This window comes from Artemia franciscana, chromosome 7 (assembly GCF_032884065.1).
Source record: "Artemia franciscana chromosome 7, ASM3288406v1, whole genome shotgun sequence".
Classification (NCBI taxonomy): Eukaryota; Metazoa; Arthropoda; class Branchiopoda; order Anostraca; family Artemiidae; genus Artemia; species Artemia franciscana.
In genome coordinates this window covers 6,283,498-6,355,586 of record NC_088869.1, presented here as the reverse complement: position 1 = coordinate 6,355,586, position 72,089 = coordinate 6,283,498, and the positions used below count along the sequence as shown (strand labels likewise).

The window sequence follows — 72,089 nt, the reverse complement described above, 5'->3', positions numbered from 1 at the left end:
CCAGGGGTGATCGTATCGACCCAGTTGTCCTAGAATGTTGCAAGAGGGCTCATTCATGCGGAAATGAAAAGTTCTAGTGCCCTTTTTAAGTGACCAAAAAAATTGGAGGGCACCTAGGCCCCCTCCCACGCTAATTATTTTCCCAAAGTAACCGGATCAAAATTCGGGGATAGTCATTTTATTCAGCGTAGTCGAAAAACATTATAACTATGTCTTTGGGGATGGCTTACTCCCCCACAGTCCCCGTGGGAGGGGCAACAAGTTACAAACTTTGACCTGTGCTTACATATATTCATGGTTATTGGGAAGTATACAGGCATTTTCAGGAGGATTTGTTTGGTTTGGGGGAGGGGTTGAGAAGAGGGAGATATGCTGGGGGAACTTTCCTTCGAGAATTTGTAATGGGAGAAGAAAATTTCCATGAAGGGAGAGCAGGATTTACTAGCATTATTTTAAAAAAACAATTAAAAAATAAAACAATTAATAAGTTTTTTTAACTGAAAGTAAGGAGCGACATTAAAACTTAAAACGCACAGAAATTACTTCGTATATGAAAGAGGCTGCTTTCTCATCAACGCCCCGCTCTTTACGCTAAAGTTTTATTGTTTTAAAAAGAAGAATTGAGAGAAGGAGTCAAACCTTAGCGTAAAGAGCGGGGCGTTGATGAGGAAGCAGCCTCTTTCATATACGAAGTAATTTCTGTGCGTTTTAAGTTTTAATGTCACTTCTTACTTTCAGTTAAAGAAACTTTTTTTTTTTTTATTTAATTAAAATCATGAAAAGGAAGCACCTTTTACCAAAGGTGGTCAGAGACGAAACATATGTACTATCGACGAAAGTAGATAAAGATGGGGTGTGCGCACTGCTGACCCAAGGTGTCAAATACGAAGCGTGCGCAGTGTTTACCAAAGGGATTGGAGACGAAGCTTAAAAACTGTTGTCAAAAGGGTCAGTGACGGAGCACGTGCGCTGTTTACGAAAGGGGTTGGAGACGTTGCTTACACATTGTTGACTGAAGGAGTTGTGGTGTAAAAGCGTACGCACCATAAGCAGGGCTGAAAATTAAGCTCACTCAGTGTCAGTGGTGTGGGTTGGCGAGTAGGCGTCCAGGTCCTCGTTTAGGATCTTTAGTATCCAAGCAAAAAATCCGCGCATAACGGGTTTTGACGAGTTGCCATGTGTTCATGGGCTTATTTTATGCCATCCAATCATACATTTTTCAGCAAGGTAAAACATATCCACCTTTCTGCTAAAAATTATCTACAGGAGATGTACTATCCGTATAATTTCGAGCCCTTGCCCCATGAGTTGGTCTAATTTAGTCAAATCTAGACGTACATCTTGTGGATCGTTTGGCTTGTAATCAACAACCTGAAGAATTTTTGATTATCAAATTTGGCGAAAATCAAAGTATGTTTTTGAAATATGCCCTTATATTTTTAAAATTTTGGATATTCATACTTTAATTGCACTCCAAAAATGCTTGCAAACTTAATGAAGGAGGTTGTGGAGGGGACTCGTGCCCAAGGACCTCACTCTGGGTCCTTGGAACAGATAGTATGAAAAACATTCTCTAACTTTGATCTCAAAAAGGTGTAACAAATCTGTGAAAAAAGGGGGTATTAGCACTGAAGAGAACGCCCTGTTTGCCAAATAGCACCCTAATGATCACGAGTCAAGGGAATAATTAACTATTCACATTTGGAAATTGGGGGGAGGGTGGTTTGAGGGGGGTAAGGGGCCAAGAGGACCACTTTCGAGGATTTATCTTGTTAAGACGTTGAGCAGTCTTGTATGACTCCGATAAGGTGTAACGTGTTCAATTTTTTCTTTTTACTTGAGCATCTGGTATATATGGTCGTTTTTAATAATATGAGGTCCTAAACCTTAAGTCTATCTCTTGTTTATCTTATAATCCCTCGACACGTAGTTTCTCGGACTTTCTGACCGTTCTGATTAGAATTACTTCTGATTAGAAAGGCATACATTCTTAACCAGATAAAACACGGTGCAGGACTCCTCGGGGTACAGGGGGAATTTATAGAAATGTCAAGTTAACCACTAATTGGCATTTGCCCTCAGCAAAACTACTAGACTCTCACAATTTGTGACTTGTCAACTTTCTACGGCTATCTGTTATTTATGATGACCCCTGGGAAAAAAAATAACACAAGGGGGGCTATGCTGTTGCTTTGACTACGGCAATTATGACTCAGCTCTATTGCTTGTATATAGTTTAAAGGACTATGGGTAAGTTTAAATAGCAAGAGATGATAGAGCTTTTTAACTATTCTTTTATTTGGCAATTGCTAATTTTTGTTAAATAATAGGCCTCATATCAGGAGGCTGAGGATGGAACCGGTTCACCCAAGGAAGTGAAAGGCGTTACATATACTTCAAAGCCATGGAACGACGCATTGATTTGGGACGAAAAATTACACAAGTACTGAGAAAAACGACTGGAATTGGCAACGCAGTGCATCTGTGGACGGATTTCAGGAACTGTATTTCAAGGTATTATAACTTTTTTTTAGATTCTTACTTATTCTGTGCCTTTTTTTGTTCTATAGATTTCTCTTCTAAAATTTATATTTAAAAAACAAATTGGGCTTATATAAAAGTAATGTATTAAAAGTGTTTTACCTGCCGGTCTACAAAGTAGAAGAGACTCCTCCCTCCTTGAAAGGTCGTTGTATCTCCTTAGTAATCTTTAAGACCTAACTCGTTGAAGTACATGACAATCGATATGTTTGGGCTTAAAGAGTAACAGCCCACTGTTGAATTGGCTATTACACGCTTACCTGTACTAGCCAATTCATGGACAACAGGCCAAAAAAACAAGTTTTTGGCTACTAGCAGCAGTTAGTAGCCAGTTTTTCTAATCTTTTTCTTGTGGTTATTTCTGCCTAGTACTACCTGTATGATCCACCTCTGCCCATTTTTACTAAACTTTCTTGCTCTTGTTCCTAGTTAGAATAGCTCCCACTTTATCATCATTTTCAGTTTCGGGTATACCTTTTTGGGTATTATCTCTTATTTATGGAAGTTTCCTGCCTTGGATGACTACATAAAAGTACCGAAATTGCCATGAATTTTATCAAACAGTTCCTGGTAACGAACTGTAGTAAGGAGAGACCCGGCTCAATAGTAACCAAAACTAAAAAAAAAAAACAGAATTTCGATACCAATAGTTGAATTTAAGAAATGTATTTTAATGCTGATTTTAAATATGTAAGTTTTATCAAGTTTAGTCTTTGACCTATCAAAAGTTACGAGCCTTAGAAAATTTGCCTGATTTTAGAAAATAGGGGGAAACACTCCCCATTATTCACATAATCTTAACAAAAATCACATGATCAGATTCAGCTTATCAGAGAACCTTATTATCGATGTTTCAAGCTCCTATATACAAAAATATGAATTTTGTGTTTTTTGCCACAAGACAGATCACGGATGTTCATCTGTTTTTTTTTTCTTTTTTCCCAGGAGTGATCGTATCAACCCAGTGGTCCTAGAACGACGAAAGAAGGCTCATTCTAACGGAAATGAAAATTTCTACTGCTGTTTTTGAGTGACCAAAAAACTGGGGGGTACCTAGCCCCCCTCCTGCGCTAATTTTTACCTAAAGTCACCGGATCAAAATTCTGAGACAGCAATTTTATGCAGCATAGTCAAAAAACCTTATAAATATTTCTTTCGGGGCGAATTTCTCCCCCACAGTCCCTGTGGAAGGGGCTGCAAGTTAAAAGCTATGACCAGTGTTTACGGAAGTATAACAGTTCAAAATAGGGATGAAACCTTTTAATCGACATTGCACAGATATAACATTATTTAACTGGATATTTCGAACGCATACAGTGTTCAACATCAGCATTAAAACTAAAAGACATCAATAAAAACAAACAAAATTTATACCCAATAAACTAATTACATATAGTTTATTACTCTTTTTTTTTCAATGCAGCAGCAGAAGCAAATCTCCTTGACCTTTTCGGTCTCGGTTCGTTAGAATTATCTGACAAAGCAGGTGGACAGAGGTCATAGCCCTTAGGTTAGGTGAGACGTACTTTATTGGACTTCAGTAAATTATCATAAATTGAATTCAATCCAAATTCACCTGTTTCTTTGTTTATGGAATTATTCTTGAATAATTTTTTTAATTTCAATTGTTTCCCTGAAAATTGGCTTTAAACCTTGGTCCCTAGAAATCAAAGAAACATTTTTAAAGAACATAAAATTATTTGGATAATTATAAAAATGTTGCGATAGAGCCGATGTGAAATCCTCAGGTTTGGAATTTTGCTTGATGAAGAGGAATTATGATGCTGTAGTAATCTCGTTTTTAAATTTTGGTTACTACGTCCCACATATGAGTTTCCACAAGTACATGGGATTTTATAAACCCCACTTGTCGCTGTACGGAAGTTCGATCCTTTCCAGAATTTCAAAAACTAGCCGAAGTATTACTACCTCTTAAAGCTACCCTTAGACCATTATTTTGTAAAATTTTTTTAAAGTTTTTCATTCAGCCCTGGAACACATGGTAAAGAACAAAAAACATCCTCCTCTCTTAATCTATCTCATTTAATTTTTCATGATATATCTCTCATGAGATATCTCATGTAATTTTGTCAATGTTGTAAAGATGATTTTGAAATGAAGATTGGTATTGGTATTAGTTACAATTCTGGGCAGGCTGCCTATTGTGCATGTCTCCTCAATTCAGTCAGAGCCTTTCAGGGTGGAAGGTGTTCCACATTACTCTGACGACAAGGAGTCAAACAATTAAAATAGCCATTGGCTTTTGTCATTGTGGTTAAGTAGGGATCTGTGTTGAATACTCAAGGCAAATTTTTTATAGTCAGTGGTACACTATATTCCACTGCGTCCAGCGATATCACTTTTTGAGCTTCCATTTTTTCATCTCAAATATGACAATTAAAACACATGGGCATGGCTTGCAATATATATATATATATATATATATATATATATATATATATATATATATATATATATATATATATATATATATATATGTTTATATGTATATATATATATATATATATATATATATATATATATATATATATATATATGTATATATATATATATATATATATATATATATATATATATATATATATATATATATATATATATATATATGTTTTTATATATATATATATATATATATATATATATATATATATATATATATATATATATATATATATATATATATATATGTTTATATTCTTCAGGTTGTTGATTACAAGCCAAACGATCCACAAGATGTACGTCTAGATTCGACTAAATTAGACCAACTCATGGGGCAAGGGCTCGAAATTATACGGATAGTACATCTCCTGTAGATAATTTTTAGCAGAAAGGTGGATATGTTTTACCTTGCTGAAAAATGTATGATTGGATGGCATAAAATAAGCCCATGAACACATGGCAACTCGTCAAAACCCGTTATGCGCGGATTTTTTGCTTGGATACTAAAGATCCTAAACGAGGACCTGGACGCCTACTCGCCAACCCACACCACTGACACTGAGTAGGCTTAATTTTCAGCCCTGCTTATGGTGCGTACGCTTTTACACCACAACTCCTTCAGTCAACAATGTGTAAGCAACGTCTCCAACCCCTTTCGTAAACAGCGCACGTGCTCCGTCACTGACCCTTTTGACAACAGTGTTTAAGCTTCGTCTCCAATCCCTTTGGTAAACACTGCGCACGCTTCGTATTTGATACCTTAGGTCAGCAGTGCGCATGTCCCATCTTTATCTACTTTCGTCGATAGTACATACGTTTCGTCTCTGACCACCTTTGGTAAAAGGTGCTTCCTTTTCATGATTTTAATTAAATAAAAAAAAACAAGTTTCTTTAACTGAAAGTAAGAAGCGACATTAAAACTTAAAACGCACAGAAATCACTTCGTATATGAAAGAGGCTGCTTCCTCATCAACGCCCCGCTCTTTACGCTAAAGTTTGACTCTTTCTCTCAATTCTTCTTTTTAAAACAATAAAACTTTAAAAGGTTTGGCCTAATACCTTTAGCTGCTACTGAAATATTACAGATACGCCCTATAACGATTTGGATAGTTGTAGTGTCCGTTGATCAAACAGTTGGTAACAAACTGTTGTAAGGAGCAACCCGGCTCAATAGTAACCGAAACTCTACAAAATGAAATTTAATACCAATAGTTACATCGAAAGGATTGCGTTTTAATGTCGAGTTTAAATATATAAGTTTTATCACGTTTAGTCTTACCCATCAAAAGTTATGAACCTAAGAAAATCAGCCTTATTTTAGAAAATAGAGGGAAACACCCCCTTAAAGTAATAGAATCTTAACGATCATCAGATTCAGCAATCACACCATCAGATTCAGCGTATCAGAGAACCTTGCTGTAGAGGTTTCAAGGTCCTATCTACAAAAATGTGGAATTTTGTATGTTTTGGAATTCAAAAAGAAAAGTCTAAATCATTTTACCAAAAAAAGCCACACTTTCTGACGATATAGCTTTCATTAAATGTAAATTTCTCTATCTCCGACACAACTAGCAAAAAAGTTTATCTAAGCTCTTTGGGAAATTAGGTATTGGATTTTAGGTTTTTTTTTTCAGTTATTTGGATCTCTTATTCAACCTCAACAAGCTATGGCAAGATCGCCCAATTGTCTTTGTGTTTCCGATTGTATGGCAATGTCTTTGTGGCCATGAAACCAGTTTTCTGAGATCTAACCTAAACCTAATTCTTGAGTATGTTTTCTTTAATTAGTAAGCACCCACTAGTTCCTGAAGCGGGTGTTCACCGTTTTGGCCTCACAGCTGCAGCTATTACTTACGTGAAGCCAGAGTCTTTAGTCTGATTTATTCCAGCCTAAAGATCCAACAAAGCTGACTCATAGGCAAATATGTCCCATTGCCTATGAGTCAGCTAGTCCCATTATAGGCACTAACTGGTCAAACAGTTTATTTAATCTGGGAGAAGGAGTCAAATCGGAAGAAAGTATAATTTTAGGTCTCTATTTGCCAGTTTCTCCGGAAGGTGGGGGTGGGGTGATAGCTGAGCTAAAATTAAAAAGGAGCTGAGATTGTAAGGCCAATAATTAATTTTAGTACTCTTTTTAAAAATTGATATTCATATAAAAAGCTTAGGTATCTAAGTTTTCAAAACGTATGCGTGGACAACCAAAACTTAGGCTAGGGCCTGATCTTTTTTTTTCTATGAGTAAGATAGTTTTAAAACTTAATATAATTAGAAATGCTAGACCTAAACGACTTAATTGGGTTCTAGTTGAGGTCTTCACAGAATATTTTGTCCGATGGTGTCCTTTTCTTACATAAAGATGGTTCGAAGCTAAATATAAGTGAAATATTAGACCAAAATAGCTTAATATTGCTGCAGTTAAAGAGTTTACAGAGGGTCTTGACACATTTCTCTCTAGTTTAAGGTTGGAGATTGTCAAATGTTTTTCGCAAACAACAGTGGAGCTGACTTTGGAGCTGAACTGACCAACGCCTAGGGTATAGTCTCTTAATATTTGGTCCCCTGTATGCTTATGTCTAAGCATGTTTGAAAAATTGTAAATATATATATATGTATATATATATATATATATATATATATATATATATATATATATATATATATATATATATATATATATATATATATATATATATATATATTCATATATATATATATATATATATATATATATATATATATATATATATATATATATATATATATATTTACTGGAGTCAAAACCTCTTATACAGCTTTTTCTAGTCACTTTTCTCCATTTTTTGTTTTTATGCAAATAGTCAATTCATGAAAACATTTTCTAGTTTTAGGTCAATGTTCAAAATGGCACCGAATTTCATCGTAATCGTCAAAAAACATAAAGCAAAAATAAAGTGAAAGATATCAAACAAAGATAATACATAAATACTAAGTATGCGTAAGCAGGAAAATCAAAAGAACCAAGTTGAGATCAATCATGCAACTATCGATAAACTGCAGCTGACCTTGGTGTCCATGGTGTTTAGTTTCAAAAATCTTTCTCAAAAGACCCTTTTTTGAATCACTACCGTTTGCCAACTGAGCTGCTGAAATGGGTCCTGAAAAAAGTTACACGAGTCCTGCCTTTTAGAAGAATGCATCTTTTCACTTCTCAGTTGTCTTCTTTTTCTATTAAAGTTCCTATTATTTGCTTACGAGAGGGAAGTAAAGAGGACGTTTGTTACCACGCTGCCGCGGCTTTCTAGTGAAGAAGTTACGGCCAAATCTAGAGCAGTTCAGCACGCAAAATTGTAAGTACATGTGGGAATTCAGCTTACCAACTGACATGGAATTCGTTAGAAGGTATGCCAAAGCTTTTTTTCTTTAAAAAACTGCCGTAATGCACAAAGAACATCAAAATATATTTTCCCATTGAGCTCCTCTTAGTTCTATTTTATATATGAAAACTAAAGGGAAAACCAATTTTTTAAGGTTTTTCTTTCGGGTGTTTCAAAATCATGAAGTTTTTGGACAGTAGTTTTTACGGCACTTTGTATCTACCAAGTGACACATAACGATCGAAAGGACATCAAAATATATTTTCCCATTGAGCTCCTCTTAGTTCTATTTTATTTATGAAAACTAAAGGGAAAACCAATTTTCTAAGGTTTTTCTTTCGGTTGTTTCAAAACCATGAAGTTTTTGGACAGTAGTTTTTACGGCACTTTGTATCTACTAAGTGACACAAAACGATCGCAAATTCTGTCGGTCTGTCTGTGCCGGTTTTGCCACTTTAGGCACTTTCAAGTAAGGTAGGACGATAAAATTTAGCAGCCGTATCAGGAACCAGACCAGATTAAATTAGAAACTGTCGTTTCCCCATTTCGACTATCTGGGGGGAAGTGGGAGGACAGTTAATTCCGAAAAAATAGAAAAAATGAGGTATTTTTAACTTACGAACTGATGATCTTAATGAAACTTGATATTTACACGGAAATCGTTTCTAGTGACATTTGAGGGAGTTGGGGGGGGGTAACCTAAAATATCGGAAGAGTGGAGGGATAAGAATGAAACTTGGTGGGGAAAATAAGCAGAAGTCCTAGATACGTGATTGACATAATTGGAATGGATCTGCTCTATTTGGGGGAGTTGGGGGGTGCAGGGTTAATTCTGAAAATTTGAAAAAAATGAGGTATTTTTAACTTACGAAGGAGTGATCGGAGCTTAATGAAATTTCATATTTAGAAGGACCTCGTAACTCAGATCTCTCATTTTAAATGCCAACTGGATCCAGAGTCATTTGGATGGGGGATTTGAGGGGGGACTGAAAATCTTGGAAAACACTTCAAGCAGAGAGATCAGGATTAAACTTGGTGGGAAGAATAAAAACAAGTTCAAGATGTGTGAATGACATAACTGGACTGGATCTGCTCCGGATCTGGTGACATTTGTGGGAGTTGGTGGGGGGGACCTAAAATCTTGGAAAACGCTTAGAGTAGGGGGATCGGGATGAAACTTGGTGGAAAAATAAACAGAAGTCCTAGATACGTGAATGACATAATCGGAATTGATCCGCTCTATTTGGGAGAGTTTAGGGGGGGGGGGTTAGTTCTGAAAAAATTGAAGAAATGAGGTATTTTTAACTTACGAAGGAGTGATCGAATCCTAATGAAATTTCATATTTAGAAGCACATCGTGACTCAGATCTCTTATTTGAAGGCCCAACTGTATCCCTAGTAATTGGGGGGAGAGTTGGGGAGGGAACCGGAAATCTTGGAAAACACTTAAAGCGGAAAGATCAGGATGAAACTTGGTGGGAATAATAAAAAACAAGTCAAAGATACGTGAATGATATAGCCGAATCGGATCTGCTCCGGATCCTGGGACACTGGGGGTAGTTGGGGGGGCTATAATCTTGGAAAACGTTTAGAGTGGAGGGATCGGGATGAAACTTGGTGGGAAAAATAAGCAAAAGTCCTAGATACGTGATTGACATAACCAGAACGGATCCGCTCTATTTGGGGGAGGGTTAATTCTTGAAAATTGGAAAAAATGAGGTATTTTTAACTTACGAAGGGCAGATGTTAATGAAATTTTATGTTTAGAAGAAACTCGTAACTCATATTTCTTATTTTCTATCCCAACCGCATCCAGTGTCATTTGGGGGGTGGGGTTGAGGGGACTGGAAATCTTGGCAAACACTTAATGTGGAGGGATCAGGATGAAGCTTGATGGGAAGAATAAAAAAATGTCCAAGATACGTGACTGACATAACCGGACAGGATCCGCTCTCTTTGGTGGAGTTGGAGGGAAGAGGGAGTAATTCGGAAAAATTAAAAAATGAGGTATTTTTAACTTACGAACGGGTGATAGGATCTTAATGAAATTTGATATATAGAAGGATCTTGTGCTTTAGAGCTCTTATTTTAAATCTTGACCAGATCTGGTAACATTGTGCGAGTTGGACGGGGAAACCGAAATTCTTGGAAAACGTGAAAATTGAGGTATCTTTATCTTATGAATGTGTGATCAGATCTTAATGAAACTAGATATATAGAAGGACCTTGTGTCTCAGATGCTCCATTTTCAATTCAAATCGGATCCGGAAACATGGGGGTTGGAGAGGGGAAACAAATATCTTGGAAAACGCTTAGAGTGGAGAAATCGGGATGAAACTTGATGGGAAGAATAAGCATAAATTATAGATAGGTAATTGAAATAATTGGAATGGATCTGTTCTCTTTGGTGGAGCTGGGGGGTTATGATCGGGAAAAATTAGAAAAATCGAGGTATTTTTAACTTAAGAACGGGCCACCGGATCTTAATGAAATTTGAAATTTAGAAGGAAATTATGTCACAGAGGTTTTTATTTCAAATTCCGACCAGATCTGTCGATCTTGGAAAATGCTTGGAGTGGAGAAATCGGGATGAAACTTAGTGGGTAGAATAAGCAAATGTCATAGATACGTGATGGACGTAATCGTACTGGATATGTTCTCTTTGGAGGAACAAGGGGTTGGGGCTCAGTGCTGTTGAGAGTTTGGTGCTTCTGACGTGATAGGACGACGAAAATGGGTAGGCATGTCAGGGATCTGCACAAATTAACTTGATAAAGTCGTTTTCCCCGATTAAACCATCTGGGGGGGGGGAATAAAGGGAGAGGAAAAATTAGAAAAACTGAGGTATCTATAACTTACGAGTGGGTGATCGGATCTTAATGAATTTTGGTATTTAGAAGGACCTCGTGACTGAGAGCTCTAATTTCAAATTCTGACCGACATTAAGCCTCCGATTTTCCTTTTCAATGAATCTATTGATTCTTGGAATTTTGCTAGAGCTCATACCGGATGAGCTCTTGGCTCTTGCCTCGTACGGCCTCATCACAAGTGCCATGTGAGCTATTAGCTCTTGTTCTACTGGTGCTGAAACAGCCAGAACCAAAGTAGCTAAATTTGCCAACATATTTCGCAAGTAAAATTAAAATATTGATAGTTTGATGACTCCAGAGACTAACAATATAAACAACAAATTGAATGAATCAAGTTTTAAAGCTTGACTAGCGAAAGTATATTGAATAATTTTTATTGTTTAGCGTTTTGTCTTTTATACAATACTATGTAATGCAATACTATGTACTTATTAATTCCTTGTTTGATTAATTTAATTTAATTGTTTTAACAAACTAAATAATTTCTTATGATATAATGCAAAATAATGTTGATAAATCAATACCTCTTACAATTACTACAACTTCTACTACTAACAACTCACCAAAGCACTAAGCCACCCGAGGCCAAGACATCTTCGCACACTCCCCTTACATCCCCATCTATTCAAAGCCTCCCTTTTTACACCCTCCCAGGAAGCTCCCATTTCCCTTAAATCTTTCTTTACGGTATAACCCCAAACCAGACGAGGATGACTTGCTTTCTGTTTAGCCCTAGACGGTTGGCTGAAAAGGAGAATCTTCGGAAATCTTTTATCTTTCATTTGAAGGACGTGCCCTAGCCTTCTCACCATTTCTTTTATTATAGCCCTTGAAAGCGGGATTGAACCAGATTTTAAAGAGAGGATTGAGTGATTAAGCAGGATATGAAAGAGTGCCTGCGTGTCTGAACGTTACTCGAAAGGCTATCGTTCCTTTTTTCCTTGATAGCTTCCAGTAAAGTTTCAATTCTGACTTCCTTCTGATTTTACGTGCTGTGAACTAGTTTCTTGAGAGGTTACGATTTTCCTCGAAATGGTATTGCTACTGAGTTCTTATAATCTCTTCTATCATCATAATCTGAGTTGGAGTGTCAGATCTTGTAAAAAGGCCACCAAGAGCAGTTCGGTGGTTTCCAGATTCACTTTTCACGATCTGTTTCGAACTTTCTGAAGAAAAAGATAGTAGTCCCAGTCGGTTTTGGGACTAGTTGAAAATTATTCCTGTCCGTCTTCACTACGAAAACACGTCGACAGTGATTCAAGATCGACATTTGAAGTAGCAAAAACTACTTTTTAATGTCTATAAACATTGAAAGCATGTGGTGCACACCAAATCAGATAATTTAAAATTTTATTACAATCTTCAGACAACTTGAAAACTTTTCGTGATGGAAATTACACTCAAAAAATTCTAGTTTGCCTTAAAAAATTGTTCAGTTCTAAAATTAGGGGACGAGATCTAGTCTTAGTCGGGTCCCTATATTACTAATTTCCCATATAATTCTGAATCTCTGATAGGAATGGTGTATTTTTTTTTAAAGTGACACCTGTACTATGACAGCTATTTCCATTTTTACTTTGTTTTTACAATATTTCTAAGTTTATTCATGGGAATAATTTAGCAATCCATACCTATAATGTGAAAAAAGCAGTCGAAACAAAAGGAGAAAAGGATTCCTATGGCTTGCATAGATAAATAGTAGAGATACTTTGTTTTGTGGTTAAACCAAAAATAGGTATTTCACCGAAAAAAACAAAAGAAAAGAAAAACACGTACACGCTAAAACAAAGAGAACTGAACACACACTATTGAAAACAAAGCATAAATACTAACTAAAAGTCAAGTCAGAAGTTATAATAGTCAGAAATCTATTATTTCTAATTATCAGCGATAAAAGAGACAACACACAGATTTCATATTTACTTAATTCGAACTCCATTTTTATACGTGCTCTAAAATAAACAGGGCAATCAAACAGAAGACGACTAGATGTTTCCATTAGATTGCACAAGCACAATGGAGAGTGAGCTTTCCCAATCCTATTTAAAAATGAAGTAATCTGCTCTGCCCTGTAAAAAGCAGTATTGATCTGCTATTGGGTGAATTTTTTTAAAAGTTAGTCGGCCATGCACAATCAGAATTTTCAAACTCATCGAACCATTTTGCATATAAAAACTCATTTAAAGATTTACGGGCTATTGGAAAGAGGTGAGATGCACTAAAGTCATTAAAGGAAGGACCCAAAAAATTTGCAATAATTTGGTCGGTCGCTATGATGTGCCGAATAACTAATTCAATTCAAGGTAGGACTCAAAACCATCGGCCAATTTTGAGGTCGACCATTTTTTTTTCCGTATCTTAATATATTTAATTCCAAAGTCTCTGAAATCCATTGGAAGCACTCCTGTGAGAGCGGTTACTACATGCGTTTGAGCTGTGTTAAAAGTTTTAAAAATTATGATCATAGAAGATCTTTGCGCCGACCGTGGCATTCGCTGAATGTTTTTTTTTTCAGTGCAGAGATACAAACAGGATACGCGAATAAAATATGCCTTTCGATTACTTATTTATATAGCATCCTCAATGCATGTGGAATCGGGTTCCGAGTACTCTTGGAAACCGTTAAAAGTCGAGCAGAATATTGAATGCAGAGTTAATCGTATATCTAACATGGTCAGTCCATAATATTTTTTTTTTATCAAGAAAAGCACCCAAATATATACCCTTATTTTAACAGGTATCTCAATTCCATCATACATTAGCTTTACAATCGGAAGCTGATCCTTCATTGAGAAGTAATTTCTGTTCGTTTTAAGTTTTAATGTCGCTCCTTACTTTCAGCTAAAAAAAAATTAGTTTTTTTTTATTTAATTTCTGAACGTTTTTGAATTAATGCATGTTTGGTTTTGGCTCTTCGCGCATAAATTATTAAAATGAAATTTGTATATTAATTCTCTTTTTGGCTAAATGGCTTTCTCTTAGATTTGATCAGACTATTTTGAGAAATAAGGGGTGGAGAAGGAGGCCTAGTTGCCCTCCAATTTTTCGGTTACTTAAAAAGGTAACTAGAACTTTTAATTTTTAACGAACTTTTTTATTAGTAAAAAATATGTGTAACTTGAGAATTAACTTACGCAACAAACTTTCATAACCTTATATTTTGATTATGTATACGAGGGGGTTTGTACCCTCGTTAATACCTCCTTCTTTACACTAAATCGTAAGTTTTGTCCCAATTCTTTAAGAATGACCCCTGAATCAGAAAGGCCGTAGAATAAATAGTTGAATTACTAACAATACTTTAGCATAAAGAGCAAGGTATTTATCTCCTCCTAAATACCTCGCTCTTTATGCTAAAGTATTTTTAGAATCCCTCTTATGCGTAATAATCTCTGTTAGTTTTAAGTTTCAATGCTACTTCTTCCTTTCATTTGAAATAAAACGTTTTCATGTTTATTTTTCATTGTTTTCTTATAGTAATGCTAGAGAATCCTGTGCCTTTGTCATTGAATTTTTCTTCCCCCATGACAGATTCCTCCAAGGAAAGATCCTCCAACATAGCCCCCTCTCATTAGCCCCACCCATAAACAAAATAAAATCCCCCTAAAACGTCTGTACACTTCCCAATAACCATTACTATATGTAAACACTGATCAAAGTTTGTAACTTGCAGCCCCTCCCCCAGGGATTGTGGGGGAGTAAGTCATCTCCAAAGACATAGCTATTATGGTTTTCGACTATGTTGAACAAAATAGATATCTCAAAATTTTGATTTGTTGACTTTGGGAAAAAATGAGCGTGGGAGGGGGCCTAGATGCCCTCCAATTTTTTTGGTCACTTAAAATGGCACTAGAACTTTTAATTTCCGTTAAAATTAGCCCTCTTGCGACATTTTAGGACCATTTGGTCAATACGATGGCCCCTGGGGAAAAGAAAAAAAAAACAACAAAAAAACAAACAAATAAACACGCACCCGTGATTTGTCTTCTGGCAAAAAATGCAAAATTCCACATTTTTGTAGATAGGAGCTTGAAACTTCTACAGTAGGGTTCTCTGATACGCTGAATCTGATGGTGTCACTTTAGTTAAGTACCTACGACTTTTAAGGGTTGTTTCCCCCTATTTTCCTAAATAAGGCAAATTTTCTCAGGCTCGTAACTTTTGATGGGTAGGACTAAACTTGATGAAACTTATATATTTAAAATCAGCATTATAATGCGATTCTTTTGATGTAGCTTTTGATATCAAAATTCAATTTTTTAGAGTTTTGGTTACTATTGAGCCGGGTCGCTCTATACTACAGTTCGTTATCACGAACTGTTTGATAAAATTGTTTCTATCTTGGATTTCTCAAACACAAACTTATTATCTGCTGACCAAATTTGTAAATAGAAAAATACTCTTGATGACGAGGATTCTAAAGTTGCTATTTTAATTGATGTGATAATCGCACCAACATCATCAGCATATGGCTGAATTCTTACGTGAGGAACATTTAGTTCTAGAAGAACATTTTTATTAACCGACCATAACAAGGGGTCAATATTCTACTCTGAGGACATGATCGCTCTAAAATGCATGAATGTTCACTCCCATACGTAACAACTCTATCTGTAAAGTAACTATAAATCGAATTTAAAAGCCCATCAGGACACAATTTAGCCTTTAACTTTTTCAGTGTTCCATGGTGCCATGTGGCGTCATATGTGCTTTTTATATAAAAAAAAATATACAAAAAGTGAAGATTTTTTTCTGTATTGTGGTAACAATACTATCATTTGCTTCAATAGTACCTTCCGGAAGTCAAAATGCAGGGGCGAAAGCCCATTTTTTTAGTGTTAATGGCAATCGTTCTATTTGCAATGGCACGCTCATATATTTTTAACAGTATTAGAAAGTAGGCCAATCGGACTAAACGAATCTGGATTGCCGTCATTGTTTTTGCCATTTTTTTAACCTTTATATTTACATTTTGCCAACATTTCAGGAAATAAGACAGTTTTAAGCAACAATCTGCTAACTTTACCAAACTAGGAGCAAGGACAATGTTTTTGATTAGTGCTCAATTTAGAATTCCATCTGGGCCTGGGGCCTTTGATTGCTCTGAATATTTCATTATTTCTTTTATTTCATTCAAGGAGACTTTGGTAACACATGGTGCGATATTAATAAAAAAACTGTAAGTTCTGCCCTAACATCACCATGTTAATTACTATAAATTGAAGGATTATCCTTTAAAAACCACTTATGTAGCAATAACTTCCTCGCTTCTGTCACGGAGTTAGTCTTACTGCCGTCATCTTTTGTAGTAGCTGAACAATGGCATTATTATTTTTACAAATTTTGTGGATTGTATTCTATGAATTTAAATTAGGCATACCTGCACAGAATTTATTCCAGTCACTCTTTTCATTATTTAAAATACCCACTTTATTTTTCCTTTTTTTTGCATTCCTTAAATTACCCTCATTTTCAAGAGAATTATATGATTTAAATATCCGTAGCAATTGTCTACACTCGTTTCTAAGGTCCGACAATTCTGAAGTCCTCCATCGTGAAAACTTTTTGGGAGAGCCACGACTCACGGGAGTTGATTAATTGGTAGCTTTTTGTAATAAGGCTGTTAAAGCATCTGCAGCTTTATCTATTTCTTAAGCATCCGTAGTAGGGAGGGAATATAAACTATCTATTTCATTTAAAATAACCTTACCAAAAACATTCCAGTTAGTTTTTCTGTAATTATACTTGACATTGTTGCAAATTTCTAAAATATCTGCATCAAAAACTAGGTTAAACCTGAGAATCTTCTGGAATCTTCTTTGATTATTTTACTAGTGTCTTGCACTATTTCGTTGGTGCTTCTTTCTTTTTTATATGATCTTTTGCTTCATTACTGCTAGGCTCAAGAATAATGGTAAATGGTTTCAGGACCTACAACAACACTAAAGTACGATCTACGATTTTCAAGAGAGGATGGAACCATTGTTTCTTTATTTTCCATTTTTGTGTAATTGATCGTATTTTGAATATTATCGTTTTCGTTGCGCAGAAGTTCTGCATTTTCTTCTAAAAGCTAATTATATAAACTTTGAATTTGCTCACAAATATCGAATGCGTCATCCCTGCCTCCTGTATTTTCTTTACCTTGGCAAGAACTCCTTTCAAGGCATTGATTAGAGTACTAAAACTCGTTGCATCTTCTGTGCTTAACTGCAAAAGAGTTTCATCAGCAGCTTGATTAACGAAAAATTCTTCCATTGTTAGGATTGGAATGAAACACTAGCAAAATCTTTTCATGGTAAGGGATATAGTTATTAATTCGAGACCCATACCACATTTTCACCAATACATGTGGATCATACACAATATTATCCTCAACGCTTCCTAAATCCACGCACATTTTGTAAGATCCTGGAATGGCATGTCTTTAGTGTAAAACTTGGGGTTGTCTGTTGGCCAGGCAATTGTAGCTAATACACCAAAATAATAACCAGTTGGAAGCTTTATTCTTAGAACATCTGCTCAAACTACAACTCTATGGTTTGCATCTGTCCAAGATTCTTGGATACAGACACGCATCGCAGATGTGGTCTAAATTGAGAATCCATATTAGAAATCTCTCTAGGCCAAGACCATAGCCTCCATGGGCACAGCTTCCAAATTTTCTTTGGTCACTGTACCAATAATAGGTACTGGGTACTATTTTTTTTCTATAAAAGCTTTTATAAGCTCGTCATAATTGTCTTTTCTCATGGAGGCCCCTAAAATTTCTCCAACACCGGGCATAAGAAGGTCTACTGACTCTGTAAGCTGTGGATCGTCAGAACATTTCTTCATATAAAAGGGTTTTATAGCTGCTGGAAACCGACAAACCAAAATGGTTCATTAATTTTGTTTATCATTATACGTTTTGGACCCTCGGGGATGTCATCCTCAAGTTTATAAAACGTACCATCATTTTTATTTATGTTTTTTGTCTTTCAAATACTGAATTACTTCAGTGTAACTCATTCTTTTGAAAGGTCTCCTAGGTGTCCTGAAATCAGGGTTAATTTCGAACACTAACTGTCCCAAGGGGTTGTTAGAGTTTGTGATTCGATTGCAAACGCTAACAACCAAATCTTCAATTTTTTCGAGAAGATTTTCGAACGTAATGAATGGGAATTCGGCTTCGATTTGAGTAAACTCACTAAGATGGCGTCTCGTTCGGGACTTTTCAGCAGGGAAACTTTTTTGGATGCAAAAAACATCACCTAAGGCAGCAATTACACTCTCCAAATAGAACTGAGAGCTCTGAGCCAAATAAGCTGTTTTCCCATAATACTGCAGCTCAAACAAACTTGATCCACCTTCAGTCTTCGTTTGAACTAAGCAAGGTGGGTTTACCTCCATGTAACCCCTGTCTAAATGATGTTCTCTGATTAGTTGCGTCACAAAAGAGGCTGCCTTCAAATTTTTAGAGGTATTTGTGCCTCTGATTACTATGTGGTGGTTGTCCAGTTGAAGGTCAACATTAGATTTCTTATCAAGAATAGAATAAGCTCCACCAGAAGGTGCTCCACATATGAGCTCCCAGTAATCTAAAATAAGTTCGTGATCCCCAGGTGCCTTGTGGTGACTCCCTGGAGGTAATTCCATTACTTTTCCGAATAGTGTGACGGATGATTCAGTTGTTAATGTGATGGCTTCATACGTACTACATAACAGATTAGTGAGCACGCACTGAAGATACCCGGTACCGTACCGCAGTTGTATGAATAACAACTTTTTACCTTCCCTTCTCAGATGATGAACCCAGCCTTGAATTTTGACCCTTCTCCCCCTATGCTCAGTAGAGTCTCTAATTTTGATCACCTTTGCCGTTGGAAGGGTTTTGTCTTCCCAGATTTTAATTCTCCTAGCCTCTTCAATCTTTCTGGCTCTCCTTTCTTGTTTTTCCTTCTCCTTATCTTGGTTTTCCGCTTCTTCTGCTGTTTTTTTGCTTCTTTTAGCTTTTCTAACTTTTGGGCTCTCTTTAGAGCGCTTTTTGATTTAGGTGTGTATTCCAAGCCATCAGCTTTTGAATCAACATCTTCTTTTTCATCAAATTTCTCCGAAGTGTTGGCTTGCCGTGAAGTCATGGCTCTACTTTCTTGTTTTTCCTTCTCCTCATCTTGTTTTTTCGCTGCTGCTGCTGATGTTTTTGCTTGGGCTCTCTTTAGAGCGCTTTTTGGATTAGGTGTGTATTCCAAGCCATCAGCTTTTGAATCAACATATCCTTTTTCATAAAATTTCTCTGAAGTGTTGGCTTGCCGTGAAGTGATGGCTCTCCTTTCTTGTTTTTCCTTTTCCTCATCTTGGTTTTTCACTGCTGCTGCTGTTGTTTTTGCTTGGTCTCTCTTTAGAGCGCTCTTTGGCTTAAGTGTGTATTCAAAAGCTTTAAAAGTAGATTTTTCGCTCTGATAAGGAAAATCGTTTTAAACAGTGAACTTTCTTTATGTGTTATTAGATCATAGGCAGCGTAATAGTGTTGTCTAAGGAATGAGTGATGTAGGAACAATGTATTTTTCTTTGACCAAGGCACTTTGCTTAGAATCGGTTGCCATAGAAACCTAAAAGTGTGCTAATTCTATTAGTAAATGAAAATCTGTGTGCACTTTTCAAGAGTCAAAAGTGACTGGAAGTTGACAAGTAACCCCCCTCCACAGACAAATTATTTCCCAAAACATATCGAATCAAATTTTTAAGATTGTAATGCTCCTCAGCATTATTGAAAGGGTCAGTAATTATGTCTTTAGAGCACGTAAACCTCCCCACCCTACTGACCTCGGGGTAAGGACTATAGTCTGGGCAATACTTTTCCCCAAACATATCTGATCGAAATTGCATCGAAACTGCTATCGAACATATGTTAATGGTTCTAGGGTTGAAATAACTTTATAAGAGCCCATGGACAAGAGCACTAAGCTATATCCCAGGGCATATAAGGTCCTTATGGAATGCGTTGTAATATGAACTTTGGATGTGACTCATTTTATAAGGAGTTCTAGCTTCTAGTATTCTTTTTAAGAGTCAATAGTGATCAGCACCATAGATCGTTTAGAGTTATTTAGCACAATTAAAAATTCTAGGAATTATGTATCTTGGTATCTCAATCCCCCCCCCCCCCCACTGACTTCAGACTTCAGGGGAAGGAGTATAGGCTAGTCAATATGTTGATTGTTTACATCTATATATATAAAAATAAGTTGTCTGTGTGTGGATCTGTGGATGGATCAGGTGACGTCATGTTTGTCCGCATATGACGTCTGAATTATTTCATACTAATACAAAATAAGAAAAAAACTAAAAAAGGTAAAAACTACAAAAAAAAACTAAAAAGAAAAAAAAAACTAAAAAAGCTAAAAAACTAAAAAAACTAAAAAAAGGTAAAAATCTAATAACTAAAAAAAACTGAAAAAAATAAAAAAAGGCGAAAACTACAAAAAAAATAAAAACTAATAAAAAAACTAAAAAAGCTAAAAAACTAAAAAAACTAAAAAAAAACTAAAAAAAGGTAAAAAACTAAAAAAAACTAAAAACTAAAAAAGAAAAAAACTAAAAAAAAGGAAAAAACTGAAAAATAAAAGAGAAAAAGAAAACTAAAAAAATATGAATAAATATATATAAAAATAAGTTATTTGTGGGTTATGTCTGTCTGTCTGTCTGTCGAGTGACGTCGTGTTTGTCCGCATATGACGTCTGAATTATTTCACACTAATATAAAAGAAGAAAAAAAACTAAAAAAGGTAAAAACTACAAAAAAAACTAAAAAGAAAAAAACTAAAAAAGCTAAAAAACTAAAAAAAACTAAAAAAAGGTAAAAAACTAAAAACTAAAAAAAACTGAAAAAACTAAAAAAAGGCAAAAACTAAAAAAAAACTAAAAACTAATAAAAAAAACTAAAAAAGCTAAAAAACTAAAAAAAACTAAAAAAACTAAAAAAAGGTAAAAAACAAAAAAAACTAAAAACTAAAAAAGAAAAAACTAAAAAAAAGGAAAAAACTGAAAAATAAGAGAAAAAGAAAACTAAAAAAATATTAATAAATATAAAAAATATAAATATAAATATAATATAAATTAGCAATCAACAAAGCACCGAGACACAAATGACGACCGGGACACAGGGAGTATAAATGACGACCAGGACATAAGTAAAAAAAAAAACTAAAAAAACTAAAAAAATGGTAAAACTACAAAAAAACTAAAAACTAATAAAAATACTAAAAAATCTAAAAATCTAAATAAACTAAAAAAGAAAAAAAAGAAAAAAGGAAAAAAATAAAGGAGAAAAACAAAACTAAAAAACGAATGTATATACAGACCGGGACACCGGGATACAAATGACGACCGGGACACAGGGAATATAAATGAAGACCGGGACACAGGGACACAACTACAATGGGGACGCCGGGGGGCACAGGGGGATATAAATGACGACCGGGACACCGGGACACAAGGAATATAAATGACGCCCGGGACACTCAAAGAGAAATCACAGACTGGAACACCGGGACACAAATGACGACCGGGACATAGGGAATATAAATGACGACCGGGACACAGGGACATAACTACAAAGGGGACGCCGGGGTGCACAGGGGGATATATAAATGACGATGGCGACTCAGGGAATGGTCGATTAGCAATCACCATCAACAAAGCTCAAGGGCAATCATTAGAATCATGAGGTATAGATCTGAATACGGATTGTTTTCCCATGGACCATTATATGTTGCATGTTCAAGAGTCGGTAAACCTGAAAATCTATTTATATGCACAGACAATGGGACAGCAAAGAATGTTGTATATTCGCAAGTTTTACGTAGTTAAAAACATATATATATATATATATATATATATATATATATATATATATATATATATATATATATATATATATATATATATATCTATATTCACAGGTGGGACATAGGGACACAACTACAATGGCGCGAAACTAATATGGCGCGTAACGACTTACGCGCGCGGGGGGGCTTGGGGGGGGGCGCGAAGCGCCCCCACCAACTAGGTGTTGGGTTGGCGCGAAGCGCCACCCCAACAGCTAGTATATTATATGTTTTTAAGAAAGGTGGGTATAGTGGAATTATCATGGCCAGCGCAATAGCGTTGTCTAAGTAAAGATTTATGTGGGCATAATTAAATAAAAAACAATTGTTTTAAATGAAAGTAAGGAGGAAAATTAAAACTTAAAACAAACAGAAATTCCTCCATATATGGAAGGGGCTGCTCCCTCCTCAACGCCCGCTCTTTACGCTAAAGTTTGACTCTTTCTCTCGACTCTACTTTTTAAAACAGTAAAAAACTATAGCGTAAAGAGCGGGGCGTTGAGGAGGAAACTTCTTCTTTCATATATGGAGTAATTTCTGTTGTTTTTAAGTTTTTTGTCGCTCCTTACTTTCAGTTGAGAAAAACTTGTTTTTTATTTAATTTCTGAACATTTTTGAATTAACGTATGTTTTGATGTTGGCTCTCTGCATATGAATAATTTAAACGAAATTTACATATTAATTTATTCTTTGGCTAAATGTCTTAATCATAGTTTTATTGGGACGATTTTGAAAAAAAATAGAAGCGGGGAACTAGGCTTAGTTACCCTCCAATTTTTTGGTTACTTAAAAAGGCAACTAGAACTTTTGATTGTACGAACGTTTTTATTAGTAACAATATACGTAACTTACGAATTAGCTTACGTAACTTACGTAACGAACTTCTAACTTCGGATGTTTTTATTACGTATATGAGGGTGTTCGTCCCTCGTCAATGCCTCGCTCTTTACCCAAAAAATTAATTCTGTCCCGATTCCTTAAGAATGACCCCAGAATTAAAAAGGCCGTAGAATAAATCGTTGAAATTAATAAAATTACTTTGGCGTAAAGACCAGGGTATTAAGAGGATGTGAACTTTTTGTATGCGTGATAATTTCTGTTCGTTTTTAGTTTTAATGCTTCTTTTTACTTCCAGTTGAAGAAACTCTTTCATACTTACTTTTTCATTACTCTATAAAAAAAAAGCTAAAAAATCCTGCGGCCACTTCATGGAAATTATCTTCCCCCATAACAAATTCCTCTATGAAAAGTTTTTCCCATAACATCCTCCCCTCAACCCCTCCCCCTAACCAAAAGAATCCCACTGAAAGTGTCTGTACACTTCCCGATAACCATTACTGTGTATAAACTGGTCAAAATTTGTAACTTGCAGCCCCTCCCACGGAGACTGAGGGAGAGTAAGTCGTCCCCAAAGACATATTTTATAGGTTTTTTGGCTATGTTGAATAAAATGGTTATCTCAGGATTTTGATTCGGTGACTTTGGGAAGAAAGAAGCGTGGGAGATGGCCTAGGGGCCCTCCAATTTTTCTGGTCACTTGAAAAGGGCAGCAAAACTTCTAATTTTCGCTATAATGAGCCCTCTTGCGACATTCTAGGACTACTGGGTTGATATGATCACCCATGGAAAAAAAAAACAAATAAAACACGCATCCGTGATTTAGCTTCTGGCAAAAAAAGTACAAAATTCCACAGTTTTGGAAAAAGGAGCTTGAAACTTCTACCATAGATTTGTTTTTTCTGATACGCTGAATCTGATGGTGTAATTATTGTTAAGATTATATGACTCTTACGGGGTGTTTCCACCTATTTTCTAAAATAAGACAAGTATTTTTCAGGCTCGTAACTTTTGATACATAATACTAAATTTGATGAAACTTGCATATTTAAAATCAGTATTAAATACAATTCTTTCGATTTAACTATTGATATCAATATTCCGTCTTTCAGAGTTTCGGTTACTATTGAGCCGTGTCGCTTCTTACTACAGTTCGTTACCACGGACTGTTTGAAATATAATTCATTGATTTTTATTTATTTATTTTTCGGTTTCTTAGATCAGGGCACTTCGTATCGAAGAAGTTGTCATAAAAACTTTGAAAGGGACTCATTCGACTGGAAATTGAAATTGATTGGAGGGCAACCAAACCCTCCCTGATTCTCATCGTTTCCCCAAACACATCCAATCCATATTTTAATAAAGCCATTTTGTTCAGCGTATTTAAAAGCTCTGGAAAATATGTCTTTGGAGATGACAACCCCACAGCCCTCAGGGCAAGGATTGTCAGTAATGCCCTGGGAGCATATAATTTCTTATAAAAAGCGTGGTTGTATAAACTTTGTAGGGGATTCAGTGGATTGGAAATCAGAAGTTGTATTGCCCTTTCAAGGGTCAAAGTTAAGAGATGGTAAGTACCCCCTTCCTCAACTCCTTTTTACCCAGATGCATCCGATAGAATTTAGAGAAAGCCGTCTGTTAAAAGAATAGTCTAAAGGCTACATAATATGGCTTTCAGGACTTAAACAATCCCGCAGAGCTAGGGGACAGGGCTGTAAGTTATGCTCTGGACCATGCTTAGTTTTTATGGAAGGGTGGCCATGTAAACTTTAGAGAGGGCTCATTTGATTATAAGTGTAAAGTCCTACTTCCCTTTTTAGAGTCAAAACCGATGGAGAGGAACGAGTCCCCCCCCCCTTCATTACCTACTCTTTTCTCCAACCGTATTCAATCGAAATTTTTAGATAGTCACTCTGTCCACAATAGTTCAAAGAACATATTGCAATAGCCTCATGTTTGACAACCCCCCCCCCCCCACCAACGGCCAGAGTCCAGGGATAATAGTTGTTCTTAAGGGAAGTTATTCCCTCCCCCCATATTTTTGGCTTTAGAACAGGGGGGATCGCATACAAGGAACTATTGGAAAAACTTCAAAAGGAGCTCAATCAATCAGAAATTGAAATTCGGCTGCCCTTTTTATAGTTAAATGGGATTTGAGGGAAACCAGCCCATCCCCCACCCATGCCCATCATTTCCTCAATTTCATCCAGTCAAAATTTTGGGATTGACATTTTTTCAACGTATTTGAAATATCCGGTAATAGTTTCTTTGAAAATGACGACAATTCCGGGGTTGACAAAACACAATGTCCTGAACTCTTTCCCAATCATAGATCGAGACCCCCTCTACCTCTACTTAGAGGCGAAACCAAAGCGGCCAATAAACCCCTGAGGTAAATGAAAGCTCCGGGGACACAAGGTGTCATTGCTGAACTGATAAAAGTTGGTTCTTAGGACGTTTTTGACCAATACCGCAGTCAAATATCCGCCACGTGGTCTACTGGACACGTCTCGCAGCAATAGAACAATGCAGCAATAATTCCAATGTACGAAAAAGGTTCAACAAAGAATGTGACACATACCGGCCCATCAGCCTCACAAGTCACCAAACCAGAATCCTGACCAAGATCCTTCTACATTGAATTCAAACAACCACCACCTCTGTCCTTAGCGAGTATCAAGCTGCCTATTGGCCGAGTGGATTGGTGCACCAGATTCAGAATCATTCGTCTGAAAAGACGCAGGTTCGCATCCCAGTGCACCCAATTGTTTTTTTTGGGACGGGGGTCAGTGGCGTGACTCTGTAAGCCTAGTCAGAGTCGATCCATATCTAAATGGCTACCTGGAGAAATCTGGGGAAGGTAAACAGGAAGGGTGTGCGAAGGCATAGGATAGTCCCCCACATTGCACTTCCTGGCTGAAGGGCCAAGAAACAGAGATCGGAAGCGCCGGTAGGGACTGTAAAGTCTAATTCCACATCCTTTACCTTTTTACCTTTTTATTCTTCGGGACAATCAACTATTGACCAAACATTTACTGGGTGGTAACTGATGGAAAGATTCATTGAATTTAACACAGACCTTTATCAGCTCTTGATTGACTTCTGATAGGCTTTGACCTAATATCAAGGAAAGGTTTGTGGTATATTTTAAGGCATTACAGTGTCCCAGATGAAATAGTATACGGGGCATACAGGGTAAATACGCACCACCATACGAGGTAAACACCTATTAATCACATTTTATGACTTTTAAAAATGTAAATAGAAACATCAATTTCTAATCAAATGAGCCATCTCTGATGTTTTTACGACAACCCTTGGCATGAACCCTTATCTGCTATCGGAGCAGAATTACTTTAATTCCCCAGAAATATGGGGTATTGAGTGACCCCTGATTTTTCTTTATTTGATCATTGAACTATTTAGAACAAAATGGCTATCTCAAATTTTGGTCAGAGGCATTTGCAAAAAAGGGGCCTTGTGGCGGGGAAAGGGGGCTAGCTGCTTTCACTTCTCTTTTGACTCTTATAAGTGGCACTAGAAATTCCGATTTACAATCGAAGGAGCCTCCTCCGAAGCTTATACTACTATCGCTTTCATCACAACCTTACATGCCTACAGGGAATGATGTACAACACTTGCCTCTAGGTTTTCGTGGGATATGTTATCCCTGGAGTCTTTTGTATGTGATCTTTGATATATCTTTAAACAAAATAGCTGTATAAAAAATTGATTATATGCATTTAGGGAAAAGAGGTTTGGAAAGGGGGGGGGGCTTGTTGACATCGGATCCATTTGACTCTTAAAAGGGGAATTAGAACTGTTAATTTCTAAGTATTTGATTCCCCTCAGAGGTTTTCACGAACACTTCTTTGATGAAAACTGTATGTACCACCTGGCAATAAGTTACAACTGTTCCCCCAGGCTTTTGAGGGGTGGGGATAGTTGACCCGGTGTTTTGACCCTGGATAGTTGACCGGCTGATCGATGAATTATTTCAAACTAACTGCCAAAAAATTTTGATCGGATTCATCTGGGAACCAGATGAAGGTAAGTGATTGTGTGTGTGGAGAGGGGGAGATGCCCTCTGATCCTTTTTTACTAAAAAATGTAATTATAATTTCAGTTATCAATACAATGAGTCACCTCCGAAGGTAAGACAGCCTCCTCTTACATAAGATGCTTTGGAGGGATGTCTTGACCCCCGGAGTTTTCGCTATCTGACTTTTAAACTATTTTTTACGAAGTGGCTATTGCAAAGTTTTAACAAGTGGTTTTGGAGGAAAAGGGCAAGGGTGAGAGGGGGAAGAGGTGCCCGATATCTTATGCCTCTGAAAAGTGAACTAGAGCTTTAAATTTCTAATTAAATGAGCCCTATATACGAGCATCCCTTCGGTAAGAACCATATATTCCCCAGGGTAAGACTTACAACGCCTGCTTTTGAGCCCTACGGAGTTTTGTGGACACTGGAGCTTTCTTTATATGATCTTTGAACTATCAAACAGTTCGTGGTAACGAACTGTAGTAAGGAGCGACCCCGCTCAATATAACCAATATCAGGCGTTGAAGAGATTGAAATGGAGTAGAAACGTGCGCAGCTGTGTTGGTCTCAGGCGGCTTGGTGCTGCGGTAAGTTGTTAATAGTAGTAGTAGTATTTTTGTATCTTTACTTAAAAGAAAACGCTGATCTCCCTTATTTTTTCGTGAATTTACACTGCTGTTTGTGATCATTCAAGATAAAGCTGTTCAACTTTGACCCTTGACCTACTATTCCACTCATGAATAAGGTCTAGCCCAATGTGTATTTACTACCCTACGGACGAGGTGCCATAAATCGACTCTAAATTTGATCATATTGTCATGAAATTCAGTTCCCTCGGAGGGACCTCCCTCCCCTAATATTGAAGAAAATCAGAAATTGTCTATTGCAGCTGTCTGAGTAAATAAAAAAAAGAACTGATTAAGCGAACAGATAACAGCCATAAGTGAGACAAGGGGTCTAATATATGCAATCAGAATTGCAAAAATTCGTTTTTTGACTGTTCCTTAAAAAGCCATTGATAAACCTATTGGTAGAAAAAACTAATTATAAATTAATTTTCATCGTTAAATTACTTGCATAGCTTTTGTAAGTTTGTTACAATTTCCTTAGCAGAGGAGAAAGAGTATTTTGGGAATGGTATTCCGTCATAGGTGCCACGCCAAAACAGATTCAAAGTTCTAGAGGGAAGTGAAACACTACAACTAGAGGTCGGCGCACCTACGCCTCGTTTTTTCAGACAATCGAGTTGAGTTTTGCGAATATAGTCTAAGACCACACGGGTTATACATGACTTGTGAAACAGAGACGAAAAAATAATAAATGAAAAATCAAATCAAATAGTTGAGCATTCGTCACTCGTTAAGTTTACTTCAATTAAATAAAAAAAAACAAGATTTTTCAACTGAAAATAAGGAGCGACATTAAAACTTAAAACGAACAGAAATTATTTCGTATATGAAAGGGGCTGCTTCCTCATCAACGCCCCGCTCTTTACGCTAAAGTTTGACTCTTTCTCTCAACTCTTCTTTTTAAAACAGTAAAAACCTTTAGCGTAAAGAGCGGGGCGGTGATGAGGAAGCAGCCCCTTTCATATACGAAGTAATTTCTGTTCGTTTTAAGTTTTAATGTCGCTTCTTACTTTCAGTTGAAAAAACTTGTTTTTTTATATTTAATTTCTGAACGTTTTTGAATCAATGCATGTTTTGATTTTGGCTCTCCGCAGAGAAATAATTAAAACGACATTTGCATTTTTTTTTTTTTTTTTTTTTTTTGGCTAAATGGCTTTCTCATAATTTTGATCGAATGATTTTGAGAAAAAAAGAGTGGGGGAGGAAGCCTAGTTGCCCTCCAATTTTTTGGTTAATAAAAAAGGCAACTAGAACTTTTAATTTTTTATGAATCTTTTTATTAGTAAAAGATATACGTAACTTATAAACAAGCTTACGTAAAGAATTTTTTATTCTCATGTTTTTGTTACACATATGAGAGGGTTCGCCCCCTCGTCAGTACCTCTCTCTTTACACTAAATCTTAAATTTTGTCCCAATTCATTAAGAATGACCCCTGAATCACAAAAGCCGTAGAATAAATAGTTCACATTACTAAAAATACTTTAGTGCAAAGAGCAAGGTATTAGGAGGAGGTGAGCCCCTCATATGGGTAATAATTTCTGTTCGTTTTAAGTTTTAATGCTGCTCCTTACTTCCAGCTGAAAAAAAACTTTTTCCTATTTATTTCTTCATTGTTTTTTCAAAATAATGCTAGTAAATCCTGCGCTCCCTTTATGGAAATTTTCTTTCCCCGTGACAAATTCCTCGATGGAAAGTTCCCCCAGTATATCCCCCTCTTTTCAACCCCTCCCTCCAACCAAAAAATCCTCCTGAAAACACCTGTTCACTTCTCAATAACCGTTACTATATGTAAGCACTGGTCAAAGTTTGTAACTTGTAGCCCCTCCCGCGGGGACTGTGGAGGAGTAAGTCGTTCCCAAAGACATAGTTGTAAGGTTTTTCGACTACGCTGAATAAAATGGCTATCTCAGAATTTTGATCCATTGACTTTGGGAAAATAATTAGCGTGGGAGGGGGCCTAGGTGCCCCCCATTTTTTGGTCACTTAAAAATGGCACTAGAACTTTTCATTTCCGTTAGAATGATCCGTCTCGCAACATTCTAGGACAACTGGGTCGATACGATCACCCCTGGCAAAAAGAAAAAAAAAAACAAAACAAACAAATAAACACGCTTCCGTGATCTGCCTTCTGGCAAAAAATACAAAATTCCACATTTTTGTAGATAGGAGCTTAAAACTTCTACAGTAGGGTTCTCTGATACGCTGAATCTGATGGTGTAATTTTCGTTAAGATTCTATGACTTTTAGGGTGACTTTTAGGCTCGTAACTTTCGAAGCGTAAGACTAAACTTGATGAAACTTATATATTTAAAATCAGCATTAAACCGCAAGTCTTTTGATGTAGCTATTGATATCAAAATTCAATTTTTTAGAGTTTTGGTTTCTATTGAGCCGGGTCGCTCCTTACTACAGTTCGTTACCACGAACTGTTTGAAAGGTTATATTTTGTTTTTTTCGGTTTTTTTATTTTTTCTTAGTCCCTTGTCAAAATATCTGCTTATTTTCGCTTCATATTTTTATCGCTTCATATTTCGCTTCATCATTATTTTCGATCCACTGGCTGACACTACCCTCATTTTTCCTGACTATTTGATTTTTCTTTCATTTATTATTTATCCTTCTTCGTTTCACACGAGTTTTGCGAATTTTCTGTGACCTAAAAGGGCTTTAAAGATCATTGTTGATGTTATTATGTTTCCAAAATAGGATAATATTTAGAATATTTTTTTTCCTCTAGGATTGACCAACATCCTGAATATCCGTTTGTTGATGAATATTGAAAAGATGAGACTCTATACAACTACTTAATCCTCACCTGATCGCTCTAATTCGTGACTTGTTTTTGTTCTTTTATATTATCTAGGCAAATAAAAGATACTATTCGTTGCTCGACCTCCTATAAACCAATTTCAAATATTAGGGCTAAACAGAAAACAAAGTAGACCGTCTTCCCCTTTTAAGACTGACTTCAGGTATAAAACTTTTAATCGATATTAAAGCTTGAAACTTGGTATAAATAATGAATTTCATCATATATATATATATATATATATATATATATATATATATATATATATATATATATATATATATATATATATATATATACTTTTAAAGCTGGTAAAGCCATATACATAACTGATACAAATAAGCATAATAAATAAACAGATACAAACAAATAAAAACTCCTTTTTTCATGCCTTTAAAGCCTTAAAAATAAAATTGGCTATTGCCAGTATATATCTAATAGACATTGCTCTAAGGATCCCCAGTAGCAGCTCGTTATTTCCACCATATAACAAATATCCCCTTAGATTTGCCAAGTCTTTGCGCCTAAAAGAAAAAAGTTTTTTATTGTTTTAAAAAGTAGAGCTGTGAGAAATAGTCAAACTTTAGCGTAAAGCGTCGGACGTTGAGGAGGGGACAACTCCTTTCATATACGGTATAATTTCTGTTTGTTTTCAGTTTCAATGTCACTCCTTACTTTCAGTTGAAAAAACTTGTTTTTTTTATTTAAAACATAATAGAATCAGCCTGAATAATGGATTTTGCTGTTACAGTCATACAAAAATTTTGGTTTTTAGGGTTTTGTTTCCTGTTGATTAGGAAAATACCCCTCAAAAAGTCAAGCGATCTTAATGAAAATCATGCTATCAGATTCAGCCTATCAGATAATCCTACTTTTAAAAAAGAGTATATCAGAGAAATTTGAAGCTCCAATGTATAAAAGACTGAATTTTGCAATTTTTTTTATTTTTTTTTTATGCCACCAAAAAGATTATAGATGGGTATTTATTTGTTTTCTTACCTTCTTTCTTTTTTCCAGGGGTAACCGTATTGAACCGATCGTCCTGCATGTTCTAGTGTCCTCAATGGAAATATTTTTGAGCGAATTTTCTGCGAGGGAGATGGATTTTCCACGGGGAGAATTTTCCGTGGGAGGAAAGTTTTCGGAGGGAATTTTCCTAGACAAATTTTACAAGAGGGTGTGGGACGATTCCCTGACATGGTTTCAAGAATTTTTAGAAATAAAAAAAAAATTCAACTGAAAATGAGGAGCAACATTAAAAATAAAAAATAATAGAAATTATTCTGATAAAATTGTGAACTGTAATGTATAATTATGTATAAGCTGTTACGGAGTAGGGATGACTGATAATTTAGTAGTTTTTTTTGGGGGGGGGGCAGAGCCTGATACCTCAAAAAGTGTTTTTAATGCCATAATATGGGGCTCTCCTGAAGCCTTTAGGTGATAATAAAAGAAGGTCTGGAAACACAGAACTTAATCCCGAATTCCCCTTTATTTTGACTTATTCTGAATGTAGATGCTGCAGGGTGATCCCCTTTTTTGCGGAAGAATACTTGTTTTTCTGACACCAACATAAGAGGTGAGGTTTGGAAAGGGGGACATCAAAAACACCGTCAGGGAATTTTCCAGGAGGGGATGCAAGTGTTCCTTTTTTTTACGAGCATTAAACTGAAATGTAGAAACAGGGATTGAAGAGGAGGGTAGTAGTCCTCTTTTACATTCGAGAGAGTCTTGGATAAAATAATTTGTCGTGAAAAACTAAGTAAAGAGAGAACACAATAAATACCCATCTGTAATCTTTTTGGTGGCATAAAGAAATAAAAAAAACTCGCAAAATTCAGTCTTTTACACATTGGAGCCTCAAACTTCTCTGATATGCCCTTGTTTAAACGTATGATTTTCTGATAGGCTGAATCTTATAGCATGGTTTTCATTAAGATCGCTTGACTTTTCGGGGGTGTTTTCTCATTTTTCTAAAATCAGACAAACTTTCTCAGCCTCTTAGCTTTTATGGGTAATGTTCAACTTAATGATTTTTGTAAAGTTAGAATAATAAGCAGTTTAATAGCACTCTCTAAGCAAAGAGCAAAATGGACACAATGTATTACCAATTTATTACTTTCTTTTCACCATGGCACTTGGTGAAAATACCTGCACCCTAGAGCCATATGGGGCAGTAGCTATAAGTTATTCAATTCACCTTTTGTTTACATACAGTATCTGTAATTTAGAAAGAGGCCATGGTTGATCCTTAATGTTCAAAGAGACCTAGAATATTCAGGTCAAGCTTTCAAAGAATCTTAAGGGGAATTTTGAAGTTAATTAAACGCGTTATGTATAAAAGGTTGTCAAAACGGCGTAGGTCTGGAATCGCTTAGGGTATTAAGTTGGAATTTTCATGGAATGATGAGGGTGGGGATTGATGAGATCAATTGAACAAAAAGGCAAACTTCGTATGATACTACCACTACTACTACTCCTTGTACTACCACTCTTACTACTAGTAATACTACAACTACTGCTTCTGTAGCAACTACTATTAAGGCTGTCTTAATAGCCTCGCGTTTTAAGCTGGAACTTTCTGCGAATGCCTTGGGGGAAGACCAATTAAATCTAAAGGCAATATGATCGAAAGGCATTGTTTCGGGAGGGGGAAGTAGTTTAGACAAAAATTATTAAATAGCCCATGCTCCTTGACTCTCAGGATGGAGACCCCTCTTGCCCCCAATAATAATGGCGGAGCTACGCCCCTACCTACCACCACTATTACTATCACTGCTATTCCAACTAATACTCCTATGGTAATTAATATTAAGAGTATTAAGATGAAAATCAATCAAACAGTTCGTGGTAAAGAACTGTAGTAAGGAGCGACCCGGCTCAATAGTAACCAAAACTTTAAAAAATTGAATTTTGATATCAATAGCTACATCAAAAGACTTGCAGTTTAATGCTGATTTTAAATATATAAGTTTCATCAAGTTTAGTGTTACCCATCAAAAGTTACGAGCCTGAGAAAATTTGCCTTATTTAGGAAAATAGGGAGAAACACCCCCTAAAAGTCGTAGGATCTTAACGAAAATGACACCATCAGATTCAGCGTATCAGTGAACCCTACTGTAGAAGTTTCAAGCTCCTATATACAAAATGTGGAATTTTGTATTTTTTGCCAGAAGACAAATCACGGGTGTGTGTTTATTTGTTCGTTTTTTTTTGTTTTTTTTTTTTTTTTTCCCAGGGGTCATCGTATCAACCAAGTGGTCCTAGAATGTCGCAAGAGGGCTCATTCTAACGGGAATGAAAAGTTCTAGTTCCCTTTTTAAATGACCAAAAAATTGGAGGGCATCTAGGCCCCCTCCCACGCTCTTTTTTTCCCAAAGTCAACGGATCAAAATTTTGAGATAGCTATTTTGTTCAACATAGTTAAAAACCATAATTACTATGTCTTTGGGGATGACTTACTCCCACACAATCCCTGGGGGAGGGGCTGCAAGTTACAAACTTTGACCAGTATTTACATATAGCAATGGTTATTGGGAAATGTACAGACGTTTTCAGGGGGATTTTATTTTGTTTGGGGGTGGGGATGAGGAGAGGGGGCTATGTTGGAGGATCTTTCATTGGAGGAATCTGTTATGGGGGGAAAAAAATTCAATGACAAGGGCGCAGGATTCTCTAGCATTACTATAAGAAAGCAATGAAAACTAAACATGAAAAGGTTTTTCAAAAGAAAGGAAGAGGTTGCATTGAAACTTAAAATGAACAGAGATTATTACGCATATGAGGGGTTCTAAAAATACTTTAGCCTAAAGAGCGAGGTATTTAGGAGGAGATAAATACCTTGCTCTTTATGCTAAAGTATTTTTAGTAATTTCAACTATTTATTCTACGGCCTTTCTGATTCAGGCGTCATTCTTAAAGAATTAGGACAAAACTTACGATTTAGTGTAAAGAGCGAGGTATTAACGAGGGTTCAAACCCCTTCGTATACATAATAAAAATATAAGGTTATGAAAGTTTGTTACGTAAATTAATTCTTAAGTTACGTATATTTTTTACTAATAAAAACTTTCATTAAAAATTAAAAGTTCTAGTTGCCTTTTTAAGTAACCGAAAAATTGGAGGGCAACTAGGCCTCCTTCTCCACCCCTTATTTCTAAAAATCGTCTGATCAAAACTAAGAGAAAGCCATTTAGCCAAAAAAAGAATTAATATACAAATTTCATTTTAATAATTTATGTGCGGAGAGCCAAAACCAAACATGCATTAATTCAAAAACGTTCAGAAATTACATAAAAAAAACTAGTTTTTCTAACTGAAAGTAAGGAGCGACATTAAAACTTAAAACGAACAGAAATTACTCCGTATATGAAATGAGTTGCTCCCTCCGCAATCCCTCACTCGTTACGCTAAAGTTTGACTCTTTGCCAGAATTCTACTTTTTAAAACAATTAAAAGCTTTAGCGTAACGAGCGAGGGATTGTGGAGGGGACAACGCATTTCATATACGGAGTAATTTCTGTTCGTTTTAAGTTTTAATGTCACTCCTTACTTTCAGCTAAAAAAAAAATAGTTTTTTTTTATGTAATCTAAATTAAAAACACTATGGTGTACAGGTTATCAAAAGGATATATTGGCAATATCGTAGAAGCAGCTGATATATTAAGTTGAAACTTCGGAAGGACAAAAGAAACATATTAAGAAAACTTGCATAACTAAGTAAAGAAGAAAATAAAATGATCAAATTCATGATTGGAAAATAATCCATTGCTTTGCTTAACCTTCAGTCCCATTCCCAAAGGAAAAAACAAATCAGCTATTATAAATTTTCTATAGAAATTTTGTGAACTCCTAGAAAAATAAAATAGTATCATACCTTGTGATACGTGGTGGATAAACGATAATCTCATGATCGATGGGTCAGCGGTTCAATCCCTCGCTTCGCAAGGAACTCCATGTAGATAGGTTACAAATTATTTTTTTTTTCCTTCCGTCTGAGTCACTTTGAATTTAATAGAATTTATAATAATGAGAGAAAATTGGTATAATACTTTAAAAAAAAGCAGGGGACAAGAAAATAAAAACTTACTTCAAATAATAAAAATATAATAAAACAATAAGGAATGTCAGATTTATATCATTCAAAATTTATTGTTTTTCTTGTCCACTACTTTGTTTGATTATTACAACCCTTTTCTCTATATATTTTATTTTTTAACTATCCCATTCAATAAGGAGCATGGTTCAAAACTTTCCCCAGAATCGTCTGAATATTTTTCAAAATAACAGAGCTATTTACCAAAAAACAAATCTGTGATAAAAAAAAGTTTTTTTCTTTGTTACAAACTATTGAACAAAAAAATGGTTATGGCACTTGGTATACCAAGTGATATATAGCTATGGCAAATTCTGTCGGTGCGTCGGTCTATCTGTCGGTCCCGGTTTTGCTAGCCTAGGCACTTCCAGATAAGCTAGAACGATGAAATTTGGCATGCGTATCAGGGACCAGACCAGAGTCTAACTTTTTTTTGTAATTTCGACGCTCTTTACTTCACAAATAATTTTTTTATTGATTTTTTTTTCTTTTTTTAATATACACAATAAACCTTACAAGAGAAAATCTTTTTAACTTAGTCGATCAAACTAAAGAAGTCGGCATGATTTTTTGTTAAAAAATAAAACAAAACAAAAACAAAAAATGACATAATATCATCCTTTTGTGTTAAAAAAAAAAACAAGTTTCTTTAACTGAAAGTAAGGATCGACATTAAAACTAAAAACAAACAGAAATTACTTCGTATATGAAATGGGCTTCTCCCTCCTCAATGCCTCGCTCTCTACGTTAAAGTTTGACTCTTGCTTTTAACTCTACTTTTTTAAACAGTAAAAAACTCTAGTGCAAAAAGGAGAGCGTTGAGGAGGGAGCAGCCCCTTTCATATACGAAGTAATTTCTGTTCGTTTTAAGTTTTAATGTTACTCCTTACTTTCAGTAAAAAAAAAAAATTATTTAATTTCTTCTGTAAGACAAAGTTGTTCCACCTAGGTGATTTTTGCACTGAGACTGCCATTTACGTTCCATGACACGTATGTACTTTTTAATATATAGCTTAGTCAAATCTAAGAGGTTAGCTTTTTGGCTTTAAGTTCTTGCTCAACGGGCAGTTACCAAAGTAGCACGTGTGTTTGGTGTTTTGACAATTCAAAACACTTCATACCTGTTTATAGTGAGATGCACTTTTTTAGGCATATACCCCCCCCCCCCTACACACCCATATAATGACTACCACCCCTCCTTCATAATAGCTGATGCGCAATTATACATCTGTAGCATAATCAAACAATTCTGTTGTAACGAAGTATAAGTAAGGAGCGAGACGGCTTGATATCTATAAATATATCAACAGAATTGTGTTGTTTTGCTAATTCCAAATATATAAGACCCATTGAAATTAGTACTACCCGTAAAAGATTATGCACCTGATAAAATTTGCCCGATTTTAGTAAAAGGGGGAAACACCCCCTAAAAGTCAAAGAACCTTAATTTAAAATTACTCCATCAAATTTAGCATAACAGAAAACCCTGCTGTGAAGGTTTCAAGCTCCTACTCACAAAAATATGGAATTTTGTATTTTTTATCAGAAGAAAAATCACGGATGCGTATTTTTTTTTTTTTTTTTTTTTTTTTTTTTTTTTTTTTTTTTTTTTTTTTTTTTTTTTTTTTTTTTTTTTAGCTCTTTTCCACGATGATCATATCGAACCAATAGTACTAAAACATCGTCACAGGTAATATAAAATGAAAAGTTTTAGTGTCCTTTTTAAGTGACTAAAGATATTGGAAAGTAGCTAGCACTCCTCCAATCCCCCTTTCCCCCCAAAAAATAGTCTGATCAAAATCTTTGAGGTAGTGATATTTTTCAGGATAGTTGAAAAGTACCAAGACCATACCTTTAGAGATAACCTGACCCTCCCCCCGATCCCTGGGGATAGGTCTTCAAGTTATGATAACTGCCCATTGCTTACGTACAGTATTTCTTATTGGGAAGTATACATTTGTTTTCCGGGGGAGGGGGAGGCAGCACAATTTTTGCGGTCACTTATAGAGGGTGCTAAAACTTTGATTTGTTTTCGAAAATTCTCTCTCCCGATCTTTTTGGAGCATTGTTTTGATATGGTCAACCCTGAAAAAAAAATATAAAGAATAAACACACTCCCATAAACTTTCCTCAAGGAAAATATGCAACTTCTTGAAGCTAGGAGCTCGAACCATCTACAATGAAGTTCTCTGATATGATCAATCTTCTGGTTAACTTTAATTCAGATCACTGGACTTTTGACAGATGTTCCCCCTTTTTCAAAAATGAGGTAAATTTTCTCAGGCTCATAGCTTTTGATGAGTAACATCAAACTTGATTGATTTTATGTATTTAAAATCAGCATAGAAAGCCAATGCTTTTAATGCGTTAATTGTTATCAAAATTCCTTTTTCAAAGTTTCGGTTACTATTGGCCTGAGTCGCTCCTTACGTACAATTCGTTATAACGTATAGAATGATATGTTGTAATCAAAGCTGAATTTTTATATATCGCCAGTTATTATTAGCAGGAGTTGCTCCTTACTTACAGTCCTTTGCCATGAGCACGACACAAATAGTTGTTTTAGTAAAAGCATACCGAGTCAAACATCCCTCAAATTTAATGTGTTTACTGTGCAACACAGTATCCCTGGGTCCAGCAGACTTGCCTTCCCCCTGACAACCTGATACGAAATAAACTAAAAATCAATGAATACGGATTACCTTTACAGTGGCGCGCTCGGAATTCATTGCTCTCTAATGACGTTGGCAGATAAAATTGTGATGGATCAAAAATTTATTTTCTCGAAAAAATTTTTTCGGTCCGATCAAAACTTTAAGAAAGCCATTTAGTCAAAAAAAGGAAAAATCAATATGCAAATTTCGTTTTAATTATTCATTATCATGAGCCAAAATCAAAACCTGCATTAATTCAAATACGCTCAGAAACTAAATAAAGAAACATTTTTTTTAATCGAAAATAAGGAGCGACATTGAAACTTAAAACGAACAGAAAATATTCCGTATATGAAAGAAGTTGTCCCCTCCTCAACACCCTACTCATTACGCTAAAGTTTAACTCTTTGCCGCAGTTCTACTTTGTAAAACAATAAACGGGAGTTAGAAACGCAGCGAGGAATATTGGTAAAAAAATATTTTAAGTCTTGTTGACAAGAGAAACTTGTACAAGAAATATGTGAGTGATAGATCATATGAAGAAAAAGAAATGTAAGAAACGTGGAGAAAACATAAAACGTGTAAACTAAGGAAGCGTGAAGGGGGGAGGGGCTATGGAAAAAATTGCTGAAGATCCAGAACACGCAACCAGACGGCATAACAGCATAATATTATACTAGCAGATTCAAAAATTGAGAGGGAATAAAATTCAATGATTGGGCATTGTGGATTCAACTCAGTTTTAATTAAAACTTGAAAAGCTTATTTTTAATTTCTCTCATTTGTTTTATCGATAATACACAATTATAAATGCCTGAAATTTTGCAACCATTACAATAATTGAAACGTAAGTTATTTTTGCAAAAACTAACAGCTATTTTAGCAATATTTTACCATAATTATTTTATTGGAACTAAATTTTAGCAAACAATAAAGTTAACTTTCATAGATGTACCAAATTTTTTGGAACCCCTTTGAGATTACTTTTATCCTTATGGGTGATTTTGACACCTGCTTATTATAGCTATTCACGCCCCAGAAAGCTGTCTATTCTACAAAGCCCAGCCTCTTATCACACGTCAATGATAACTATCTCTTAATGACTGGACGAACGGAGATCACTTAGTATCAATTAAAACTCAAAACATTTCTTTTAGTTTCTTGTCATTCTTTTTTTTTGGCAATAATGCGAAACGCTAATTGCCATTAAAATTTCATCCAACAGACAAACTGAAACTTTAATTAATGACAGATTGTCATTAATGGCATTTTATTAATGTCATTAATGACAGATAGACAGATAGTAAGTATCAGCTAATTCGAGTTATTGTCATTTCAAGAATATTAAAATTATATTTGATCCACTATAATACTGAGCCCTGAGAGTAAATAATGAAGCTAAAACAATAAGCTGAACTGGATACAGTTTATAGTTTTGTTAATGTACGGTGAAAGATATACAGTTTTATGAGTATGATGTAAATTTGATTCACCTACACATTTGAATTTTTACTGATCATAGATAAGGCTGAGAGAAAAAAAAAGTTAAAATCTTTATTTTGCATCATCTTTTAATATTTGGTTTAAGGCTAGCACTATTAACTTTGGATTTGACACGCCTTACTAAATTGGACAAAATAGGGTCCAAACATTTTTCTTCTACTTTTTGCTGTTTTTCAAGTACCTAAAATACAATAAATAATTAGTGATTGAAAAATATCCAGCCTCACGATAAGTTAAGAAACATATCACAGACACCGAAAACTTTACTGACAGGTTTTCCTTCCCATTGCAAGCTTCTGTCATGCCTCCTCTTATCCTTCTTGACCGCCTCCTTACCAATTTTAAACTTCCATGACACATCCTCTCAAGGCACCTTCTTTTTCGTCTTAACCGTTTGCACCAAGAAACCTCACTACTGATAAAAAGTAAACCCAAAAGGCCAAACTGTGGTGATATTTTAAAGAGCGTTTAAGCTGATCCTAACTTTTGAGAGCCTGTAGTAACATATGATGAATCATGGTTTTTCACGTACGACCCTGAAACCAAGCGACACTCAGTAGAATGGAAAAGCCTTAGTTCACCAAGGGAAAAAAGTAAGGATAAGCAAGTTGAAATTCAAAGCCATGATGATTGTGTCTTCAAACATCCAGAGGATCGTTCACATTAAATGGGCACCTGAACTATTGACGGACTTTCGCGAAGGTATTGACCACTCTTCGTGAACGCATGCACAGAAGAATACTTGACATCTGAAAAATTCGTTCGTGTATCCTTAATCAAGATATTACGCCAGTTTAACCAGCACTGTCGATCAAGAGGCTTTGTACGAAACCTAGAATTCCTGCGATGGACCACCCACCCTACTCTCCTGACCTTGCTTCATCGGACTTTTTGTTTTGTTTCTTAACGTCAAGAACGCACTGACAAGAATATTTTTTGAGTCTATGGATGCAGTGAAGAAGAAAACAACTTAGGTAATCGTGACCATATCAGAAGACAAAATGCAGTATTGCTTCCTACAAAAGAAAATTTGGTTGGAGCGGTGAAGGAACTGAGGGGTGGAATTTGAAAGTGATAAGGGTTCCACTGTAAAAAAAAAAGTAGAATTCTTATATTTCATTTTCCTTCCGGATATTTTCTGGCCATACTTATGATACACTGTTTCCAAACTATTTCATTTTAGAGAGTTTTGACACCAATTGACAAGGATATCTCTTTACTTACCGTTCTTTCGGTTTGGTAATCATTACGTATCTAGTATATATGCAACAAAAGAACCAAATTTGAGTAAACAAAATAAACCAGAAGTTTTTAACACAGGTCTACCGTCATGGGTACACAGGTGCCATCTTTTTGGATACTATTTCTTAGAAGGGAGAACAAAAGAACCAAATTTGAGCAAACAAAATAAACCAGAAGTTTTTAGCACAGGTCTACCGTCATGGGTACACAGGTGCAATCTTTGGGGATACTATTTCTTAGAAGGGCGAGCTAAAAACCGAAAAGACTTTTTTTTTGGCGAGGGGAGAGTCCTTTGGATCAAAACGACCAATAGTCTTTGGACCGATTCCTACTCTCTCACTTCATCCCTGTGTGCATGTATAACACTTCCTAAAGAGCAAATCAAACTTAAAGACATAAGATAGTTAAAGAATGAGAAGAATAAAAAAAAGATGAGAAAAAACTCAAGAAGAAGAAAAACCAGGATACAATAAATGATATATAAAAACAATGCATACTAAAACAACACAATCTCTAATTGAAAGCGTCCCATTAGCAGGTATTAAAAAAAAATCAAAAAAAAAATCACAATCTTACCCTACTTAACAAAACTGGGAGACCAACTGAAAAAGATTTTAAAAAGACAGCCTGAACGTAGTATTCAATATCTTAAATAAATTACAGACCTTTCACAGCTGGGGGAAAGATAAAACCAGCCCCATCCTGGGATCCTGGGAAGTGGTGTTGACATGATCCCCTGTTCTTGCGGTCGTCTCTATATTGGTAGAACTCAACAACAATTAGGAGAGAGACTAAAGGAACTCAAATCTTTAATAGAGAAAACCATAAAGCTACACCAAAGGCCTAACAATTTTGATTTTACATAGGCCCAATCAAAACTACTGTGTGCGACAACCCACACCACCTCATTTTGTCTGAGAATACATCCGTGATTTCGTCCGTTAAAGGTCCATTTCAAGTGTTCAGAGATTCCGTAAAAATTAAGAAATGCATACACCAGATTTAGCCCTTAATACATATCCTGGAGACTTATTTGAGTCCCCTTTGTAACTAACTTATCAATACAGATATTTCTCTTTTTAATCATAATGTTTCACAACGTAACAAAATTTCAAGTGATACCAGATCTGATAAGCGATTGTTTTTTAAAAAGGATTTAAAGAAAATGAACTTGGATTACTTTATTAAAATGTCTTTCAATATCAAATATTTTATTCAGTAGCCCTTTAAATGTTACATGGAAAGGGTCTATTTATTTTAGTGGTTGTTTTTCCGTTTGTTTTTATTTGTTTTAATGGCTTTGTTTCCCGGTCCATTATTATCCTTCTGTCTTTGCACTGAGCGGAAGTTTCGGCAAAAAATATTTGCACTGCCTTTGCAAATAAATTTGCTTTTTCACTGGCTGGAAATATTTTCCTTTTTAGTCTTCTTGATTTTTATTTTTCATTTTGATAAAGAAGAATAAAATAAAGAATGGAAAAGTAGAATAAAAAAGTAGAAAATAAAAGAACAAAGTAAACAGAAATATCCAAACTAATCTGTAAACTTACATGTCATGTCTTTTAATGTAATTGCTAGCACTTTCTACGAATTGGATATAATGTTTTATTCATTAATTTCATATAAGAATATTGTTTCTTGCCTAAAATCATTAGTCTTTAGTGCTATTATCTCTATGGTACAGTTTTATAAAATGGCTTTTATACCTTCAGCACTTTTAACAAATCATACCACTGTCAAATTTAACAATGCTTGACGAACAATTTAATTCCAGTTTCTAACTAAAACGCAATGGAACAGTACAGCATTTGTCGTAGCACATTTCTTTTTAATGAAAACAAATGCATGGCGACTTTTTTGAAGAAAAATAAATCTCTCTTAAGTTATGTGTAACAAAAGAAAAATACACTATTATTCATGTTTCATTCTCTTGAAAAGTCTATATTTTTCCAAGTAAGAGGAATGCGCGCGACAACCACAACATAGGGCAGTTCGCCCACATGGTTTTACGGAAGGGTCGGTCAAATGACACAACTAATTTTCGGACAAAGCCATTATTTATGATGATCTAGACAAAAATTGGAGCTAAATTACGTAAGTCAAACATAGTGGTTTAGTCTAAAGTTGGTGTGAAAATAGAAAATATATATGTCAAGCATGGTGGTCTATGGTGCTTTAGTTTAAAGTTGGTGCCTAATTATATATGGCAATCATGGTAGCTTGGACTAAAGCTGGTGCTGGATTATATATGTCAAGCATGGTGGTTTATGGTGCTTTAGTCTAAAGTGGTGCTGCATTATATATATATATATATATATATATATATATATATATATATATATATATATATATATATATATATATATATATATATATATATAATGAAAAGAGAAATCACCAATGCAACAGCACAAACACAAAAAAAAAAAAAAAAAAAAAAAAAAAAGAAAGAAAGAGACAGAAGGAGAAAAGGAAGACTGTTTTCCTAAATTAGTGATTAATATAGACCAGCACTTGAATGAGGCCTTAACCCTACTCATCCATACAATCACATAGGTCAAACAGCATAGCCACGCACAATCAACCATAAAGAATAATCCATGGACAGGCAGTCATGTCGTCAATAAGTATAAGTCGTCATTTACCAAACAATAGAAAAAATAATATAGACAAATAATTCAGAGGCAACACCCAACATAAGGGCTCATCAGGAGAATACACTGGCCTATATAGGGTTTCGCCACTCTAAATTCTCTACCCAGCACAGTGTTGTGGCTACCACAGAATATCCATGGCATCCCCACGTCAGGTATCACCCTCAAAATACATGTCTATGAAAAAAAAACAGCAAATGTAAAACAACAAAGTAAAACCAAAACAAGCTTATCCTGTTAATATATCCCTCCATTTAGCAACAATAGGTAAACTAAATATTATAAATTTTACCAAATCACAAATATTAACACATTGCAAAAAAACCTGAATGAACTAAACAATTATAGAATTCATCTTTACCATGTGGCTAATTTTTAAGAAAATCCGCTCAATTAGAAACACAATTCAAAATAAATGGCGCTGTGACAACATTTCTCCAACCTCCGAAATTAGTTAAAAATTTCTTTAAGTATTTCTAGATAATTCTTTTGATATTTATTTAAAAGTTCGCTATAATGAAAACTAAATTTTTTAAATTGCCAAGTTAATTTATTTGCAGAAAAACCTCTTGATATCAACTTTTGGCTTAAGATTTTACATCTATTTTTAAAATCAATATAATTACTACAAATCCTTGCATAACGAAGCAACTGTGAGAAAAACGCTGAATATGTGATATTTGAGTGTATATTACTTTCAGGGAATGGGAAACTAATCACTTCAAAATCAAAATCATCCGTTTTATTATACATTTTAAAACTTAATTTATTATTATCACGAATATTAATATTTAAATCTAAGAAATGATCTTCACGACCAGCGCCATGATTAGGCTCAAGAATAAGCTCTGATGGATATATATTTTAAAAATATCAATGAAATCCTTACAATTTAAGACCAAAATATCATCTAAATATCTTTTATTATTTGACAAAGCATGTTTAAAATTAATTGGATTATTCTTATCCATCATATATTTATATTCTAGTTGACTTAAAAACAAGTCAGCTATAAATGGGCTGGCATTCCCCCCATGGGAATTCCCATAATTTGCTTGTACAAATCACCCCCAAATCTTATATAAGTATTGTATAAAACAAATTCCAATAACTCAAAAATCATATAGGCACAAATATTTCAATATATTTTGACAATAGATTAAAGTAATTCGAAAACCTTAAAGCAGATACCCCAAATTTTGAGGTTTAATATAAATTGTGGGAGCTTTAGCATGCTTGGCACGTAAAGATTTTTCCAAGCGTCAATGTTAGAATGAACATTGACAAATTGAAGAAAACAAATCAATAAAAAGAAGAAACTAAAAAAAAGAAAAAACTAAAAAAGAAACAAAACTAAAGAAGAAACTGTATCTATATATAAAAATCTATATACATAAAAATAAGTTGTCTGTCTTTTATGTCTGTTACACTATGTCTGTTACGCCTGATTATATCTTATCTATATATAAAAATAAGTTGTATGTATTTTTTTATTGAGGGTTTGCATATGACGTCTGAAAAACAGAGAAGAAAAAGAAAACTGAAAAAAGAAAAATGGTAAAAAACTAAAAAAAACTAAAAATAAAAAAAAATAAAAAATTAAAAAAAGAAAAAACTTAAAAAGAAAAATGTAAAAAAAAATAAAAAAATAAAAAGGTAAAAAATTAGAAGAAATTTAAAAAAGAAAAACTAAAAAAGAAAAAAAAACTAAGAAAAGAAAAAACTAAAAAAGAAAAAAAACTGAAATGAAACTGTATCTATCTATATATATATAAATAAGTTGTCTGTCTGTGTGTCTGTCTGTCAGGTGACGTCATGTTTCTGTGTCGACTGACGTCATGTTTTCAACTGACGAAATTACAGACTGGGACATCGGGACACAAATGACGACCGGGACACCGGCACATAGGGAATAAAAATGACGACACTCAAAGAGAAAGCGACCGGGACAAAAGGAATGTTCGATTAGCAATCACCGTCAACAAAGCACCGGGACACAAATGACGACCGGGACACAGGGAGTATAAATGACGACCAGGACATAAGTAAAAAAAACTAAAAAACTAAAAAAAAAGGTAAAAACTAATAAAAAAACTAAAAAAGCTAAAAAATAAAAAAACTAAAAAAGTAAAAAAATAAAAAAGGAAAAAAATGAAAAAATAAAGGAGAAAAACTAAAAAAACGAATGTATATACAGACCGGAACACCGGGATACAAATGACGACCGAGACACAGGGAATATAAATGACGACCGGGACACTGGGACACAACTACAACGGGGACGCCGCGGGGCACAGGGGGATATAAATGACGACCGGGACACCGGGACACAAGGAATATAAATGACGCCCGGGACACTCAAAGAGAAATCACAGACTGGGACACTGGGACACAAATGACGACCGGGACACAGGGAATATAAATGACGACCGGGACACAGGGACACAACTACAAAGGGGACGCCGGGGGCACAGGGGGATATATAAATGACGACAGCGACACAGGGAATGGTCGATTAGCAATCACCATCAACAAAGCTCAAGGGCAATCATTAGAATCATGAGGTATAGATCTGAATACGGAAACCTAACAATCTATTTATATGCACAGACAATGGTACAGCAAAGAATGTTGTATATTCGCAAGTTTTACGTAGTTTAACAAAACCTAGTTGGTTGGGGCGCTTCGCGCCCCCCCCCAAGCCCCCCTTTAGTTTTTTCCTTTTTTTTTAGTTTTTTATTGGTTTTTACCTTTATTTTAGCTTATTTTTCAGTTTTTACCTTTTTTTTAGTTTTTTTTTTATTTTTTATTTTTTTTAGTTTTTTACCTTTTTTTAGTTTTTTTAGTTTTTTTAGTTTTTTAGCTTTTTTACTTTTTTTATTAGTTTTTAGTTTTTTTTGTAGTTTTTGCCTTTTTTTAGTTTTTTCAGTTTTTTTTTTAGTTTTTTATTGGTTTTTACCTTTATAGTTTTTTTAGTTTTTTAGCTTTTTTATTTTTTTTATTAGTTTTTAGTTTTTTTTGTAGTTTTTGCCTTTTTTTAGTTTTTTCAGTTTTGACGTCACCTAATCCAGTTTTTTCAGGTGACGTCACCTGACACATCCATCCATCCACAGACAGACAACTTATTTTTATATATATAGATATATATATATATATATATATATATATATATATATATATATATATATATATATATATATATATATATATCTATATTTACAGGTGGGACATAGGGACACAACTACAATGGCGCGTAACTAATATGGCGCGTAACGACTTACGCGCGCGGGGGGGCTTGGGGGGGCGCAAAGTGCCCCCACCAACTAGCTGTTGGGGTGGCGCGAAGCGCCACCCTAACAGCTTGCATATCTATATAAATGACGACCGGGACACTCAAAGAGAAATTACAGACTGGGATACCGGGACACAAATGACGACCGGGACACAGGGAATATAAACGACGACCTGTAAACAGGGACACAACTACAACGGGGACACCGGGGGCACAGGGGGATACATAAATGACGACGGGGACTTAGGGAATATTCAATTAGCAATCACCATCAACAAAGCTCAAGGGCAATCGTTAGAAAAATGCGGTATAGATATGAATACGGATTGTTTTCAAATGGACAATTATTATGTTGCATGTTCAAGAGTTGGTAAACCTGACAATCTATTTATATGGACAGACAATAGGACAGCAAAGAATGTTGTATATTCGCAAGTTTTACGTAGTTTATATATATATATATATATATATATATATATATATATATATATATATATATATATATATATATATATATATATATATATCTATATATATAAAAATAAGTTGTCTGTGTGTGGATCTGTGGATCTGTGGATCAGGTGACGTCATATTTGTCCGCATATGACGTCTGAATTATTTCACACTAATACAAAAGAAGAAAAAAACTAAAAAAGGTAAAAACTACAAAAAAAATAAAAAAGAAAAAAAACTAAAAAAGCTAAAAAACTAAAAAAAACTAAAAAAACTAAAAAAATGGTAAAAACTACAAAAAAACTAAAAACTAATAAAAAAAACTAAAAAATCTAAAAATCTAAATAAACTAAAAAAGAAAAAAAAGAAAAAAGGAAAAAAATAAAGAAGAAAAACAAAACTAAAAAACGAATGTATATACAGACCGGGACACCGGGATACAAATGACGACCGGGACACAGGGAATATAAATGACGACCGGGACACAGGGACACAACTACAATGGGGACGCCGGGGGGCACAGGGGGATATAAATGACGACCGGGACACCGGGACACAAGGAATATAAATGACGCCCGGGACACTCAAAGAGAAATCACAGACTGGAACACCGGGACACAAATGACGACCGGGACACAGGGAATATAAATGACGACAGGGACACAGGGACATAACTACAAAGGGGACGCCGGGGTGCACAGGGGGATATATAAATGACGATGGCGACTCAGGGAATGGTCGATTAGCAATCACCATCAACAAAGCTCAAGGGCAATCATTAGAATCATGAGGTATAGATCTGAATACGGATTGTTTTCCCATGGACCATTATATGTTGCATGTTCAAGAGTCGGTAAACCTGACAATCTATTTATATGCACAGACAATGGGACAGCAAAGAATGTTGTATATTCGCAAGTTTTACGTAGTTAAAAACATATATATATATATATATATATATATATATATATATATATATATATATATATATATATATATATATATATATATATATATATATATATATATATATATATATATATATATATATATATATATATATATATATATCTATATTCACAGGTGGGACATAGGGACACAACTACAATGGCGCGTAACTAATATGGCGCGTAACGATGTTGTCTGTGGATCTGTGGATCGTGTATCAGGTGACGTCACCTGAAAAAACTGGATCAGGTGACGTCAAAACTGAAAAAACTAAAAAAGGCAAAGACTACAAAAAAAAACTAAAAACTAATAAAAAAATAAAAAAGCTAAAAAACTAAAAAAACTAAAAAAAGGCAAAAACTACAAAAAAAAAACTAAAAACTAATAAAAAAGCTAAAAAACTAAAAAAAACTAAAAAAAGGCAAAAACTACAAAAAAAAACTAAAAACTAATAAAAAAAAATAAAAAAGCTAAAAAACTAAAAAAACTAAAAAAACTAAAAAAAGGTAAAAAACTAAAAAAAACTAACTACAAAAAAAAACTAAAAACTGATAAAAAAAATAAAAAAGCTAAAAAACTAAAAAAACTAAAAAAAGGCAAAAACTACAAAAAAACTAAAAACTAATAAAAAAGCTAAAAAACTAAAAAAACTAAAAAAAGGCAAAAACTACAAAAAAACTAAAAACTAATAAAAAAATAAAAAAGCTACAAAACTAAAAAAACTTAAAAAACTAAAAAAAGGTAAATAACTAAAAAAACTAAAAACTAAAAAAAAACTAAAAAAAAGGAAAAAACTGAAAAATAAGCTAAAATAAAGGTAAAAACCAATAAAAAACTAAAAAAAAACTGAAAAAACTAAAAAAAGGCAAAGACTACAAAAAAAACTAAAAACTAATAAAAAAAGTAAAAAAGCTAAAAAACTAAAAAAACTAAAAAAACCAAAAAAAGGTAAAAAAATAAAAAAAGTAAAAAATAAAAAAAAATAAAAAAAAAGAAAAAACTGAAAAATAAGCTAAAATAAAGGTAAAAACCAATAAAAAACTAAAAACAAAAAAAGGAAAAAAACTAAAAAAAATTTTCATCTATAAAACTAAAAAAAACTAAAAAAGGTAAAAACTAAAAGAACTAAAAAAGAAAAAAATAAATGACGACACTCAAAGAGAAAGCGACCAGGACAAAAGGAATGTTCGATTAGCAATCAACAAAGCATCGGGACACAGGGAGTATAAATGACGACCAGGACATAAGTAAAAAAAAAAAAAACTAACAAAACTAAAAAGAAGGTAAAAACTACAAAAAAACTAAAAAGAAAAAAAAACTAAAAACTAATAAAAAAACTAAAAAATCTAAAAATCTAAATAAACTAAAAAAGAAAAAAAAGGAAAAAAATAAAGGAGAAAAACAAAACTAAAAAACGAATGTATATACAGACCAGGACACCGGGATACAAATGACGACCGGGACACAGGGAATATAAATGACGACCGGGACACAGGGACACAACTACAACGGGGACACCGGGGGAAACAGGGGGATATAAATGACGACCGGGACACCGGGACAGGGAATGGTCGATTAGCAATCACCATCAACAAAGCTCAAGGGCAATCATTAGAATCATGAGGCATAGATCTGAATACAGATTGTTTTCCCATGGACCATTATATGTTGCATGTTCAAGAGTCGGTAAACCTGACAATCTATTTATATGCAAAGACAACGGGACAGCAAAGAATGTTGTATATTCGCAAGTTTTACGTAGTTAAAACCATATATATATATATATATATATATATATATATATATATGTATATATATATATATATATATATATATATATATATATATATATATATATATATATATATATATATATATATATATATATATATATATATATATTCACAGGTGGGACATAGGGACACAACTACAATGGCGCGTAACTATTATGGCACGTAACGACTTACGCGCGCGGGGGGGCTTGGGGGGGGGCGCGAAGCACCCCCACCAACTAGGTGTTGGGGTGGCGCGAAGCGCCACCCCAACAGCTAGTATATATATAAAAATAAGTTGTCTGTCTGTCTGTGGATCTGTGGATCAGGTGACGTCATGTTTCTGCTGACGTCATGAAATTAGTTGCCGTCATTTTTGCTTTGAAGGTGACGTCATTCAAGTTATATAAGACATATGTTCGCGTAGAAATCTATTAATGTTTAAGTTTACAATGACTGATGAAGATACTCAAAGAGTCTATGCCAAAAAACTTGCTGCTGATAGAGAAAGTCAGAAAAGAAAGCGTGCCGAGGAACTACCAGAGCAACGCGAAAGCAGACTTGGTGCTAAAAGAGAAAGTGAAAAAAGAAGGCGTGCCGAGGAATCAAAAGACCAGCAGGGAAACAGGCTTGAGGCTGATAGAGAAAGAAAGAACAGAAAGCATGCCGAGGAACTACCAGAGCAACGCGGAAGCAGACTTGCTGCTAAAAGAGAATGTGAAAAAAAGAAGGCGTGCCGAGGAATTACAAAAACAGCAAGAAATCAGGCTTGCTGCTGATAGAGAAAGTAAGAAAAGAAAGCGTGCCGAGGAATCACAAGAACAACAAGAAATCAGGCTTGCTGCTGATAGAGAAAGTAAGAAAAGAAAGCGTGCCGAGGAATCACAAGAACAGCAAGAAATAAGGCTTGCTGCTGATAGAGAAAGTAAGAAAAGAAAGCGTGCCGAGGAATCAGAGCAACCTGAAAGTTATCGCCTGGCATTCAGGTACAACCCAGTCGATGATTATAGCTTGAGTAGATGTGTTCAAATCGGGACAATGTCTAAAATTTGTCCCTATTGCAAGGCCTTGAAATTCAATGGTGAAACAATGGGAATGTGTTGCGCCTCAGGAAAAGTTAAACTTCCTCTATTGACTGCACCACCAGAGCCATTGAAAACTTTCCTTACTGGAACTACGTCAGAATCTAAGCGTTTTTTGTCAAAAATCAGAAAATACAACTCATGTTTCCAAATGACGTCGTTTGGAGCCCAAATCGAAAATCCAGATCAATTTATGTCTACTTTCAAAGTAAAAGGGCAAATTTATCATAAAGCAGGGTCCCTTCTACCGTTCTCAGGTGAGAATCATAAATTTTTACAATTGTACTTCATCAGTGATAGAAATTCTGAATTGAATGCACGTTGCGAAATTTCTCCCAACGTTGAAAGGACAATCGTTTCCCAATTGCAACATCTTTTCCACGAAAATAATAATTTAGTGCGTCTGTTCAAAACAGCCATAGATTTGATGCCTACTGATACTCATAAAATTGTTATTTCCGCTGACAAAACGCCTCCTGGCCAACATGTGCGTAAATACAATGCTCCGACTATCGACGAAGTGGCAATTGTTATGGTCGGTGATCAGTTTTTACCTCGAGATATTATTCTTCATAAGCAAAACCCTCAGTTGTTAAGAATTGCTGAAACTCATCGATGCTACGATGCCCTACAATATCCTATCATTTTTTGGGATGGAGCCGACGGCTATCACTTTAATATTAAATTGATGAATTCAGCCACTATCAAAGAAATGAATAAGAAATGCAGTGCAATGCATTATTATTCCTATAGACTAATGATTCGGCAGGATGAAGAAAATTATATTTTAAAATGCCGTGAATTGTTTCACCAATTTGTCGTAGATATGTATGCTAAAATTGAATCAGAACGTTTGCTATATATCCGCCTGAATCAGACCAAGCTCCGCTCTGAACAATACATTCATTTGCGAGATGCAGTTATAAATGACGGTAATACCACAAATGTTGGAAGATTAACAATTTTACCTTCGTCATGTGCTGGCAGTCCCTGTCATATGCATGAATATGCTCAAGATGCTATTGCGTATGTTCGTCTCTATGGTCGTCCAGATTTATTTATTACATTTACATGTAATCAATCTTGGGACGAGATACTGCAGCTTTTACTTCAAGGACAATCGGCGGTTCATAGGCATGACATTACGGCACGTGTCTTCCGGCAAAAGTTGAAATCACTGATAAACTACCTTGTAAAACATGAAGTGTTTGGGTCAGTGCGATGCTGGATGTACTCAGTGGAATGGCAAAAACGAGGTTTGCCACACGCACATATACTAATCTGGCTACATAAAAAAATTACTTCAAACGAAATTGATGATGTGATTTCCGCTGAAATACCTGATAAAAATGTCGATAAGGGGTTACATGATATTATTGTAAAAAATATGATACATGAACCTTGCGGTGCACTGAACGAAAATTCACCATGCATGGCCAAAGGAAGGTGCACAAAGCAATATCCTCGACTTTTAGTACCCAAAACAATTACTGGCAATGATGGTTACCCACAATATAAAAGAAGATCTACTGAAGATGGCGGTAAAACAGCAATAATAAAGAAGCGTAACGGTACCACCATCGAAGTAGATAACCAGTGGGTTGTTCCATATTCCCCATTATTATCAAAAACATTTAATGCACACATAAACGTTGAATACTGTAACTCCGCAAAGGCAATCAAATACATATGTAAATACGTCAACAAAGGCAGTGACATGGCAGTTTTTGGCTTGCAGTCCGAAATCAAAGATTTCGATGAAATCGTAGAATATCAGGCTGGAAGATACATAAGCGGTAATGAAGCTGTTTGGCGAATTCTTTCATTTCCGATACATGAACGTAGTCCAGCTGTTGTTCACTTAGCGGTACATTTACAGAATGGTCAACGTGTTTATTTTACAGAAACCAACGTGCAACAAAGAGTCTTGAATCCACCGGATACAACATTAACAGCTTTTTTTTCGCTTTGCAAAAATGATTCTTTTGCAAAAAAACTGCTGTATACTGAAGTGCCTTCGTATTACACGTGGAATACTAAAAATAAAGTATTTGAACGTCAAAAACAGGGTAAGTCAGTCGACGGCCAACCTACCATCTTCAAAGATACCACGATAGGAAGACTCTACACCGTTGGATGCGCCAGGAGGTACTGGTAAAACGTTTGTGATAAAACTGATTCTGGCATCAATTCGATCAAAAAATGATATAGCGTTGGCAATTGCGTCGTCCGGAATAGCCGCAACATTGCTGCCTGGTGGAAGAACTGCTCATTCCGCTTTGAAATTGCCTCTGAACTTGCATTCTACAGAAACTCCCACGTGCAATATTTCCAAATCATCTGGGATGTGTAAAGTATTGCAGCAATGCAAACTTATTATTTGGGATGAGTGCACAATGGCACACAAAAAATCGCTCGAGGCTCTGGATCAATGCTTGAAAGACTTGCAAGGGAAGTCGAAACCCTTTGGCAGCACCTTAATATTGCTTGCGGGAGATTTCAGGCAAACTTTACCTATAATGCCTAGATCAACTCCTGCAGACGAAATGAATGCTTGCCTGAAAAATTCTAATTTATGGGCACACGTAAAAACATTAAAATTAACTTCAAATATGCGTGTCCGATTGCAAAACCATGACTCTGGTCAAACATTTTCAGATCAATTGCTGGCAATGGGAAACGGAAAGCTCCCAGTAGACTCAATTTCAGGACGTATACAACTACCTGCTGATTTCTGTAATTTAGTGACGTCCAAAAATGAATTGATTGAAAAAGTATTTCCGAATATTCTAAAAAATTATAAAAATAATAAATGGCTAAGTGAAAGAGCGATTCTCGCACCCAAAAATATAGACGTCCACGAAATCCACAATATTATTTTGACCAAGATTCAAGACCAGGCAGTCCTTTACAAGTCAGTCGACACAGTTTTGGAACCAAATGAAGCGGTTAATTATCCATCTGAATTCTTAAATTCCATAGATCTTTCAGGGTTTCCACCACACGTGCTACAACTAAAAATAGGCGTACCAATAATATTTTTAAGAAATATAAACCCACCAAAGCTTTGCAATGGCACTCGACTTGCCGTAAAAAAAAAACAATGGAAAACCTAATAGAGGCCACAATCCTGACGGGGCCTTTTGAGGGTGAGGCTGTTCTTATTCCTCGCATTCCCATGATTCCAACGGATCTGCCTTTTCAATTTAAAAGATTGCAATTCCCAATTCGATTAGCATTCGCAATCACCATTAACAAAGCTCAAGGTCAATCATTAGAAAAATGTGGTATTGATCTTAATACTGATTGTTTTTCGCATGGACAATTGTACGTTGCATGTTCGAGGGTCGGTAAACCTGACAATCTATTTATATGCAGCGAGAATTGGACAGCGAAGAATGTTTTATATTTGCAAGTTTTACGCAGTTAATTTGTATTTCGGAACCAAATGAAGCGGTTAATTATCCATCTGAAATTTTAAATTCCATAGATCTTTCAGGGTTTCCACCACACGTGCTACAACTAAAAATAGGCGTACCAATAATACTTTTAAGAAATATCAACCCACCAAAGCTTTGCAATGGCACGCGACTTGCCGTAAAAAAAAACAATGGAAAACCTAATAGAGGCCACAATCTTGACAGGGCCTTATGAGGGTGAGGCTGTTCTTATTCCTCGCATTCCCATGATTCCAACGGATCTGCTTTTTCAATTTAAAAGATTGCAATTCCCAATTCGATTAGCATTTGCAACCACCATCAACAAAGCTCAAGGGCAATCACTAGAAAAATGCGGTATAGATCTTAATACAGATTTCTTTACCAATGTACAATTGTATGTTGCATCTTTGAGGGTCGGTAAACCTGACAATCTATTTATACGCACAGACAATGGGACAGCGAAGACTGTTGTATATTCACAAGTTTTACGTAGTTAATTTGTATTGTATCTATCTATCTATCTATCTATATAAAAACGAGTTGTGTGTATGCATGTTTGTTTGTTTGTAAAAAGAGCGTTTGCATATGACGTCATTATTAGTACATACGGCTTTGTATATGGACAGACAATGGGAAAGCCAAGAATGTTGTATATTCGCAATTTTTACGTAGTTTGAAACACATATATAAATCTATCTATATTCACAGGTGGGACACAGGGACACAACTACAATGGCGCGTAACTAATATGGCGCGTAACGACTAACGCGCGCAGGGGGGTTTGGGGGGGGGGGGGCGCGAAGCGCCCCACCAACTAGGTGTTGGGGGGGGGGGGGGCGCGAAGCGCCACCCCAACAGCTAGTATATAAATAAGTTGTCTGTGTTTGTGTCTGTCTGTCGGGTGACGTCATATTTGTGTGTTGACTGACGTCATGTTTTCGACTGACGAAATTACATTACGATATTAGTATTGTTTAATTAGTTTTATATCTTCTCAAGTTAACCTGAATTATAAAACTTAATACCATTCCTAAAAAATTGTAACTTTGCTCTGTGACAACCTGGAAACACTTACACTCTTTTGATCTAGTTAAATTTTAAGATCAGAAGTAGTAATAGAAGTAGTCCTGAAAGTTTCAATTGAATAACCTCAGTCGTTCTTGGGATATTTCTGAGATTTCTTTACATCTCCCTTATGATACAAAGGTAATTTCATCTTGACACGATAAGGCGTCCCAAAAATATTGCTGATGCGCCCTCTTGACCCCCTTTTCATCTTAATACTCTTATCCTTACAAACAGTTGCAGATAAAGTAGTAGGCCTAGTTGGAGTATTTTATTAGTAGCAGTATTAGGAGTAGAAGTAGCTGTGATAGTAGTATTAGTAGCAGCATGCACAAAATACCGTTTAGTCAACTGATCTTGTTCTTGATTGATTCTTGTGATAGGTTTTAGCGTAAACCCTTTTTTTGGATTGTGTATGCTCATTTCATTACTATTTTTGGATTAGGTTACCAGTTATTTGAAGAAAAAGGGTTGAATTGTGGTTGCCTTCGTGCCACGGGAGAAAGGTTTTGAAACGAGATATCCACCTTAAAGTTTAAAATTTATCCCTCTAAACCAGCCGCAGCTCCAGCGACACGTACATACAATTCATCAGATCATTTCAATATAAATCCGGGTTATTATAATATGCCTGGCTGTACTAAGAGGGGGGGCTAAGATTGAGAATGGTCCATTTTTGGACACTATTCTCAGGAGGATCTTGCCCTGAGCCACCAAACTTGGTTTTTTTCTACATTAAGTACCTATTGGTCGAAAACTTACCGGCGAAAACCCCAAGCAGTTTAGAAAAGATTTTCTGCCACATTTTTGGGTGAACCAATCTTTGTTTCCAAGTTTCTTGTGCATTGGTGTCCACAGCTCCAACGTCAAGTACACCCAGTTCATCAGATCAGTTCAACATAAATTCGGGATTTTATAATATATCTGGCTGTACTGAGGGAGGGGGAGGGGTATAAGATTATAAGATTGAGAGTGGTCCAAGGGGCCATCAGCAAAAATTCAGAAATATTGGACTAACAAATGTTTTTCTGTTCCCAATCTCCCAACCCACCTTCCTAGAAAAAGTGCTCTGAGTTTGGAAACAAGGAATGTCGGTTATTAGTAATGTTGCTTAACGAACCACCGAATAGTCAGAACAGAAGGAACAGATACTTTTTTTTACAAAGAGGAAAGGATTAAGAAGTGGGAGGAACTTCTAGGAGGAAACAACTGTAAGAAGATGCATCCAGATGCCTCACTTCTGTAGTTAACCGATTTTGAGGAGCTGAATGTAAATTTAATGATACCTAAAAGGTATCTAATCAGGGCATTTAGTTTTTGTTTTCAAGGAGGGAATTGGGCCTCAATACAAACAACTAAGGAGGAATTTCACTGGTCTGTATTGCAACAAATTTTTTCAGAATAATCCTGCGCAGATGGTTTATCCCATCAGCATGTGTATATGATAATGTAGCTGAACCACAAAAGAAAAGAGAAAAAAAAAAGAAAAGAAAATCTTAAGCTTACCGTTGAGAACACGAACATATCCGACACAAAAAAAAACTCACTACTGTCAACGAGCTGCAAAACTAAACTCGCTGAGACCAAAGCAGCTGCGTAAATTTCTCTTCCACTTATCGCATCTGTTCCGAGAAGTGTTTAGTAGAAGAGAAGAAAGCACTCAATAAGCTTGGGTACAGGTTCTTATAAAACTTACCAATGGCCTATTACCTTTCCTACTTGCCTTACTTATTTGAGTATAGTCACTGATAAATGTCAAAGAGGTCTTGCAGTCCTTATCTGTTCCGTCAGTTTTGTGTCGGATATCTATTCGTGTTCTCAATGGTAAGCTAAAGTTTTTTTTTTTTTTCAATATCTAATAAGTAAGCAGGCTTTGGTAACATAACCGTAGTTTTGATAAGGTTGCAGACAAAACAACTTATCAGGTGGCTTAAATATGGGGCATTTATTGGTTTGAGTCAAATTTTAATCTGCCGTATTTGCATCCATTTATTAACGTTAAGAGGATTTCATATAAGGTGAAGTACATGAAGTCTATGTCGTTTATTCTAAAAGGGAATCATTGGTTCTCCAAAGTGGCAGTGGTTTCAAAGAAGAAGAAGTAGTCGATATTTCGTCATGTTGTCATATTCGTCAGTATATCGGCTTAACGTTATGACGGGTTTGAAAAGGTATTGTAATGATGTTCATGTTACATTTTGTGTTATTATTTCTTGTATGTTTCTTGTATTATTTCTTTTATAAAGAAAGTGGAGCAGTTGGTTGAAAAGAAGCCTAGTGGGAAAGACAAATTAACGTCCTGGGAGCAGTATTTGGAGAAGAAGAGAGAAAAAAGGAAGCAAAACAGAGAGAAAACAAAACTAGAAGAAACTGAAGGAACAAGTCAAACCAAGAACGAAGATGATACTCCTTCTGACATTAATATGAATGATCCGTATTTCAAGTATGTTTTTTTCCTCCAAAAATGGGTTAAATCTGGATTTTTTTTTTTTTTTTTTTTTTTGTTTTTTTTTTTTTTTTTTTTTTTTTTGACGAAAGGGGCGATAGCCTTTTTTCCGAATTTAAAGTATTTATTCATGAATAACTAATAAATGCCTAGAAAATCGTAAGGGAATGAAAATACTGCTCACGAGAAATTAAAAACCCATATCCAAGATCCTTAAAATAGAGACTTTTTTTTAGATTCCAAAACTTATTTTTCCTTAGGAAACTGCCGTAAGCTGAACAAAACTGAATTGCAAAAAAATACAGAGTAGTAAGGACTCGTACACGAAACTAAATTGAGGTATGAATTATCTTCTGAATTAGTCCTAAAAATTTCGATTTCCGTGATTTCTCTTAATCATAATTTCTATTAGATCAGTCAAATATTCATTTCAAATTGTTAATGATTTGTGTGATTTGTATCGTTTTATTTCCTATGTTTAAATTAGGGAATAACCCTCATCCTCAACTATAACTGGAATGTGAGCAAATCATTGATATTTTGAGTGGTTGATATCACTATGATTCCTGGTGATTTTCTGACAGGATTAGAAAATAAGTCAGACATTCAATAATAAAAGAAACCTAGTTTTTTTCAAGTGAAAGTAAGGAGCTTAAATAAAACTGGATTCACGTCAGCCTTTATCGACGCAAAAAAAGATAACTAGCCTAGAAAAACCTATAAATGTAAGCACAACAGACGATACACAAAAGAAAGAAAATGAAAACAAAACATGTTTAAACAAAATCCAACTTTACCTCATCGAATTTTGTTTAAATATTGTTTTAGGATTTTGAACACGGCATTGGATTTTACAATTTCTATTGGTGGCGCCGATCTCCGTTTCATATCCCTTCAGACAGGAAGTGTAATGGGTGGTTTGGGCGAGCTATCCCGTGTTTTTGCTTACCCGGCCTATTTACCTGCCTCAGATTCATCCAGATACCCATTTAGAGCTGGGTCGGCTCTTAATGAGCTTGCAGAGTCACGCCACTAACCCTCGGTCAGACCAAAAAACAAGAGACACCAGTACTAAAACCCATGTCCTCATGAACAAAGGGTCTCAAGTCTATTGCGCTAACCACTCGGCTATGATTTCTTTACTAGCTTCAAACTCAGTAAAGGGTGACTCACAAGGAATTTAGGTTGATGTCATAACGTAGTCGCTGCTGTGTCTGTCCCTGATTTCGTTCCTTTTTTCCATTTTTCCTGTGTTGGCTCCGGTGTTTGGTGTCTTAGCTATAATCCTTCGCTCTTTCCTTCCTGTGCCTTTTACTGTTTTTTCCTTTGCTCTCTCCTGGGTTTGTTCCTTTGATCCTTCTTTCTTGTTCTGATACGTTCTCATCCTCCGCTGTTTTCGTTATGTTCCTTTGTTTAAAGAGTTCCTTCCTCTTTTTTAAGTTTTAGTAGGCTTAGACAGTATTATAATATCGTGTCCCGAAATTTCTACTAAAAATGAGGCACATTATGAACCATGTCTCTAAATATATTCTAATACTTCAATTCCAAATACTAATCAAACTTCCAGGAAAATGTACAGTTTTTATATAAATGTATTTTTGGCGATCGGCGATTTAGTTTTACTACTTAAAAAACAACGAACTTGCCCAAAAATTTTGCTCAAGATTGCACATAGGAACGCAATAGAACCATTCAGGTCTGAAAAGGTGGAGCTATTTCGCTTTGCTTCAAAGAAGTAAAGTGAGTTTCAAAGAAGGCTCTAAGACTTTTTCTTCTTTCTCCTCCTACGTATTATTATGGAAATGTTGTCACATTGTCTCAACTAGAATCAAATTCTGGGTCCAGCGGCAGGCTACTACTGTTGAGATCGAACTTACCAAGCAGAAATCAATCCCACCGTGGCAGCACTCGACGGTCCATGAATCCAAAAAGTCAGAAATATTATTCAGTATCCTTAGTTCACCGTTTATTATAGAGGTTGATTCAGTCCCAGAGGATAGAAAGATGGAGTTAAGAGAATTTTAAACCTGTTCCTCTGCTGGAGTTTTTGGATCGTTGCCCTTTGCTACCACACTTTTGTCACTGTTTTGCCTGTTTAAGGTCAGGAAAAATAAAAATTATGTTGTTGATTGTATAGTAATAAAAACTTCATTAAGGTTTTCATTTCTATTTTTAAGGTCGCCCTGTACTAGAATTGTGTTCTTGCAGTCCCAGCTGGTCCTGTTCACCTTCAACCAAATGATGACTTGAAAAATATTTTCAAGTCAGTTTCTCACCTGGAGCTCTCTAGATCATTACCAGGAAGTAACATATCTATACATATTGCTTTACTGCCAACTTCGCCCTATTTGGGTCCACCTACATCTCCGAACAAGCATTATCATGGTTCGAAAGTAAAAAACTCTGTAGTAGTTCGTTATTGAGTGATCATAATATTCGAATGCAGTTACGACAAACATAAGCAACAGTTCAAGGGACAGTTTAGATATCGAGGTTCCACCACTTCGCGGATCCCTCTCCCAATATTTATGAAATTCCGGCTATTTCCCTATTGCAGGGTTGATTAGAAGTTAGCACTGTAATTTTCCATGTTTGCTAAAATCTAATCCAAACCCTCCTTTCAGAAATCCTGGATCCGCCATTTAGTCAATTCATAAATCATAACTTTGAGATGGGACGGGAGCGAACCAATTTGCTGGCTTTATTAAAAACCTTTATTAAAGATAGTGAGGAATATACAATGAGATGCTTAACCAAAGAAAATGGGAGGAGCTTTTAGACGCGCCGAGACTCTTGGTGACAGATATTTTTTGTTTAATTCTACTGCCTAGATATCTGTACTGTGGTTGAAGTCTCAGTTCGAAAATATTGTCCACGGGTATGAACCGTCATATTCTTCTCGTCTACCATATAATCGACAGTGTTGAAAACGCCTAAGAAAACCTGTTTAAGGGAATCTGTTTATTTGTCTATCTGACAATATTGTCGAGCACGGCCGTCTCAGATGGTAGAGCATTAGACTCATAGTTTTGAGGTCTTGGGCTTGAACCTGGTGTAAATCTATTTCAATTAGAATACAGTCATTTTTTAATATATTCCGCGTTTGCAGAGAATATAGAAATTAGATATCGACTTTCGAAGAAAATGTTTGTCCACTCTTGGTCTTGGCTGTTATATAGCTATTATATACCTATATTTGTAACAGAATTCCTAAGATGCAGAACTAAAAGCCTAAAATAATATTAAACTAAGATTTAGGCCTTTGCTTGTTAAAAATCCTTTTTAGGTGCCTAATTGAAGAGCTTAATGCAAAGGTACTCCCTATGTTCAAACACAAAACGCAAGGTAAAAATTACGTATAAATTCTTCGTCTGTTGCATCTTTTTTGCGTGTTTGAAGAGCTCCATACTGGAAACTACAAGAACACATTCCCCATGCCCAACCGAAATGCAAGACACAAGTTTGAACCGAACAAAAAATTTCGCCACTGCCTGTTAATTTTGTATTCCTATTCCGGTAATCCTATGCCAAGTGTCACTAGAACACAATCGCTAAATTGAAACGCGAAATCCAACGCAGCAATAAAAAATACAATTAAAAGAATAATGACTGTCTGATGATTAATATGTTAGAGTGTTTCGAGGTGAATTTTGGGCTAATTTCTCTGACATAGTTTTTAAAGTATTTTACAATGATGATCCGGATGAAAAAGTCCATGAATTGGATAATATGTAGTTTTTACTTTGACTATAGAAAATTGTGCAGTTTTTAAACTCTTGGCTGTTTTAATGTTTATCGGCAGTTAAGAATAGTTAAGCGAGATAAAATCTGAGATTTTTGAAGTATTTATAATAACTTACTATAATCCAGAAATCTACAGTATCCTGTATTTTGACTACAGTTATTACTATCTAAATTACAGGGAAGAGTTCGTGAATAATCCTGAATTTGAGAAGCTGAAGAAGAAATCGAAGAAAAAGTTGTCTGCCAAAAAGAACTCAAACCCAGAAGAAGGATTGAAGCAACAAAAGCTGAGCTCGAGCTTCTTTTAGGCGACGATGATGGGAGGAAACACTTCAGCTTGAAGAATATACTAAAAAATGAGGAGAGTGGAAAGAAAAAGAAGAAGAAGAAAAACTAAGAAGATTTTAAAGAAGCTAGGAAAGAAGAGGATTTTAAGGTAAATTTGAAGAGCCTGTTTATTTGAGTACCCAAATTTAAATGTCACGAGAGGGGCATCTGGATTTTGGAAATGGCTTGATGGGGCATGGCCCGAAATTGGTTGGGAACTACTGCTATAGAGTGATTGAGAGAAAAAGAGAGAGAGAGAGGGGAGGGGGTGGAGCAACTCATGTATAATGAGTGTATTCAAATTATGCCAAATGTATTTTCCTTTTGTCTGACGCGTAACTTTCGTTGTTGAATTACTTCCCCTATTTCCGTCTTTCTCTCTCGTTTTCTCTCTATCGCCCTATAACAGTGGCTCCCAACCGATTTTAGACCGTGTCTCATTGAGTATTTATAAAATCCCGAGGCTCCCCTCGTGATAAATAAATTTAAATAAACAAATATTATTGAAAATTTTACGTGTATTCTCCTAAAGAAAGCTTAAAAGAACAATAACTTAGTACTTTTTTCGAGTCGTCCTCTAGGCATATTTTATACTAATAAAATTTGTTTCACGTATACAACACCTTTCATACAATACATAGCGTCATTCACACGATTTTTTTTTTATTATTTTTTTTTTATCAAAGTTAGGGCTCTAGTTAGAGTATAGTCAGCCAAAGTGAGCACATCCTCCACATGACCCCCCAAACTATTCCTATGCCTTACCCCGTGCCCCACGATGGGGGACGTTGGGTATCATCACTCTATAGCTAAAGCCAAGGCAAGTAAGACTTCGAGCTTAAAAACTAAGAATAATTAGAGGAGACAGATTTTGCTGTTCAACGAACAATTAATGCGGCTCTCTTGGGCCTTCTAGCAACTTATCATGGAAAATAAGAGATCTTATTATTAGATTTAAAAAAGTTAGCTGTTTCAAATTTTTAATAGTTGGCATACATTTCTCTTTGCGTACAATATTTGTTTGTTTTGGTATCATAATTGTCTATGCCTGGCAGTTACCAGTTGTCAGCAATTGTTATAAATAACTTATGGGATATTTCTATAGATAATGTTGAATTACTATAAATGATTAGGATAGTTTTTCATAAATAATAAATTTAGTAATTGATACTGAAATTTATAGTATTGGTAAAAATTGTATAATTATATAAGAAAATATTTTTTTAAATATGCATATGCACGTATTTGCATAAAAAAATTAGATTCTTTATCTAAAATATTGTATAATTCTAAAAAAATTTTAATAAAACTAGTAGGAATTGGTTTAGTATAAATTCTTGGTTCTAACTGTTTTTTTAGTTTGACTACCATAGATAACCTATTATTAGGATAAGAATTCAATTTTAACATACTGTTTTCTCAAGCTGCTTTATAGGCTTTCAACTCCACGACTATAGATAAAGAAGTACAGGAAAAATGCCCATGGCACACATAAGGAAGATGGGTAGGCAGAAATGTAAGAGGAACTTACGTTAGCTTTGGGTAGCTTTCGGGTAGTTAGATGGGTAGGTAGTAAGAGGAATTTATGATAAAAGAAGCTTTGGCGCAATAAATTAAGTTGCACAGGAATTTGAGGTAGTAGCACCACCGACTGTCTATTGTTATTCAGGATAGCTATAAATACTTGATTGTAGCTTAATTTTAAAGTTTTAAATTTGGATTTCATATTTAAAGATTTAATTTTCAAGGACTTGTTTGTTGGGGGTGGTGTTAAGTCAACTCATAATGTTTGTTTGGGTGGGAGGTGACAAGGCAACTTATTTTTTTTGGGGTGGAGGCAAAAATCTGCTATTGTCATAACAGAGAATACAACTGGGAGTTTATTTAGACCCACTTGACGGTGTGTGAAAGTAGGTGGATGTCGTAAGGAAAGATTTAAGAGAAATGGGAACTTCCTGGGAGGATGTGAAGAAGGAGACTTTAAATAGATTGGGATGAAAGAGGAGCCTGTGTAGCTCTGTTGGCCTCAGGTGGCTTGGTGCTGCAGTGAGTTATTAGTTGGAGTATTAGGTTGAAATTATAATTATTATAAATAAGTTTATTTGGATCCAACCTGACATTTCCTTAAAGTATGCATATTCTTCTATTGTTGAACTATTTCTACTAATTATACTTAATTTAGGGTCAACATTAATGATTAATATTCAGAATATAAGTTAGTAAAAAAATATATGACAGAAATATACCTACTGTGCCCTATTGGTAGAAATGATTCTTTTGACTTTTGTCCAACGTAAAGCAAAAGTAAAAACCAGAGAAACAATTAATTATTGTTTTTTCTAAAGTTTTATACTATAGATTTTGCCAGGTGTTTCTAGATGACTTTGTTTGTTTTTCTCTCTTCAGTGTACAATCATGAACTATTTACAACTTTATTACTGCTTGGGAGTGATGAAACAAGGCCATGAAGTCAAGAAAAACATAACTCAAACTCAACTCAAGTTTTCAGAACTGAAAGTCAAGTTCGTTCTCATTAGTTTTCCAGATTCTTTCGTGAAACCAACTAAGGGGGGGGGGTCGCTTTAGTATCGATCGAAGAGGATAAATGGCATAACTTCTAAATAAAAAGTGAATTTCACAAGAAAGAATAAACGAAAGATGCTTTCTTTTAGAAATATTGATAAACTTGCCACTTAACTAGTTTAGCTTTCTAGCACCTAGCACTTTTAACTGGGCCTACTCAAGAGATTTTCAAATTTTTTTCTTATTTTTTCACGTTTTATCTTTTTTCTTTTCTTGAGTGTTAAAAAACAATAGTTCATAGAGGGTACTTAGGTTAGAACTTATAAAATATCAAGCTTTAAAGGAACATGACTCGCGTTGACTAATGCATCGGAAAAACGAGTCGTAATTACCCCCTCATATTCTAGAGTTGAGTAAGCCTGCTAGAGTTAGAATTGGCTGTTCAGTCCATGTTGAGAGCTTTTTTTTCTTCCGTGTATAGCCATGTCGGCTCTTTATGATTCATGTGTCTATTGATCTTTACTAGACTACTCATATTAAATCCACGTGTTAACTGCAAAGCCCAGCTAAAAATTTCTTTTCCAGAGCTCCATTAAAGCTTAATGTTTACTTGTTAACTATGATTTTGTATAGTTATACAAAAAAAAACAGCCATAAATTTTAAAAATTCTAGATCTCATTTTGCCATAAATGTTTAAATTAAAGTGATGGACCGTTTTGTAAAAAAAAAAAAAAAAAAAAAAAAAAAAAAAAAAAAAAAAAAAAAAAAGGTTTGGGGGACATTTTGAAAAATGCTTACATTCTTTTTTTGTATATGCCCACTTGTAGCCCTCTTCCTCAATTTCTTTGTTTTTCAATTTTCTTCTCGTACGTGTAAGGATTTATCTATTTTGTAAGATAAACATGAAAGATCCGTGGTTTTCTGCACTGTTTTCTTCTCATCATTACAATGTGGACCCATCAGATCAAAACTTTAAGAAAACTAAAGCCATGGAAGTCATCCTAGCTGAAAAGCAGAAGAGGAGGGCAAATATAAACCGAGAAGTACATACTGTAAGCCTGTTTTTGTATGGTTACGATAAACTGTTGTTTTAGGCGCTAGTTTCTTTTTAGTATTTAATCAATCTCAAGTACTAAGCACAGTTCCTTGCATACCTCCTAGCATGATTACCTCTTTTGCACCATTTTTAAAAATGGCATTCACATCTTCAATTTTTTTAACGGAATATACCACAGTGTATTTAACAATTCTTGTCATATATAATCCAGCACCAACTTTAGACTAAACCACTATGCTTGACATGTATAATTTAGCACCATTTTAGACTAAAGCACCATAAACCGCCATGCTTGACATATATAATCCAGCACCAGCTTTAGTCTAAGCCACCATGATTGCCATATATAATTAAGCACCAACTTTAGACTAAAGCACCATAGACCACCATGCTTAACAAATATATTTTCACACCAACTTTAGACTTAACCACTATGTTTGACTTACGTAAATTAGCTCCAATTTTTGACTAGATCATCATAAATAATGGCTTTGTCTGAAAATTAGTTGCGTAATTTGACCGATCCTCCCGTAAAACCATGTGGGCGAACTGCCCTATGTTGTGTTCGTCGTGCATTTCTCTTACTTGGAAAAATATCGACTTTTCAAGAGAATGAAACATGAATAATAGTGTATTTTTCTTTTGTTACACATAACTTAAGAGAGATTTTATTTTCTTCAAAAAAGTCGCCATTCATTTGTTTTCATTAAAAATAAATGTGCTACGACTAATGCTGTGCTGGTCCATTGCGTTTTAGTCAGAAACTGGAATTAAATTGTTTGTCAAGCACTGTTAAATTTGACAGAGGTATGATTTGTTAAAAGTGCTGAAGGTATAAAAGCCATTTTATAAAACTGCACCATAGCTAGTTTTTACAAAGTGCTAGCAATTACATTAAAAGACATGACTTGTAAGTTTACTTGTTAGTTTGGAAGTTTCTGTTTACTTTGTTCTTTTATTTTCTTCTTCTTTATTCTACTAGTCTATTCTTTATTTTATACTTCATTATCAAAATGAAAAAAAAAATTAAGAAGACTAAAAAAGGAAGATATTTCCAGCCAGTGAAAAAGAAAAACTATTTGCAAAGGCAGTGCAAATATTTTCAGCCGAAACCTCCACTCAGTGCAAAGACAGAAGGATAATAATGGGCCGGGAAACAAAGCCATTAAAATAAATAAAAACAAATGGAAAATCAACCACTAAAATAAATAGACCCTTTCCAGTTAACATTGAAAGGGCTGCTGAATAAAATACTTGATATTGAAAGACATTTTAATAAAGTAATCCGAGTTTATTTTCTTTAAATCCTTTTTAAAAAACAATCGCTTATCAGATCTGGTATCACTTGAAATTTTGTTACGTTTCGAAACATTATGATTAAAAAGAGAAATATCTATATTGATAAGTTCGTTACAAAGGGGACTCAAATAAGTCTCCATGATTTGTATTAAGGGCTAAATCTGGTTTATGTATTTCTTAATTTTGATGGCATCTCTGAACACTTGAAATAGACCTTAACGGACGAAATCACGGATGTATTCTCAGACAAAATGAGGTAGTGTGGGTTGTGTCACACAGGAGTTTTGATTAGGCCTATGCAAAATCAAAATTCTTAGGCGTTTGGTATAGATTTATGGTTTTCTCTATTAAAGATTTGAGTTCCTTTAGTCTCTCTCCTAATTGTTGTCGAGTTCTACCAATATAGAGACGACCGCAAGAACAGGGGATCGTGTCAACACCACTTCCCAGGATGGGGCTGGTTTTATCTTTATCCCAGCTTGGAAAGGTCTGTAATTTATTTGAGATATCGAATACTACGTTCAGGCTGTCTTTTTAAAATCTTTTTCAGGTGGTCGTCCAGTTTTGTAAAGTAGGGTAAGATTGTGATTTTCTTTTTTCTTTTTTTTTTTAAATGCCTGCTAATGGGACGCTTTCAGTTAGAGATTGTATTGTTTTAGTATGAATTGTTTTTATATATCATTTATTGCATCCTGGTTTTTTCTTCATCTTGAGTTTTTTCTCATCTTTTTTTTTATTCGTTTTTGCGAGCACATGGTACTAGAATAGGTTTGAAAATAAATGTTAAGAAGACTAAGTCGCTAAGGCTAGGAATAAGTTAAGATGAAAAGGTAACTTTGGGTAACAAAAATATTGATCAGGTGGGCTTCTTTACCTACTTTGGTAGCATTATTAGTAAAAACGGTGGGAGAAGTGAATATGTTAAAAGTAAACATGTTACATGTTAAAAGGTAACTTTGGGTAACAAAAAGATTGATCAGGTGGGCTTCTTCACTTACCTTGGTAGTATTATTAGTAAAGACGGTGGAAGAAGTGAACATGATAAAAGTAGAATATTCAAGGCTCAGGGTTTCTTTTTCACAGTTAAAAAAATTTTTGGAAGAATAGGAAGATAAGTCTGCAAACCAAGATTAGAATATTAGAAGCTACAATGATGACAATGGCCAAATATGGCTCGGAACCATGGGTGCTCCGAAAAGTGGATGAAGATTTTCTAGATGTTTTCCAGAGACATTGCCTACGGATTGTTCTGGGTACCCGGCTGACTGACCATATTCCAAACAGTAGGCTGAGTAAAATTGTGATTCGATACCACCTTTTAGGGCTATAATGAAAGAAAGGTTGAGATGGCTTGGGCATAGTGTGCGGATGAAGAAAGACCGATTGCCAAAGATTGTCCTTTTTGGTCAACCGTCTAGGGCTAAATGGAAAGCAGGTCGTCCTTCTATGGGATGGGAGTACGTCATAAAGAAAGATTTAAAGAAAATAGACTTCCTGGGAGGGTGTAAAATGGGAGGCACTGAATATATTGAAATGGAGTAGGAACGTGCGCAGCTGTGTTGGTCTCAGGCGGCTTGGTGCTGCGGTAAGTTGTTAGTAGTAGTAGTAGTATTTTTGTATCTTTACTTAAAAGAAAACACTGATCTCCCTTATTTTTTCGTGAATTTGCACTCCTGTTTGTGGTCATTCAAGATAAAGCTGTTCAACTTTGACCCTTGACCTACTATTCCACTCATGAATAGGGTCTAGCCCAATTTGTATTTACTACCCTACGGACGAGGTGCCATAAATCGACTCCATATTTGATCATATTGTCATGAAATTCAGTTCCCTCGGAGGGACCTCCCTCCCCTAATATTGAAGAAAATCAGAAATTGTCTATTGCAGCTGTCTGAGTAAATAAAAAAAGAACTGATTAAGCGAACAGATAACAGCCATAAGTGAAACAAGGGGTCTAATATATGCAATTAGAATTGCAAAAATTCGTTTTTTTGACTGTTCCTTAAAAAGCCATTGAAAAACCTATTGGTAGAAAAAACTAATTATAAATTAATTTTCATCGTTAAATTACTTGCATAGTTTTTGTAAGTTTGTTACAATTTCCTTAGTAGAGGAGAAAGAGTATTTTGAGAATGGTATTCCGTCATAGGTGCCACGCCAAAACGGATTCAAAGTTCTAGAGGGAAGTGAAACACTACAACTAGAGGTCGGCGCACCTACGCCTCGTTTTTTCAGACAATCGAGTTGAGTTTTGTGAATATAGTCTAAGACCACACGGGTTATACATGACTTGTGAAACAGAGACGAAAAAATAATAAATAAAAAATCAAATCAAATAGTTGAGTATTCGTCACTCGTTAAGTTTACTTCAAAAGGTTATATTTTGTTTTTTTGGTTTTCTATTTTTTCTTTTACTGAGGACGACTTGGCGTATGCCCTTGTCAAAATATCTGCTTATTTTCGCTTCATATTTTTATCGCTTCATATTTCGCTTCATCATTCTTTTCGATCCACTGGCTGACACTGCCCTCATTTTTCTCGACTAATTGATTTTTCTTTCATTTATTATGTATCCTTCTTCGTTTCACACGAGTTTTGCGAATTTTCTGTGACCTAAAAAGGCTTTAAAGATCACTGTTGATATTATTATTGCCAGTATATATCTAGTAGATATTGCACTAAGGATTCCCAGTAGCATATCATCATTTCCACCATATAACAAATATCCCCTTAGAGTTGCCAAGTCTTTGTGCCTAAAAGAAAAAAGTATTTTTTGTTTTAAAAAGTAGAGCTGTGAGAAATAGTCAAACTTTAGCGTAAAGCGTCGGACGTTGAGGAGTTTAAATTAAAGAAGTGTGAAGGGGGAGGGGCTATGGAAAAAATTGCTGAAGATCCAGAACACGCAACCAGACGGCATAACAGCATAATATTATACTAGCAGATTCAAAAATTAAGAGGGAATAAAATTCAATGATTGGGCATTGTGGATTCAACTCAGTTTTAATTAAAACTTGAAAAGCTTATTTTTAATTTCTCTTATTTGTTTCATCGATAATACACAATTATAAATGCCTAAAATCTTGCAACCATTACAATAATTGAAACTTGCAAAAGCTAACAGCTCTTTAGGAAGTGCTATACATGCACGCAGGGATGAAGTGAGAGAGGAAGAATAGGTCCAAAGACTATTGGTCGTTTTGATCCGAAGGACTCACCCCTTGGCCAAAAAAAAATGTCTTTTCTGTCTTTAGCTCATCCTTCTAAGAAATAGTACCCCCAAAGATTGCACCTGTGTACCCATGACGGTAGACCTGTGCTAAAAAGTTCTGGTTTATTTTGTTTGCTCAAATTTGGTTTTTTTGTTGCATATATGCTAGATACGTAATGATTATATATATAATGAAAAGAGAAATCATCAGTGCAACAGCACAAACACATTAAAAAAAAAAGAGAAAGAAGGAGAAAAGGAAGACTGTTTTCCTATATTTGTGATTAATATAGACCAGCAATTGAATGAGGTCTTAACCCTACTCATCCATACAATCACATTGGTCAAACAGCATAGCCATACACAATCAACCATAAAGAATAATCCATGGACAGGCAGTCATGTCGTCAATAAGTATAAGACGTCATTTAGCAAACAATAAAAACAGTAAAGACAAATAATTCAGAGGCAACAACCCAACACAAGGGCTCATCAGGAGAATACACTTGCCCATAGGGTTTCGGCACTTTAAATACTCTACCCAGGCAAGTATATATATATATATATATATATATATATATATATATATATATATATATATATATATATATATATATATATATATATATATATATGTATATATATATATACATATATATATATATATATATATATATATATATATATATATATATATATATATATATATATATATATATATATATATATATATATATATATATATAGTTTCTTTTTTAGTTTTTCTTTTTTTAGCTTTTAGGGACGAACTTTTGACTATCTTCTTTTTAAAGGGTGAGAAGCTTAAATGCCTTTATTCTTTTTAAGGTTGAAACCCGATATATCCACATCTGGACCGGCTTTAATCTATCAAAAGCTATTAGCACAAGGAATTTTGTATAAATGCACCTTCAAAAGAATTTAAGTTTTTTCCTTGACTAAAAAATTATACATGTCCGTCAATAACTTAAAGACAATATGTTGCTACTATACAACTTTGCCTTGAATTTACTTTTTCTAGTCTAACACCCAGACTTAAAGAAACGTTAATGCTACGTGCTTGTGATCAGGGGTGCGAATTGGGGGCTGAGGCAGTTGAATTTGAAAACACCTGTTTTTGGTAACTTCATAAATTAAAAGAAGACAAAAATTCTCAATCCCTAAATTTTGAAAAATACTATTACACAACTGCTCCAGAATAACTTAAAAAAAAAACAAATAAAAGAGATAAAAATCATTTGAATTTAATTTTGCTGTTAAGTAAAGATTGCTGATTTGTTTCATTAGTTTTTGCTTTAGATATTTGGAATAATATTATTTTTATTCATAAAAATTGTATTTTTCCTCTAGAATTATGAATTATATTAAAGAATAATTAAATTATGGAACAATGATCGTCAGGGAACAATCGCCCCCGTTTAAAGGGAATGACTTTAGAATCGAGTGTCACACCTGATAAAATTATCAAGACGTTTTGACAGGTAAACATTTGCTAAGAAGGCTTAAATTTACCGGAAATATCAAATGCTTATAACTTTTAAGTGAAGCTTTTGAACAAATTTTTGGAAAATGAGCTTCATTTTTCATTCACAATCTGAATACATATAAATATATAGGTGTAGCTGTTTGGATTTCCCGAATTAAAAGCTAAAATATGATGTGGCGTCTAAACTGTAAAACTGAATTCCTCTTTGTGTATTCAGCTTTGAAATCTGAAATTGTTGATAAAAGTAATACATTATTTCGTCTTTCTTTGTGGAACTATTTCAGTTAAAAAAAAAATATTTTGCTATAAAATAGAAAGCAGCATTAATAAGTGATTATTATTTGGGACCGCTAAATTGTAATTATA

The 72,089-nt window shown here is 34.9% G+C and overlaps 1 pseudogene; it reads right to left on the bottom strand.

Moving 5' to 3' along the window:
• Nucleotides 1–17,762: 17,762 nt before the first annotated feature.
• LOC136028670 (asparagine--tRNA ligase, cytoplasmic-like) lies at nt 17,763–56,499 on the bottom strand (annotated as a pseudogene).
• Between the last annotated feature and the right edge of the window lie 15,590 nt (nt 56,500–72,089).